We start from the raw sequence: 72089 nt of genomic DNA on the forward strand, positions 1-72089 counted from the left end.
ATGAAGCCAAAGGGAAGTTCTCTCCCAACTGGTAGGGTCCATACATGGTTCACCGGGTTTTGACAGGAGGAGCCCTCATACTTGTAGAAATGGACGGAGAAGTTTGGCCAAAGCCGATCAATTCAGATGCAGTCAAGTGTTACTATGTGTAATCTTTATGCTTTCCTTATATGATGTAAATTGAACTACGCCTGACCTGATTCCCGTTTAAGAGGGGATATGTAGGCAGCCTTATGGGTTCGATCACAATTCAATAAAAAATTCATCTCCCCCCGCAATTAGAAACTGGGGTAGAATTTTGAGGAGGACCCTCAAAATTCCAGAGTAATTTCAGCCGATCGTCGTACGAACAACAGTCAGAAATGTCAACCCATCAAACCGGGCAGAATTTTGAGGAGGACCCTCAAAATTCTGCAGCAGGAAAGGTTGCAATGTCCCGAGCTACGTCACAGTCGGCGGCTCATCTAAAAGCTATTTTTAATTATACATTTGTGTCATACTTTTACAAAATCATGCATGATTATTATTGAAACTGCTTTGTTTAGCAACATTACCCCAATGATACAGACGGTATCACTAGATCAGAGCCGAACGAGTCAAGCCAAGCCAACGGGGATACAAACTAACCTTTCCCCTTGCAAAACTCCCGATTTTTCTTTGAATGCAGGCACTGGGATTGCGAAATCATTAAACATACTATACGCCCATGGGACAAACATTGTTCAAGAATACGAATCTCAGAACCGTTGCACTTGCCAACATTTGCTATAAGCACACACCAGTGATGCCCCGTATGTCACAATGCTCCCAGTAATCACAACGCCGCAATCTGTTATCAGCTAAGAAAACTCTATTGTCATTTGTTACTTTATAAGGCTACCATTCTGCCTTCCGAGGTTAAGCTCTACCTCATCTGCATTCTTGCATAAGCTACTATTCTGCCTTCCAATTTGCATAAGGTTACCATTCTGCCTTTCGAGACTAAACACTCTCTCCATCTGCATTCTTGCATAAGGCTACTATTCTGCCTTCCAACTTGCATAAGGCTACTATTCTGCCTTCCGAGACTAAATGTTGTCTCCATCTACATCTGCATTGCATAAGGCTACTACTTTGCCTTCCAATCTGCATAAGGCTACCATTCTACCTTCCGAGGTTAATCTCTACCTCCATCTGCATTCACATCTTTGCATAAGGCTATCATTCTGCCTTCCGAGGCTAAGCTCTGCCTCCAATTTTCTTCGAAACTAAGCGTTATCCCAAGCACTATTATCTCGCTTTTCTTACGGGCTAAGCTCTGCCCTTCAATTCGCAAGACTAAGCTCTGTCTTGTCCGCATCATACTACTACATCTTTCATGGGCTGAAATATTGCCAACTCATCCAAAAGGCGTCATCATTTGGAGGCACTATCTTCATAGCCCGAGAACACCATGTCATGGCCTAAGGATCTCTTTTAATCTTTTGCATATCATTATTCAAAGGCTTCATGGTTCGGAAGCACCATCCTCATAGCTCGAGAACATCATTTCATGGCCTGCGAATCCCTTATCATACGCTTCATGGCCTAGTACATCATGGTCTAAGGACATCATTCCCGCCGTCCGAAGACAACATTCATGGTCCAACGAGAATTTGCATCATGTTTAAATTTATGTACAGTATACGCTTGTATTGTTCCTAATTACAGGTAAATCGGCGAGCAACAACTACCCCAGCAAAAGCAATTCCGCTCCAGTTCCCTCAGCCATATTAAACCTAACCCGTAAATCGCGCACTCACCCGACCCTAGATATTGCGTCCGTTCTTGAAATATCCCCATCGGCATGCTCCTCAGGTGAATCCTGAACTACATACGGCCTGATTCCTGTAAAACCAAGGATATGTAGGCAGCTCAGAAGCCAGGGTACGGCCTAACCTCTTCAAACCGTTTCGCTCGATCAAAATTGGCCATCATTTCTTTACTAGAAAACTCTTTCATTCTTCCCAAGTAAAAAGGGGCAGCCGTTGATACCCAATTTTTCCCTATATATTTTCAATATGCCAAAATACCTTCAAAATAGCATATGTATGCATATATAAGCATGTCCAAGGGTGTTATTATTTTTCAATAATTTTAAAGGTTTTAAATTGATTTATTGTCTCCCTTTTTATCCATAAAATCCCTAATTATTTCCAAAATTATGGTTTTGATAATTCATCTATTATACTTCTATATTTATGCCAAAATATGGCTAAGGAAATTTTTATATATTTTTACAATTTTATTTAGTATTTTTAAAGCTAAATTGCACATAATTGCAATATTAGCCATTTTAAGGCTTAATTATGCTTTATACGCATAAAATTGGATTCTGTATTTTTAAATTATTAATTATGTGTTATAAATTATTTTAGCCCTTTAAATTAGTTTTTAGAAACTATTTACTATTTTTTTATAATTTAAATAGGGAAACAATGACTATTTAAATTATAGCCAAATCAAGACCCCAATTCCCAGCCCAATTAAAACCCACCAGACCCAAGCCCAAACCTGAATTTATAACCCGGCCCCCCAAACCTTTCAATCCTGGCCGTTGATCATAGAGATCAACGGCCACCGTTCACTCTTACCATAATTAATCCCAAACGATCTCCCAAACCCTCTCCTTTTTACCAATATGCCGCCCTTGAATCCCCTTTCCTCTCTAATTCTCTCTAAAACCTAACTCAAACCCTAGCTGTCGCCACTTAAAACTAACCCTAATCCCTTCGATCCTCACTCAATCCATGGACTCCCATGGTTGTTTGAGACGTATACTTGTCTCCTACGTCTCCTGGTTGCCCGTTTTTCTGATTTCATGGAAAGATCTTGAAGATATCTTGTCTAGATCTTGTTACACTTCTATCCATAGACTTTTATGCTACTTTCCGGTCATCCATGGCTGTTCGAGTAAGGTCCATGGCTTTTCTGGCTGAAACCGGTAACGATCTAATATTTTCTCACTTTCTTTGGGTTCTCTAAAACCCTAACTCTTGAGATTTTTTACTTTTTCTTTAGACCTGTTTTAGATCTAAGTGTATCCATGAATTTTTAACCAAATATTTCTTCGTCTCTGCTATTTTCTGAAAAGCCTAGCTATAAATCTTCTGATCTTTTTAGATCTGTGATGGATCTATGGGGTTTTAAGGCTTTCACCTGCTTTCGTCAAAATATTTCTCCGATTTCAAAACGATTTCTTCATTTTCCAGACTAGGGTTTCAAAACTCTTTTTCCAAAAAACGATTTTTCTGATATTAGCAATTACTTTGATTTTTATCATGTTTAAACATCACCTGAGTCTTTCCTTTTTGCTCGATTCACTGTTGTCAAGAAACCCTAATACTTCTGGGTTCGATTCAAAGTTTGAATCTGTTTGCAATGTGTTTGCATGACTATCATGAACGTTCTAGGCTTTATGTGTGTTCTATATGCTCTTGTGCTTCCTGTTCTAATTTGTTCTTAAGGTTTCTTTGATTTTGTCTAAACCCGTGTTATTTATCGTTTAATAAGTTCGACTATTTGTTTTATTGATCGTTCACATAATTTATGTTGATTATGTGAAATCTCCTTAAACCTACATCTTTGATTTTGTGTATTTTCCTTGTAATTCTATACTAATTTTTCGAAATTGCTTCCTTACTTTTGTGATACTTTCCTTAGTTAGTACTGATTCTCTGTAATTTTCAATCTCATCCGTGATTCTTTGAGCTAATTTTCAGAATCAAATTGAACTCTACCTTGTTTATATGCACAAATATGCTGTTAATTAACGTGCACTTTCCTTATGTTGAAACTATTCTGTACTTAGACCTTATTACGTGCTACATGCTTTTACTATTACTATTGTGGTAAAATTAGTCTTACAAGCAATTTTTTCCCCTATTTAATACAACTTGTACCCGTTTGAACTATGACTCCCTAATTGAAGGGAGTTCGGATTTTTAATTGGTTCTGATTTATATTATTTCTATAATTATGCTAAGTCAGTACTTATTACCTTATTTTCCTGCATGTTCTCAAAAACTATAAATACTCTACCCTCTATTCTTTAAACACACGAACAATAGTTCAGAACACACACATACACACTCAAACTCTCTCTTCTTTCTCTACTACTTGTGGTACTACTTTGTCTGGCCGGCTGAAAGCCAAGGCTAGACTGTGAGACTCTAATTGCTTTGTTTTTTCTGCACTTTGCTTCCTTAACTTGTATGTTCCTAGTTCAATTGCACTTCTTGTTTGCCAGTCCCTGTCTCTTTCTGCATTAACTTAATAGCTCATATTGTTTAATTGCACTTCTTGTTTACTTCTTTACTCAACATGTTTAAGTTCTACCATCTCTTGTTCAAATGTAACCAGCATGTCTACTTGAGTTTGGCTATGTCCCTCAATTAGTATGTCTCCTAATGTACTTGATTAAAGCTATGTCCTGACTAATTATATGTAATAGACCCATGCATGATTACTCTCATAACCTGTCCCTATGTCTTATTACAATTCTAATTTCAAGCATGATTCTCTTGTTAACTCTTTGAAGTAATTACTTGTGTTCTAAAGGCCAATCAGTCCATACTTGTTCCTTGCACTTGCTGGTCTATATGCATCTCTTCTCAGCCATGTTTGTGTTTTTTTTTATTAGGTTTCTCTATGTCCCCAACCCCTTACTTCCTTGCTTGTGAATGCTGGAATGATACTGTTCTTTGGATTTGTTCTGTGTGTGTTGTCTTGTTCCAAGTTATTATTGTTCCTATTCCCTTCTCCTTTTCAAAAACTATTTTGTTGTCTTTTGCAAACTCACTTCAAACATGATTGTTTTCAAAACTGTTTTCTAACTCAACTCCTTTAAATCTATGTCAAGCACTCTCACATACACTCTTAGACCACTAGGTTCTGCCCCTTTTGTGTGAGCCTTGCTCTGGGACCCTTGAGCTCCCTCTGAACCTGGACACATAAAAGCTGGCCTTTCCACACTGCACTCACTCTATTTTGGTTATGAAATCTAGGTGTGAGCACTGCCCAGGTTCCCTTGAGGTCCTTAGGGAAATCTTACACACCTAGATATGAGAAGGGCTATGGAATAACATTGGCACTTAAGGTGGTTTATTACATAACTCAGAGAGGAAGTCCTAATCAGACTTCCTATAGTGTAACTTCTTATTTTCATTATATAATTCATTTCAATGTTGGTCTGTAATAACTTGTTGTTAACAAGTATTAAGGTTGGCTAGTGAAAAGGGATGGGATAAATATGCATGTTATAGTTGTTAAGGGTATAAAACATGTTATTAGGTTTATGTTCCTAATTGCGCAATAGAAACTATGCTTAGAGCTCATGCATGCATTAGAAATCATGTCTTTAGGTCGCATGTTATTGTTTCAGCATGTGCACCCTTTCAAAATCATGTGTTAAAATCTGCTAATAATTAACACTTTACTATTATCTGCAATCCTGCCATATGCACTTAGAAATCCTGCTCTTAGGAAATTCTGTAATCCTACCATGTGCATCTAGAAATCCTGCTCTAGGAATTCTGCGTCATAAATTTTATACATGCACCTTAGATACCATATTTTAGGATCTTATTTGCACTTGCATTCACACTTAGTGTAAATTCTGATTATAAAAGAGGTAAAAACAGCTTCACACTTAATTATCCCGTTTAAAATAACTGGTAATTCTCTGCATTTGACTAGAACAACATGCTCTTAGGGTAAAATAATTTCCAAATCGTCTCTCAATAATTCTAAATAACTACTGCATATTGCTTTACGCCTAGGCAAGCCTTAAGTAATAAATTAAATAAAATTAGAACAGCCTTTGTTTAATTATCAACTGTTAAAATCAGTAGGCAAACCTGATTCGGATTTCTTTTCCGAGTCATGTAATAAATTAGAACAGCCTTTGTTTAATTATCAACTGTCTATGTGCATTATTTGTGGAGGTATATTTGAGCCTTCTACTTGTTTCTGTGTTTTCCCCTTTAAATCCAGTCCTACTTGTTTTGTATGTCGCCTTAGTATTTTGCCCCTTTACACCTGAGGGTCTACCTAGAACCTCCTTCTTATAGGATATGAGTCCTAAATTCCTCCAGGACTAATAGGAAGGGACGAGTAACATCATGCAATAGGGGTCGAGAACAATCCTTGCTTTAATACCTTCACGAGCGGGAAAGGGTAGATATGGATATGATGACCGGTGCACTAATACAATGTGTAGCCCCTCTTTTGAGGAGTGTCATACCGGGTATTGCATTGATGTGATCCATATTACAAACAAACCTAGGACAACCCCTTTACATTCATAAGCATGCTTTAGATTGTAACTCTTTTCAAAATTTCGCCTTTCACTAATTGTTTTCTTACGTTTGTAAATCTAAACTTAAATCCCCTATTATTTGAGCCATACTTTTTTATTTGCTAATTGTACAAATTCACAAAAAAACTGTCTGGCCGGGAACCACACTAGTAGATCCTGAGGGGTGCCTAACACCTTCCCCGTGGGATAATTTCAAGTCCTTATCCTATCTCTGGTTATCAAACATAGTTAGAAATGAACCCTATAGGTGCCCAAACGCACCTTAAAATCATTAGGTGGCGACTCTTCAAAATTGCAAAACCCCTTTCCCAGAAGGAAGGAGTTGTCCCATACCAAAATGTCATAAACCCGATTTCCGCGGAAGGAAAAGGGGGTGAGACAATAAGCACTACCTGAATCTGCACATGAAAATATGTGCAGGAAAGCGAATGAGTACACCACAACAGTACCCAGTAAGTGCCAAGCCTATTCTCGATCGAGTAGTGATGAGGTCAGGTCTGGGCCCTACTGGTAAATATATAATTAGAGCAAGACAGAATGAAATATCGTAGTAAAATAGATACTGAAATTTAACAAGAATGAGATCATAGAAAGGTAATAGCTTAGTATACAGAGATAACAACAGGGGATATCCCGAGATACCGTCTCGTAGTCCCAAACGTAAATATGCATGAGGGATCTCCCGGGATACCGTCCTGTAGTCCCAAAGTAAATGTGTAGGGGGATCACCTGGAATACCGTTCCGTAGTTCCAAAGTAAATATGCAAAATATGGGGATCTTCCGGAATATCGTTCCGTTGTCCCAAAGTAAATATGTAACTACAACAATAGGATAACAGTTACAGCAAGAAAACCTACAATTTAGACTAAGTAGAAGTTAAGGGAAAACAGGGAATCCACTAAACATGTAGCACAGAGTTCATTTAAACAATTAAGGCAAGTAGACATGCTAATCAAGGCTAATCAGGATACTACACGTGCTGAAATAATTCAAATAGGAAGAAATAGGTTATTACTCAATAAAATCAAAATTTTCAACAATTAGCCCGTGTACGCACTCGTCACCTCACGTACACGGCGCTCACATATCAAATAGTACCAAATCCTCAGAGGATTTCCCTCACACAAAGTTCGACAAGCCACTTACCTCGAACCAAGCTCAAATCAATCTGTAACAATGCTTTTTCCACGAATATTCGACTATGTATGGCCCAAATCTAGCCAAATTCAATTACATATCGTAAATATAACTATAAGAAACCAATCTAGTTAATGAGATCAAAGCTAAAGTGAGAAATTAGAAAATTTCCCCAAAAAGTCTCCCCGAGCCCACGTCTCGGAATTGGATAAAAGTCATAAAATAGGAACACACATTCACTCACGAGTCCAACCATACACGAATTTCCCAAATTCGACCTAAAATTGCCTTCCAAATCTCAAAAATTTAGTCTAGGAAGTTTCTATAGTTTTTACCCAATTTCCAACTCAAATCCTTAATTAAATGGTGGAATTAACTATAGATTAATGAGATATAACCATAAAAGAGTTAAGAATCGTTACCCACAAGTTTTCTCTGAAAATCTCTCAAAATTTTGCCTCAATCCAAGCTCTCTAGGTCCAAAAATAGAGAATGAAATCAAACCCTCGCACTTATCCCTTTTCTGCCCAGTGATCTCGCACCTGTGGGCCAAGAATCGCACCTCCGGTGCTGCACTTGCGGAATTTCCATCGCATGTGCAAAAATGACTTAAAGGGGTTGGATCTGCATCTACGAGCAATAGGTCGCACCTGCACGCCCGCTCCTGCAGACTTATTCCGCTTCTACGATCCCTCACGCCCTGGCTCCTTTCCGCTTTTGCGCTCCATCTTCCATAGCTGCAGATGCGCAAACGCGGTTATACCTCCACACCTGTGAACTCTGGTCTCTTCCTTCCAAACCACACCAGAGTCCATTGGCTCACTTTTGTAGGCTCGCATCTGCGGTCAATATTGCGCAGGTGCGACTACACCAGGTGTAACAACTTCAGCTGTTATTCCAAAACCAAATTCGATCTGTTAACCATCCGAAATAAACCCGAGGCCCCCGGGACCTCAACCAAAAATACCAACAAGTTCTAAATCACCATAGAAACTTAGTCGAGCTCTCAAATCACATCAAACAATGCTAAAAATACGAATCACCTCTAATTCAAACTTAATGAACTTGAAACTTCAAATTCCTACAACTAATGTCGAAACATATAAAACCATGTCCGATTGACACCAAATTTTGCACACAAGTCAGATTCAACATTACGGACCTACTCCAACTTTCGGAATCAGATTTCGACCTCAATATCAAAAAGTCCACTACCTGTCAAAATCTATAAAAAAATCGGTTTTCACCATTTCAGGCCTAAATGAGCTACAAACCTCCAAAACACAATCCGGACACGCTCCTAAGTCCAAAATCACCCAACGAAGCTAATAGAACTAACGAAACTCCATTTTTGGAGTCATCTTCACACTTCCAGCTATGGATAGAATCCTAAGACTTAAGCTTTAGTTTAGGAACTAAGTGTCCCAAAACACTCTAAACCAAAAACGAAACCTCCTAAAAAGTCACATAAGCTGAAACAGATATAGGGAAAGCAATAAAAAGTGGATGGGGGCTATAACTCTCAAAACGACCAGTCGGGTCATTACATAGACAGAACATGTAAATGGAACAGGTCCTCTGATGCACTTTCATGGCTACACGAACACCATGGTAGCAACAAGAGAGGACTTGATTACGGGATCCCTACATCTAAGTGGGATCCCAAAAGCAAGTACCTCACACTTCCTGAGAATAAAATTTGCACACATTGTGGTAAACTGGTCAATATAAAATTGAACGCACTACAAAATAAAGGGCTAGTAAAACAATAAAGAATTTGTTCAAGGGAAACATAGACTGCCAGGTTGGGCTAAAAAGAATCTGATTCACCCTTTTGACTATTGAAAGGGACCCAAACTAGTTTGGGTTCCTAAGACTAACCCGTAATTTCCTTTTGCAGGTCCAAGTGAAGGAGCAACAGCCAAATATGGTACATGGATAGCGATTGCTCAAAGCATATGATAGGAAGCAAGAACAAGTTTATTTTACTTAAGGACCTTAAATGAGGTAATGTCTCCTTCAAAAATGGGAAGAAAGGTGAGATCATTGGGGTTGACAAGGGAGGTAAAACTGATTATGTGATGATCCATAAGGTCATCACTCGTTTTGGAAGTAAATTCGGCCTTAAAAATCTCTCTTTATCTCACCTCAATTTGCGCGCATAGTCCGGGCGCATTTTCGAAAAGTATTTATGTGAAAACTAAGTAAAATAAGGAAATTGACTTTTAAAATTAATTAAAGTTGACTTTCATCAACATTCTTGGAAAATGGACCTGAACCCGTGATATGATGATCTCGTAGGGTCCGTAGTAAAATATGGGAAATATAAAGGCTTGTATCTTGAGTAATTTTATGAATTTTAGGTTATTGCTGGAAAATATAAAGGCTTTTAGAAGAGAATTTATGTAATTTGTTTATGGTATCGGGCTTGTATCTTAGTTTTGGTGCCCGGTACAAGTTTAAAATAATAATTAAGTCGAATCTGTGAAATCTGGTAAAGATCGGAATTAATTTGGTATAAATCGGACGTATAGTTGAGAAAATACAAAATTTTGATGTTCTTGAGTAATTTTATGAATTTGAGGTTGAATTCATGGTTGTTGATGTTATTTTGATGATTTGATCGCACGAGCAAGTTCGTATGATGTTTTTGGACTTGCGTGCATGTTTGGTTTGGAGCCCCGAGGGCTCGGTGAGTTTTGGATAGGCCACGGAGTGAATTTGAACTTAGAGAAATGGTTGTGCAGGCTCTGATATCGCAATTGCGAGGTCAGGCATCGCAATTACGAGCCCAACAGGCTTGGCAATTGCGAGGGATTGATCGCATTTGCGAAGAAAGCCCAGGCATGCAAGTGTTCTCAATTGCCAACCTTCCTTCGCAAATGTGAAGTCATCACGGGAGGGCCAGTATCGCAATTGCGACGATTTGTTCACAATTGCGAGGTAAGCAGACCATGCACAGGTTCGCAAATGTGAGGCCTGGTTCGCATTTGCGAAGCTCCCGTGCAATTGTGACATCTGCGACCAGTTAATTGGGATTTTGACAGGATTTCATTCATTTTAACAACTCTTCAAACCCTAAAAACATCTTGGGTGATTTTTCAATGGCATCAACTTCTTAAAATCAAAATCATTAGTAAGTCATTTCCAACTCATTTTATTTAATTTATAACATCGTTTCATATGATTTCAATTCAAAATCAAGGGTTTTTCATGAGGAATTTGTTGATTTTGGGTAGAACTTAGAAATTTAAATTTTTCTGGATTTGGACCTCGATTTGGGGCCCTATTTCAAAACAAATTATATATTTGAGTTTGTGGGTGAATGGGTAATCGAGTTTTGGTTCGAACCTTGGATTTTGACCATGTGGGCTCGGGGTCGATTTTTGACTTTTTGGGAAAATCATTAGAAAACCTATTTTTATGCATTAGAATCGGTTTATTTAGCATTTATTAATGTTATTAAGTAAATTGTGACTAGATACAAGCAAGTTGGTGGTGGAAACAAAAGGCAAAGCGGTAGTTGATGCTTGATTGTGTTCGTGACTTTGAGGTAAGTGTTTGGTCTAACCTTAGCTTGAGGGATTAGGAGTTGTGTCTTATTTGCTATGTATTAATTGTTGAGTACGACATATAAGTGTGGTGACGAGTATCTATACGTCGGTGTCAAGCATGCCCGTGAGTCCTATACTATGATTGATGTGACTCCGTTTTGTATTGTCCATACTTAATATGATGATTTCTAATGTTGAACAAGGCTTGTGGAAGTATTCTTGGTAATTGAACATTGTAGAGCGTTGGCTCAAGTTAAGAATTGAGTTATGAAGTAATTGTGAAAAAGAGCAGAGGTTTATGATATTGTCTCCCTTGCCAGGATGTTATTGCTTTAGATATTATTTCCCTTGCCGGGATGTTATTGCCCATGACATTATTTTTCTTGCCGGGATATTATTGTTATACTATTGTTCCCTTGCCGAGATTCTATTGTAATTTTATTTATTCCCTTGCATGAATTGCTTTGTGATTGTTGCTTGGGTAAGGATAAGTGTAAAAGCACGAAGGGTGATGCCGTGTGTGATATTTGTGAGTTAATATTAATGCACAAAGGGTGATGCCGTGCCAATTTTGTAAATGTAAAAGCACGAAGGGTGATGCCGTGCACTTGTCATTGATTTCCTTATTCTTGCTTATAGTTGAATTTTGGTGTACTGTACGCTTCTTTACTAAATTTTTGTTTGAACATGATATTTTCCCCGAGCATGTTTCCCCATCCCATCTTTAACTACTAGTTTTTGTCGTTATTACTTGTTGTGTATGATATGACTGCACAGGTTTATTTGGTAGTCTTGTCCTAGCCTCGTCACTACTTCACCGAGGTTAGGCTAGACACTTACCAGCACATGGGGTCGGTTGTGCAGATACTACACTCTGCACTGTGTGCAGATCCCGGTGCTAGAGCTTTTGGACCATAATGAGGTTGCTGCCTTTAGTCCGTCAGGAGACCTGAGGTAGTCCTGCAGGCATCCGCATGACTTGGTGTCTCCTTTCTATCTAGTTTTTCTTTTATTCTTTACTATTTCAGAGACAGACATGCATCTATTTTGTTCGGACCCTATTTGTAGTATTCTTAGATAGTCTGCAAGATTGTGACACCAGTTCTAGGTGGATTATATTTATGAATTCGTATTGGTATTATTTTAAATTGTTATATTTCATTCTTCCGTTTTATTTTTTCCACTGTTTATAAAATGTTAACTCACAACTGTTAAGGGATTAAAAATGAAAAGGGTAAAATAATTGGAATAATTGGCTTGCCTAACTTTCACTAGTAGGCGCCATCACGACCCCCGAGGGTGGAAAATCCGGGTCGTGACAAGTTGGTATTAGAGCTCTAGGTTGATTAGGTCTCACAATTCACGGACAAGCTTAGTAGAGTCTGAGGGATCGGTACGGAGACATCTGTTTTTATCCCCTAGAGGCTATAGAGTTAGGAAAAACTTCACATCTATTCTTTCCTGTCATGCAACTTGATTTCTCAATGCTAATTGAACTTCCACTCTATTCTTTTGTAGATGGTGAGAACACATACCGCTTCATCAGCTGACCAGCAGCTCGAGCCTCCAGTAGCAGCTCCTACGAAGGGCAGAGGCCGATGCCGTGCTAGGGCCCGAGGCAGAGGCAGAGCTCAGCCTAGAGCTCGAGCAGTAGCACTAGCAGTGGAGTCTCAGGTTGAGTTTAACGATGAGGTTCCAGCCCAGACAGTTCCAGCAGGACCAGCTCAGGTCCCAGAGGGGTTCATCGCCACCCCGGTACTTCAGGATGCTCTGGTCCATCTAGTGGACCTTATGGAGAGTGTCGCCTAGGGAGGCTTGCTTCCTGTGGCACTAGTCATCTCCTAGGCGGGAAAAGGAGCCTAGACTCCTGCTACTCGCACTCCGAAGCAGATGTCTCCCCAGTTTCAAACTCTAGTGAATCTACTAGTTGGGGTAGTTCAGCCGGGTGTTATGGCACAGACCGGTGAGGGGCTAGCCATGTCTGCTGATGTCTTATGGAGGTTGGACAGGTTCACCAAGCTTTTCATTACTACTTTTGGTGGTACATCTTCTGAGGATCCCCAAGATTATTTGGATAGTTGTCATGAGATTCTCCGGAACATGGAGATAGTGGAGACCAATGGGGTCGACTTTGCTGCTTTTCTACTATCTGGATCTGCCAAGACTTGGTGGAGAGATTATTGTTTGGCTAGACCAGCTGGGTCACCGGCTTTGACTTGGGATCAGTTCTCTCAGCTATTTCTGGAGAAGTTTCTTCCTATCACTCAGAGGGAGAACTATCGGAGGCAGTTTGAGTATCTCCAGCAGGGTTCTATTACTGTCACTCAGTACGAAACCAGATTCATTGACTTTCATGCTTTTCTTATACTTTCCATTGAGAGAGAGAGTGAGGAGGTTTATTGAGGCACTCGTTCAGCCTATTCGATTATAGATGACTAAGGAGACGGGGAGCAAGATTTCTTTTTAGGATGCGACCAATGTGGCCAAGAGGGTTGAGATAGTTCTATCATAGGGGAGTGGCCAGGGGTCTGACAAAAGGCCCCATCATTCGGGCAGGTTTAATGGTGCCCCATCTGGAGACATGGATTTTTTTGGTAGGGGCCATCCTCCCAGGCCGTTTCATTCAGCACTTCAGGCTTCTCACGATGCGCTAGGTGGTCGTGGTTATCATATGCAGTGTTTTGATCAGTTGCCCTATAGTGCACCACCAGTTCCTATCAGTGCACTGCTACTCCAAATTTTTCAGGGTGGTTATTCAGGCAGTTAGAGTCAGCAGTCTCAACAGCCGAGGGCTTGTTACACTTGTGGCGGCACAAGACATATTCCTATATTTTGCCCTCGAGCACCGAGCAACTCTCAGCATCAGGGTTCTCGTGCCATGGTTTAGGCGCCGAGTGTTCCACCGCCCGCTCAGCCAGCTAGAGGTGGAGGTAGAGGTATTAGAGGAGGAGGTCAGTCCACTAGGGGTGGAGGCCAGCCAGCAGGAGGCCGTCCCAGAGATATAGTTCAGAGTGGTGAGGCCAAGCCTCGATGTTATGCTCTTCCAGCTAGGCCTGAGGCTGAGGCTTCCGATGCAGTTATCACAGGTATTGTTCTGGTTTGTTGTAGATATGCTTTAGTTCTATTTGATCCGGGATCTACATACTCCTATGTGTCATCTTATTTTGCACTACATCTGGTCATGCCTAGTGATTCCTTGAGTGCTTTTGTATATGTGTCTACACCTATGGGTGATTATATTGTGGTAGATCATGTCCATCGTTCATGTATAGTTGTGATTGGGGGTCTTGAGACCCGAGTAGATCTATTACTTTTTTATATGGTTGATTTTTATGTCATATTAGGGATGGACTGGTTATCACCTTACCACGATATCTTGGACTGTCATGCCAAGATTGTGACTTTTGCCTTACCGGGGTTGCCTCATTTGGAATAGAGAGGGACTCCAGGTCATTCTACCCATAGGGTTATCTCATATATGAAGGCTCGACGTATGGTTGAAAAGAGATGTTTGGCCTATTTGGCGTATGTTCGTGATTCTAGTGCTGAGGTTCCTTCTATGGATTCTGTGCCTATTGTTAGTGAGTTTCCTAAGGTATTTCCTTCAGACCTACCAGGTATGCCACCTGATAGGGATATTGACTTTTGCATTGATCTGGCTCCGGGCACCCAGCCCATTTCTATCCCACTGTATCGTATGGCCCCGCCTAAGTTGAAAGAATTGAAAGAGCAGTTGCATGACTTGCTAGATAAAGGCTTTATTAGACCTAGTATCTCACCCTAGGGTGCAGCGGCATTGTTTGTTAAGAAGAAGGATGGATCGATGAGGATGTGTATAGATTATCGATAGTTGAACAAGGTCACAATCAAGAATAAGTATCTATTGCTGAGGATTGATGATTTGTTTGATCAGATTCAAGGTGCCAAGGTAGCTTTCTGGCTACCAACTCATTTTATTTAATCTATAACATCGTTTCATATGATTTCAATTCAAAATCAAGGGTTTTTCATGAGGAATTTGTTGATTTTGGGTAGAACTTAGAAATTTAAATTTTTTTGGATTTGGACCTCGATTTGGGGCCCTATTTCAAAACAAATTATACATTTGAGTTCGTGGGTGAATGGGTAATCGAGTTTTGGTTCGAACCTTGGATTTTGACCATGTGGGCTCGGGGTCGATTTTTGACTTTTTGGGGAAATCATTAGAAAACCTATTTTTATGCATTAAAATCGGTTTATTTAGCATTTATTAATGTTATTAAGTAAATTGTGACTAGATACAAGCAAGTTGGTGGTGGAAACAAAAGGCAAAGCGGTAGTTGACGCTTGATTGTGTTCGTGACTTTGAGGTAAGTGTTTGGTCTAACATTAGCTTGAAGGATTAGGAGTTGTGACTTATTTGCTATGTGTTAATTGTTGAGTACGACATATAAGTGTGGTGACGAGTATCTATACGTCGGTGTCAAGCATGATCGTGAGTCCTATACTATGATTGATGTGACTCCGTTTTGTATTGTCCATGTTTAATATGATGATTTCTAATGTTGAACAAGGCTTGTGGAAGTATTCTTGGTAATTGAACATTGTAGAGCGTTGGCTCAAGTTAAGAATTGAGTTATGAAGTAATTGTGGAAAAGAGGAGAGGTTTATGATATTGTCTCCCTTGCCAGGATGTTATTGCTTTAGATATTATTTCCCTTGCCGGGATGTTATTGCCCATGCCATTATTTTCCTTGCCGGGATATTATTGTTATACTATTGTTCCCTTGCCGAGATTCTATTGTGATTTTATTTATTCCCTTACCCGAATTGCTTTGTGATTGTTGCTTGGGTAAGGATGAGTGTAAAGGCACGAAGGCTGATGCCGTGTGTGATATTTGTGAGTGAGTGTTAATGCATGAAGGGTGATGTCGTGCCGATTTTGTAAATGTAAAAGTATTAAGGGTGATGTCGTGCCATGATATGAGTGATAATGCACGAAGGATAATGTCGTGCCATGATTTTGTGAGGTACAAGTACGAAGGGTGATGCCGTGCCGATTATATTGATTCTTATTATGAGAACGAGAGTAAAAGCACGAAGGGTGATGTCGTGCACTTGTCATTGATTTCCTTATTCTTGCTTATAGTTGAATTTTGGTGTATTGTACACTTCTTTACTGAAAATCTGTTTGAACATGATATTTCCCCGAAGCATGTTTCCCCTTCCCATCCTTAACTGCTAGTTTCTGTCGTTATTACTTGATGTGTATGATATAACTGCACAAGTTTATTTGGTAGTCTTGTCCTAGACTCATCACTACTTCGTCGAGGTTAGGCTAGACACTTACCAGGACATGAGTCGGTTGTGCTAATACCACACTCTGCACTGTGTGCAGATCCTGGTGCTAGAGGTTTTGGACCATAGTGAGGTTGCTGCCTTCAATCCATCAGGAGACCCGAGGTAGTTCTGCAGGCATCCGCAGACCTTGGCGTCCCCTTCCTATCTAGTTTTTCTTCTGTTCTTTACTATTTCAGAGACAGACATGCATCTATTTTGTTTGGACCTTATTTATAGTATTCTTAGATAGTGTGTGAGATTGTGACACCAGTTCTGGGTGGATTATGTTTATGAATTCGTATCGGTATTATTTTAAATTGTTATATTTCATTCTTCTGCTTTATTATTTCCGTTGTTTATAAAATGTTAACTCACAAATTTTAAAGTATCAAAAATGAAAAGGGTAAAATAATTGGAATAATTGGCTTGCCTAGCTTTCACTAGTAGGCGCCATCACGACCCCCGAGGGTGGGAAATATGGGTCGTGACAGATTCTCACTCTATTAAGAATGTCTACCTGATTTATGGACTGAAATACAGTCTAATAAGTGTATCACAATTGTGTGATATAGGTAACATAGTTGCATTCACCTTTACAAAATGTTTTGTGATTAATCTTATCGCTGACAAGATTATTTTGCAGGTAAAAAGAGTGAACAATATATATATTGTGGATCTGTCCACACTCTCAGATAATGAACTCACATGCTTAAGTGTGTTGGATAATGATCCCCTCCTTTGACACAAAAGACTTGGACATGCCAATCTAAGTTAACTCAACAAACTAGTCTCCAAAGACTGCCTAATATTAAATTTAAGTAAGATAAAGCTTGTGAGGCTTGTGCAAGGGGGAAGCAGGTAAGTCCTCTTTCAAAAGCAAGAAAATGGTAAGTACCACTAGAACGATGGAACTAGTCCATATGGATCTGTGTGGACCAATGAGAACTATGAACAGAGGTGGTAAGAGATATGTTATGGTGCTTGTTGATGATTACTCTAGATTTACTTGGACACTGTTTCTAACATCTAAAGATGAAACATTTGACATGTTCACTTCTTTTGTTAGAAAAACTCAAAAACAACTAGGTAATCAACATGTATCAATTAGGTCTGATCATGGTACTGAATTTGAAAATGCTAAATTTGCTGAATTTTGTGATGTGCATGGCATATATCATAACTTTTTTGCTTTTAGGACTCCACAACAGAATGGTGTAGTTGATAGAAGAATAGGACATTGGAAGAAATGATTAAGACTATGCTTCTTTCTAGTAAACTGCCTCATAGTTTCTGGGCAGAAGCTGTGAACGCTACATGTTACATCATAAATAGGTGCATGACTAAACTTCTTGTTGAGAAAACTCCCTATGAGTTACTTAAAGGGAGAAAGCCAAATATATCTCATCTTAGGACATTTGGATGCAAGTGCTTTGTGCACAATAATGGTAAAGACTCCCTAGGTAAGTTTGATCCCAAAAGTGATGAGGGAGTATTCTTGGAATATTATTCACATAGTAAAGCTTATAAGATCTATAACAAAACAACTGTGTGTAGAAGAAAATGTACATGTGGTTTTCAATGAAACTAACATTCTTTTTGAGAGACAGGAATATAAAGATGAAGCAATTGGGATAGTAAGAAATTCAAATGAAACCACAACCCAGACTAAAGCTGCACCAGAGGAAGGAACAGGTTCTTCTACTCATGCAGCCTGACAAGGGGAGCTGAACAAAGAGGAACTAAGCCTCAAACCTCGATAGAACCTATCCATGAACCTCTTCCTCAGCAACAAAACATTGGAGGAACATCTAGAGGAAACCGGCTAGTTGTGAAACCTTATAAGTACCAAAGTTCTCATCCCATTGAGAACATAATTACTTATCCAACGTTTGGAATCAAAACCAGATCTTCTTTGAAGAATCTTTGTACTTTTAATGCTTTTCTATCTCTTATTGAACCTAAAAATGTTGTTGAGGCTTTGCTGGATGCAGACTAGGTGAATGCAGGATGAACTCAACCAATTTGAGAGAAGTCAAGTTTGACATCTAGTACCAAGACCTAAGGACAAACCAATAATTGGCACTAAATGGGTCTTCAGAAATAAACTTGATGAAGATGGAATAGTTATAAGGAACAAGGCAAGTTTGGTGGTTCAAGGGTATAGTCAAGAGGAGGGCATAAACTATGATGAGACTTTTGCTCCAGTTGCAAGATTGGAAGCTATTAGACTCCTTATAGCCTTTGCTGCTTATACAGAATTTACTCTCTATCAGATGGATGTCAAGATTGCCTTCCTCAATGGCAATCTAAAGGAAGAAGTGTTTGTTAAGCAACCTCCGAGCTTTGAAAGCAAGGAATGTCCTGATCATGTGTACAAGCTTGACAAGGCACTTTATGGGCTTAAGTAGGCTCCAAGAGCATCGTATAAAAGATCATCAAAATTCCTGCTTAAGCATGGCTACAAGAGAGGTAAAATTGACAAAACTTTATTCTTGAAGGAAAAAGGTAAAGACCTCTTGGTAGTTCTGATATAATGATATAATCTTTGGAGAAACTACTGATAAGCTAAATAAAGAATTTGCTAAACTAACGGGGAGTGAATTTGAAATAAATATGATGGGTGAGCTTAATTTCTCTTTAGGCTTACAAATTAAACAAAACTCAAATGGAACTATGATCCATTAGCTGAAATATTTGAAAGAGTTGCTGAAAAGGTTTAAAATGGAAGATTCAAAAGAAATCGATACTCCTATAGCTACATCTACAAAATTGGATATAAATGAACCTGGTTCATCTGTTAATCAGAAGTTGTATAGGATAATGATTGGTTCTCTTCTATATCTCACTGCTAGCAGACCTGGCATTATTTTCAGTGTAGGCCTTTGTGCTCGATTTCAGGAAAATCCAAAGGAGTCTCACTTGACTACTGTCAAGAGAATCTTAAGATACTTGAAAGTCACCACTGACCTTTGTCTTTGGTATCCAAAAGGTAGTAATTTCAACCTAGTGGGATATGCTGATGCTGATTATGTAGGTTTTCTTGTGGATAAAAAGAGAGCCTCAGGTATGTCATACTTTCTTGGTTCATGTCTTGTGTCTTGGGCTACCAAAAAGCAAAGTTTTGTGGCCTTATCTACTGTTGAAGCTGAGTATGTCGTTGCTGCCTCATGTTGTGCTCAATTGTTGTGGATCAAACAACAATTAGTGGACTTTGGAATTGATGTAGGTTGTATCCCTATATTCTGTGATAACACTAGTGCCATTAGTATGACCAAGAACCTGGTTCATCATAAGAGAACTAAGCACATAGATGTTAGGCATCATTTTTGGAGGGACAACTATGAGAGGGTTTGATCACTGTAGAATTTTGTGCTACTGACAAGCAAATAGCTGGCATCTTCACAAAATCTCTAAGTAGAGATCACTTTGAAAGGAACGGGTTAGAATTAAGGATGATTAAGATCACCTAAAAGGAACCGGTTCTACCTCAAAATTGGTTAAAAAATTGTGAATTTTTGTACATAATTAGATTAGATTTTGCTCAGGCTCATACTTTCACAAGTATACTCTTGTGCCATGTGATAATATGACTCATTAATATCTAATGATATTGTCTTTATTTTGTTGGAAAATTCAGATTTACACAAGAGATTTTTCAGTGAAGAACTTGGTTCATCAAGATTATTTGGTATATATTCTCCACTCTGCTTAATTTGAAATAATTATATTTGAATCATGGTTAAGAGAAGAGTCTCATTCAATCCCAAATCCTTTTTGGACTTATCTGTTACAAAAGAACCAGTTCTGATCAAAAGAAGTCCTAACCGCATTAAGTGCCTAGATTCTAGGGATAGACCCCAACATCTTTTCAAACTGAAATTCAGTTTGATTAGACTTTTGAAAGGCTGTCGTTACCCCATTAATCACTTATCTTTAAATTGATTAGGCTTAGTGTCTTCTTCACTTCACCTTTTTTAAGCCGTCAAAATACTCTCCATTTTCTATGATCTTCCAAACATAATCTAACTCTTTTTCTCTCATACCCATGAACAAAAATGGCAAACACCTTTGAGAATCCTTCATCACCACTACAGGAAACCACTTCCACACATACTGCCACCCCTTCAACCATACCAACCTCTAAGAAAAGTAGGGTAAAGATGATGGCTCACAAGGTAGTCGTTGGTAAAGATCAGATCAAGAAAATAAATGAACAATTGAAAGCAGGTAGGGAAGAAGAACCCCAAAAATCTGATGAGTCTTTCAAATATGCTACTGAGGGGGAAGAAAATGTTTCTTCTGAGACTCAATAGGTAACGTCACTCCTGAAACTACTTCTGAGGTTGCTACGAATTTGGAGAATAGGTTTGTGCTGGTAGGATCTATAGCAGGTGCTGAAACTACCAAATCTGAAAATGTTGGTGGTAAAAATGGAAAAAAAAAAGAGAGTGAGGGTGCTTGGAGTACTAAGAGGGGTAAGGGAAAATGAGTGATTGGTTCTTCACCAACTCCTGTTGGTCTAACTAAAGAATTAGGTGCTATGGTAGTTTGGGGTGAGGAATTAGCAGAAATAGAGGAGAATTTGAGAAAAACAAGGGGAAGTGGGTCTACAAAAGCTACTGATGGGCTAGTTCAACTAGGGACAAATGTATATGAACCTGTTCCATCTGAACAAGAGACCCTTGCAGACCTACTGAAAAGAGTGACTGAAAGTTACAATCCAAATAAGAAACGAAGTTCAGGAGTTAAAACCCCTGGCACTGCTAGAACAAACAAGTAAAGGAAGGATGCCTCTTCTATCCCTGTAGAAATTCCTTCCACAAGAAAAAGAGTTACGTGGAGTCAGAAGAAGCAGAGTGAGGTTGAACTGGAGAAAGCCTTAGAAGAAAGTAAAAGAAAAGTTGCTTCTAAGGGCAAAAAGAAGATGGTTGAGCCTATTGAAATTGATGAAATGGACCTAGTCCTTCGTGATGGAGACGAGACAGAAGAAGTGAAGGTTCTAACTCCTAAAGCTAAGAAAGCCAAGACTTCCACAAAGAAGTCTGTTTCAAAGTCAAAATCTGCTAAACCATCCACTTTGGCTAAAAGAACAAGGTCTGCTATGAAATCAAGAAAAGTGAAAATGGTGGAGGAAGAAGAATGGAGTGGAGAAGAAAAAGTAGAATCTGATATTGAGAAGGACAAGATGATTAAGTTTGGGAAGAGAACCATTTTGAAAGGTAGACTCCTCAGGGACTTGGAGGAGGAAGGAATGTTACTGATGCTGGAGAAGTTACAGTCGCAAGATTGGAAGGACATGGTCCTTCAGATGGATGGAAGGCTGGCCAAAACTGAGATTGTGGAGTTCATGGGTAACTGTAAGATCAAAGATGGTAGGGTCACCAGTGTGGTAAAAGGGGTGACTGTGACTTTTGATGATAAAGAACTGGAGAAATCTTGGGGGTACCTTCTGAAGGGTACAATGATTATAAGAAGCTCAAATGGCCAAGCCTAGAGAATCTCCCTACTGCCCTTCCCATTACGAGAAAATTTGGTGACAATGAAGAGGAACTTGAGCCCAAGGCTATTTACAAAAGTGAGATGAAGCCACCCCATAAAGTATTGTTTGAATTTGTAAACAAATATGTGTTGCCAAGGCAGGAAAGGAGGCACATTGCCATATTCATGGACCTGGTTCTTATGGTATGTTTGGATAGTGGGAGGCAAATCAATTGTCATGGGTTTATAATTTAGCTTCTTGACAGGGTTCTAATTGGCACCAAGACTCATGCCATACCCTATAGTTTTATTCTCACAACTGTACTTGAACATTTCAAGGTACCTATCAAGAAATAGGAAGTTGGTACAAGCAAGGATCATTTTGGGGCAAACACTCTAACTGCTTGTGATTATGAAGTTCAAACCACTCCCAAAGAACCCGGTTCATCCAAAAAGGTACCATTAAATAGCAAGGTGCGAGCTTTGGTTCAAGAAAGTGGGGCTAAGGATGTTGAGATTGATAGGTTGAATAAGAGGTTGGCTGAAGTGGAGACTGAAAGAGATGCTCTCAGAGCCGAGCTGGCAAAAGAGAAAGAGAAGAACGATGGCATTCTTCAGGATATGCTGAAACTGCTCCAAGCCAAAGACCAAGAACCTAGTCCTTCCCAGCCTTAAACCTCCTAGCCTAGTGTAGATCAACTAGTGACCCAGTTAGGGATTTTTTTATTTCTTTTGCTCATGATCCATTGTTCTTATTTCTTTTTATGCTTTGTGGTGGGATCTTATCAATCAATGAAATTCAATACCTTTTGCTCTAACTGTTTATTGATATTTCTTAGATAGCTAATATCCTTAGATTGATAGATGATGCTTAAATCCATGATTGCATTTGAAGTAGCCCTAGTGGCCATGAGTATTTTCTATTAAAATCTAGTTATCTCACATAATTATGTAATTTTTTGATGATGCCAAAAGGGGGAATTAGGTTGTGTTTTTACTTTGGATCGTGATGTTTATAATCTAATGAACATGGTCCTTAATGACTAGTGACTTTAAAAAGGAAAAATGTTCATGAAAAGTATAGAGTTTGTCACCATCAAAATGGGGAATTTGTAGGCCCAAATGAAGTTGGTTTTGAAGATTGACAAACGAACTCACGCATAAACCAAGTCCATCCACAATGTACACAGACACAGGCAGAATCAAACATAAGGGATGCACGTGAGGGAGATAAGCTTAACTTATTATATCTGATATCTTCTGATCAAACAATGTCGAAACTACAATTCCAACCTTGATTCGGACTTATGAGTTTCAAACTTTCCAATTTACAAAACTCGTGCCGAAGCGAATTAAATGAATCCGGAATGACTTCAAATTTGGCACACAAATCATAAATGACATAGCGAAGCTATTCCCACTCTCGGAATCTCAATCCGAGTCCGATATAGATAAAGTCAAATTCGCGGTCAAACTTTGGAAATCTTTAGCCTTTAGATTTTTAGTTTCCATTAAATAGTGATAATTCGAGCTAAGGACCTCCGAATTCTATTCCGGGCATACGCCCAAGTCCCAAATCACGATAAGGACCTACTAGAATTGTTAAAATACTAATCCAAGTCTGTTTTCTCAAAACGCTGACCGAAGTCAACTCAGTTGAGTTTTAAAGCTCTATTTCACATTTTAATCAATTTTTCACATAAAAACTTCCCGAAAAAATTTATGGACTACGCACACAAGTCGAGGAATGCTGAATGGTGCTATTCAAGGTCTCAGAACACTGAAAAAAATATTTAAAATTAAAGATGACATATTAGGTCATCACGACATATTGAGTCATCACAACGTGCTAAAAATTGCCTCTATCCCAAAATCAATAGTATTAATAGGAAACCTAACATGCCTAATTAAAGGTATTAGGTTTACGTGCTAACATGTAGTATTATATGTCTATGTCCGAAAGTAATTATACTAATAGGATTCCTAATAAGATTCTTAACGTGTAGTGTTATATCCTAAAACTAATAGGATTGCAAGGCTAATTTCTAGAATTCCACTCATGTCATTTTATTGTGAGTTATTATGCTTAATATTATAAGGTTATTTCGGTAAACCAACATTATATTCATACATTTATAATATAACACACACACATATATATATGTTATATATGTATGTATATGTTATATATATATATATATATATGTATGTATGTATTATAACAACAACAACAACAATAACAAATTCAGTATAATCTCACAAGTGAAGTCTGGGAGGGTAGTGTGTATGCAGCCTTACCCCTTCTACTTTGTGCGGGTAGATAGGCCATTTCCGATAGACCCTCCGCAAAAGTATTTTACATATTTATTACACTTTTTGCAAAAGTATATATGTATTATATACATATTTTATATACTTTTTTGGCTATCGAATGCAATTAGTTTTGCTAACCGGTCAATTTTATATTTTGTCCATTCATTTTCCCTTTAGAGCAGTAAAAATAGCACGGGCTAGCCAGTTTTCGGACTGATCATTCAAAAATAGCCAGCGTTTGCAAAGTCATTAAAAAATAACCACTATTTTACTGCAACACGGAAAGTTCCAGCATAATATACTGGAGATTGGTGCACATGTACTAGAGTTCTAGTATGATATACCGGTCCAGCATAATATATTGGAACTTTTCGCATGTTGGAGTTCCAACATAATATATTGGAATTCCAGTATATTATACTGGAGTATTTTTCCGGATTTTGAACCTTATTTTCGTTCAGATTTATTTCTACATGAGAAGTGGCTAAATTTTGATTACTTTTGAAACTGTGACTATTTTTGTAAAAATAACACGGTATAGCCAGTTTTCAGACTGGTCATTCAAAAATAGCCAGCGTTTATTAAGTCAATGAAAAATAGCCACTATTTTGCTGCAATAGAGACCGGTCCAGCATAATATACTGGAGTTCGGTGCACCTTTGTATGAACTCCAGCATATTATGCTGGACCGGTATACTTTGCTGACTCTAGTATAATAATATACTAGAGATTGGAGCACCGGTACTCCAAACTCCAGTATATTATGCTGGAACTCCATCATATTATGTTGGAGTTCCAACATACTTATCCTGGAACTCCAGTATAATATGATGGAGTTCAAGTATAGTTATGCTGGAACTCCAGCATAATATACTGGCGTATTTTTCGGGTTTTGAACAGTGTTTTCTCTCAGATTTATCTTTACATAAAAAGTGACTAAATTTCGATTACTTTTGAAACTGGGCTATTTTTGAACGATTAGTGTAAATCTAGCTATTTTTGAATTTCTTCCACTATTTTTAAATGACCACTTGTAAATCTGACAATTTTTGAATTTTCCCCTTTAGAACAATAGATTATTGGGCCAAATATCCAAAGGCCCAATAAATCAATGGACAGTCACTATCCAATGAGTAGGGGAAAGCCCACGGAATCGAGAATCTGAAGAAAGCATATCGGTGCCATTCGTTTCAAGATTAAGGTGGCCCACTGAACAAATCTTTGGAAAATTAGACAGAGGGAAAAAAAAAGAGTGTGCCCATCTGTCATTTTATCATTATCTCTGCGTCATTTTCTCTCACAAAAACCCTTTGGCTACTGCTTTGATTTCGTATACCCCCAAATCTCCTCCTATCTTTCAACTTTACTCTTAGCCCAGCACAACTCTTTGTAGCCATGTCTGAGGTACATCACTTTGTACACTTCAAATTTCGTGTTTATTGATTAATAATTTGATTCAAATCCAATCATTTTTGTATTTTCAATTTGCTCTTGTTAATTAGAGATTGGATTTTTAAATTGGGTTTTTGAGATTTATGTGTGGGGATTGTTTTTGCTTTGGTAAAAATTTCTGGTATTTGATTTTTGTTCCTTATATTTTTAAGTTTTTGCTTTCTGGGTTTTTTTTTTTTTTTTTTTTTGGTTCAAGTAAAAATTTATCTGTTCAATTTTTTCAGGGAGAGAAAGTTTTGCCTACTGCATCAGCAGGTATATTTCGCCACTATTATGTTTGCTTCATGTTTATGTTGAATTTGTGATGTGCATATTTGTATGTGGGCTTTAGTAAATGTATGTGGGTTTTACCATTTAGTATATGTATGAACCTAACACAAAACAGGGATTCTTGAATGATGAGATTCCAAGAGGAAAATTGTTGAGATTATGAACAAGAGTGGTGAAAATGGATGAAGTATATGGCTGGAAGTAGGATGTTGATTTTTGCATAAGCTATTTTACTTATTTAATCGAATTGACTTGTGTTTTAAATGGTTATTGTAGTGACTTAAATACTTAATATATGATGAATGAAGAATTAATTATGTGAAAAGCTAAGGTGTATTTGGATTTTGTAGAATTCAAGCTAAAAACGTGCTAATGATTGATTAAAACACACTTAGATGCAGGCGGGGAAATATAGTGATATGCTTATACCAAAAGTTCTGAAAGTACTATAAAATAATATATGGAACATAGAACGACTAAGCAACCTCCAATAATGTTTACCTTCTTAATTGGTGCATATGACTTATCCAAGAAACTTGAGTACGGCCATATATTATTCATGCATGCAATAAGCCACCCCTCAGTCCCAAACTGGTTGGGGTTGACTATATGAATCCTTATGAAACTAAATTTATGCACATGTGCACTTTCATATATCTGTTGGTCGATGGCCGGTCATAATACACGTTGTTTGAATGTTTTGATCTTGCTAAAATTTGATATCATCTTTTGCCTGCTTCCTGTCATTGTTTTGGCACAGTTTTTGTCTAGATTTCTGCATCTTATATTTTCTCATGACTTGGAAGTAGCACATTACTGGTATTCTGAGCTTTACAGCTTGTTGTATCTCTTACCAAAGACGAGACTCTGTGGTATAACCGATAATGAGTGCTCTACAAAATTGTCTTGATTGTGCGTTCTTTTGTTTGAAAGAGAAATTGCAAAGTGGAAGACACAATTTTAAGTTGCTGAAGAAAGTTCAGTTTTTTTTCTTTTTCAGATGAGAAGTCTGGGGCATCTGAGAACAAAAAATCTTCTGAGTCTTCCTCCACAGAAGCACCATCAGGAGAGGCGAGAACAACCTCTACGGATGCGGCTGGAGCTGGGCTTCAAAATCCCTTCGATTTCTCAGCCATGTCTGGACTACTTAATGTACTTACATGTTACTATGTAGAATAGAAGTTTTGCTGTTTTCCAGTCTTCCAGTTGATAAACCTTTTTTCATACTAATATTTATTTGTGTCCTGGACTTCTAGTTGGCTATTTCTTTTCACATTGACAAATCTTCTCCAACTGACGATGTCAATTACTTACCTTTGACTAATAGGATAGTAATTGATCAACGGAGGGGTTATTAGGTAGACTAAAAAGTAATTACATATTTAAATCTCTTTTTGGTTGAATACATGGTGCTTGAGATACGAAACTGTGGAGGATTTGCAAACTACTTTGACAGAAAACAAAGCTTTAACACTTGGTGAAAATCAATTTTATTATAATTTTGCGGCTGTGCTTGTGTCATTTCTTTGTTGATTGATAAACTTTGAATTATTTGTATACTGTATTTTGGTTTATTTTGCACAATTCTTTTATGTTGTGGCTGATGTAGGACCCAAGTATCAAAGAACTAGCGGAGCAGATAGCGAAAGATCCTGCATTTAATCAGATGGCGGAGCAACTTCAGAAGACCTTTCAAGGTGCGGCAGTCGAGGAGAGCGTCCCCAACTTTGATAGCCAACAATACTACTCCACAATGCAACAGGTTATGCAAAATCCTCAATTTATGACAATGGCTGAGCGGCTTGGTAATGCGTTGATGCAGGTAAATGTTGTATGAGCCCTGGATTTCTTGATGAGAAATGATTCTTCTTTGAGTGATACGCACTTGATTTCTTTACTCTTTAAACTTCAGGATCCATCCATGTCTGGCATGCTTGAGAGTTTGTCAAACCCTGCTCAGAAGGAGCAAATTGAAGAACGGATGGCACGCATCAAAGAAGACCCATCGCTGAAACCGATTTTGGAAGAGATAGAGAGCGGGGGACCAGCTGCAATGATGAGGTCATATCTCCTATTTGTTATGATTTAGGTTGCATTAACTATTCTCTCCTCATTTCAGGTCAGACCAGAATTTAGTGATATCCTGTACTTTGTTGAACACTTCACTAGCTAATTTAAAGGCATCTATCCACATCCCAACCGTTGATGTTGCAGAACGTATGCAGATTCCTTTTCACAGTTTCGCTTCTAAAATGAACAGACCGCCACGAATACTAATTTTGTGGGAGACCTTTTCTTCTGCAAGCTTAAGTAATAAAAATGAACATGTCATAGTTTGACTTCCTAAGCTTCAGGATATGTATGTGTGTTGGGTGTGAGACATCTGGTTAGTAGATAGGACATTGCTTGCTGATATTCAGAAATAAAGAATTCTTAGAAATCAAGTTTGCTCTGTGGCTAGATCTTCAATTCTTGGTTTAAGTATCATTTGTGACTGGAATCAAGAGGAGAATCCTTCTTCATAAAAGAATCTCCTTTCAATTTGGTCTATCTGCAGCAGCAGACAGAGGAAAAAGTTTGCAGCTAGTCCTATTGAAGAGAGTTTCAGATGGAACTTCACTGAGCACTGAGCACTGAGCACAGAACAGTTTATTTTGGGTTCCATCTGTTTGTTTTAGCGTCTCCTGGCTGCCCTTATAGTGTTAATATGTCAAATTGTTATATGTTTTTCTGTTCTATCCTGTGCTTTTATAGCATTTTGGCTTTATGGTGCTTACAGCATGCTATATGCACTATAAGCACTTTCCTTTGCTTGCAAGTTTACTGTAATACTCTTTCATCAAAAAAGTCTAGTGTAATACTCTACCTTTTGACTAGTGATCACATATAACTATAGCTTTGCTGAATTTTATGTTCTGCACTTTGGTCCTTGATCTTTACTATCTGTTGTCGTTTTTTCTTTTAATGTTATATTCATCCTTCTTGGGCGTATTTTGTCCTTTTTTGGGGCGTAATGCAAATGTTTTCCCTTTCCTTTCTCAGGTATTGGAATGATCAAGAAACACTGAAGAAGATTGGTGAAGCAATGGGTTTTGCTGCTGGGGGAGAGGGTGCTACCTCTTCCGCAATACCTGGGACAGATGAAACCGAAGAGGCTAGTGAAGATGAATCTGTTGTTCACCAGTGTGCTAGTGTTGGTGATGCAGAGGTGACTTTTTAATTCAACTTCTTTTTTACTTTGAGGCTTATGTATGGATGTCATAGTTTCACTGTGCAATTTTGTTCAGAAACCTTTTTCTTGTTCAAAAGTTCCTTCCCCTTTTTGTCTGAAATTACCCTGCTGCCAACTATGTGCGCATGTACTGTGATCCCTGTGATATAACATTGTTTGTACTTTTTCGGTATGAACAATTCTATTCATTCGTATTCTGTGTAAATATGTCTATATTTCCTTCTTTTTTTTCTAGTCGAATTGTTTCTATGATCTCATTAGAGACTTTGGTCTCGTCCATCTGAATATATTGCTTGTATTTGAATTTTAGGGCTTGAAGGCTGCACTAACTGCTGGTGCTGATAAAGACGAAGAAGACTCAGAAGGAAGGACAGCATTGCATTTTGCTTGTGGATATGGCGAGGTAAGAAGTTGATCGATATGATCATCATCTAGGACCTGTAGTATACTCATGTACACCAATATGTTCCAGTTTGCCATTTTGTATATTTCCAGCATTCTAGGATATCCAATTTGGCTATCTTATTTATTTAACAAAGCTTGGAAGCTTCCTTTCCGGGTGGATTAATTCTTTCTAAAAGCACCAATTAATTATCCCTCAGAATTTTTGTACTTTGGAACTCTTTCATTTTTGACCTTTTTTTCTCTTACTTCTGGACATTGTTATTAGCCTGAAATTGTATAGTTTTCACTTTGATTGTATAGTTTCTTTTCGGGCTTGTTTACGTTAGCAATTTAGTCTGAATTGCTGAGCAGTTTTGCCAATGTTTAAAGTTGGGTTGCAATGATGTCTAGCCACACTTGATGTTATGGGTTTGGCATAGAGTTATGACATATTGTTTCTTTTCCTTTTAAAACTGTCCCGGAAAGCTCTCAGTTTGCTTCAAATTCAGAGATTGAGGAAAGCATTATATGCTATTTTGGGCTGGGGAGGGGGGGCACAATTACCAGCTTACTAGCACTCATCAATCAGTAAAAAAAAAAATATGATTTTTTTATTTAACATCCATCTAAACGGAAATCTCCACGTTGACGAGATAGGAGGTTTAAGGTTGGCTATGTGCTATTTTAGAGTATATTCCCATTGAAGTAAGCTAATTTTTCTCGAAAATTCTTTGAGTTAAAGCAGTTTTTAATTGTATTCCAGGTGAAGTGTGCTCAGATTCTTCTGGAAGCTGGGGCAAAGGTTGATGCCTTGGACAAGAATAAGAATACTGCTCTTCACTATGCTGCTGGATATGGTAGGAAGGAGTGTGTCGCGCTGCTGCTAGAGAATGGAGCCGCTGTGTATGTCTTGCTTCTCTCTGATCCTGCTGATATATTATGATCATTTTCGGCCCACTTGTCGCGTTATGCTTTGTTTTCTCGTGCTGTCTGCTAAATTTTCTTTTATTTGTGCAGAACTCTCCAAAACATGGATGGAAAGACGCCCATCGATGTGGCCAAACTCAACAACCAGCAGGAGGTCCTAAAGCTGCTCGAGAAAGATGTGTTTCTGTGAACTGGGGAGGGATGTTGGGTCATGTACAATTGAAACTTATGGATGTCGCAGGGTTTTATTGTCTCGAGCCACAGTATTTTGAGGAGCTAATGGGTCTTATTCATGGTTGATTTGCTTCTTAAGTTATCTTTGCTGGTGTATCATTTATAGTTTTGGTGTTTTTCTAAGAATTGCCTGTTCAAAAGATTCCTGGATTTTTTGTATTTGTAACATCGTGATTACCAATGTTACATTAACTGTCAACTATTTTTTTCGAATTGTCTGTCAAACTTCCGTAGTGATGGTGCAAAATGACATCAGGTAGCCAATTTTAAGCATGTTGTTTAAAATATATCTATAATTTACAATGTATTTAAGGATTAGCTAATTTTGCTCCAATAGTAGGACACGGTGTTCTAAAATTATGTCTTGAATTTTAAATTAGCAGCTCAAAAATTTAAGATATTAAGTTCTGAATTTCTATATTTAGGATACTTGGTCCTGAAATTTAAGTGAATTGACTAATTTTTAAATATAATGCCGCACTTAGCCCCTGTTTTTTAATTTATTTCCCTTTGGATTCAAGATATTTGTTCACCAATTTGCTCGTGTTCAAAATTTTGGTAAGGAAAAAAAGAAAGCAGAGAGTATTCGAACGAGCAATTGAATGCTATTTGATAAAACACTAGTCGTTGTTAAACAGAATTAAAGTATTGTTGCTTGCTCAAGTAGTCAAATTAACTGCTTTATTATTGAGTATTTTGTTATCCATTAAGACAAATCAACGAGGAAGAGAGTCATAATTCGTCTAGGTATTATACAAGTTCAATATTTTTCTTAATTTCTTTTAATTATGTTAAAAAAGAAAAGAAAAAAACAAACGATGTCGTTTTATATTTTTGGGTAATATTGGCCGCTCATCTCTTCCTCTGCAAGCGACACCATTCCTCCTCTCTCTGTATTTCCCGTGGGGTGCTGTGTACAACAAAGCTAAGCAATAACCCTCCTTTGGTATTTCTACCTTGAAATCAATCAATCGCTTAAAAACCAAAAGGAGAAAGGAAAAGAATTAGACCCAGAAAATTTCTCTGCCCTCACTCTCTCTTCTTCCTCTCTATCTATTCTTCACTTCATTCCACTTTTTAGGGTTTTATTCTATTTCAATCGTTATGCACCGGGGAAGATCTATCTTTTCGTTGTAGTAACAGGTAATTTTCAGCTTTCCATTTGTGCGAATAGTTGTTTATACCTTGTGTACAACTTTTAGCATATAACTTTTGATACTTATAGTTTTTCATTTGGTCTAAGGTTACACATGCTTTTGAAATTTTTTGGGCATGTGGGTTTTGATTCGTGTTCACTGTTTTTTGATTGGTGTAAAGTTATATGCTTTGTTTCTGAAATTGTTTTGGCCCCTGGGCTTGTAGTTTGTGGTGCTTGTTCTTTGTATACCCATTGGTATAAGAAATTGTTTAGAGCATATGGGTTTTGATTTAATTTATTGTTACAGGTGAATTTTTGTGTTCCATATAATTAGTTGAGGAAGAGATGGGTAGGGGTAGAGATAGGGATATTTCAAGGTCTAGATCGAGGTCGCCAGCACATAGAAGGAGATATTCACGGTCACCCTCGCCTGTGGCACGCAGACATAGCCGCAGAAGCCGGAGAGATAGAAGCAGATCACCTTATTCTAATAGCAGGTGATACCCATTTGCTTAAATTGATACATGGATTTGACTTATATGGATTTTGCCCTTGTGTTATATCTTTGATCTTTGTGTTTTTATGTACTTGGATTTGTTTTTATTATTCTAATAAAGCTCACGTTTTGCTGATTCAATTACAGTTTGTTCAGGTATTGTCTACGTGTTTGATTCTTGAAAAAGTATTGGTATTTATCTACCGTTTGTTGGATCGACTTGTGCGGTTGCTCAAAAATGAATTTAGGACTTCATAGTGACAGCATTGGTCTAAGCTGTGGCAGGATTGCTGATTGATCATTTTTGCTTGTATTTTAAAGACTTTAAGAGGAACTTCTAGTAATTGGTGCATTCAAATACCGCTGAGTTGTCCATCTACTATCTGGTCATGGATCAAATTCGAATGTTAATTCTTGTTTTTGGACAAAATGCCTTATTCTTCATTTCATGTATTCGATTCCCTTCATTGGATATCTAGCTCTGTTCCCAAGCAGAGAGATAGAGGGGTGCAAACTTGTTTCGTACTTCTGTTTCCAGTATCATCTTTGTTTTTGTTCAGATTGATATTTTCTCACCAAAGTTCACTAGCCTTCTATTATATGAGTTACCAGATGTCCACGAAAAAGTTATGTACTTGTCAAATTGAGTTGTTGCTGCTAGTAAGAGTTTTCAATACTTGTAATCACCATAATTGATATCCTTGTGGTTGTCTATGTATTATCTCATATCCTGATCTGGTGGTGTCGCTGTTCAGTTGCAAATTTAGTCCTCGGTCTTGCTGCCATCTGGAAATTGTCTACTATTCTGAAGATATGCATGATCCTAATGAGTAGAGTTAATAAATAGAAACCTAAATGAAATACCCGGTGCAAACTACGTTCTTCAATGAGGAATTAAAAGAAGTAATTGCTTCCCTTCATGGGAGGAAGCAGGTCATGGGTGCCGATGAGTGTCCATTGGTTGCTCAATTGTGATATTAGCAGTTCCCTATGATAAAAGATGGAGCTCGAGTATATTCTTTGCAATTCATGAGGTAACTGTACATGCTTTAGTATCTAACTGATTTGGAAGACGGGTTAGTATGTCTGTGGATTTTATGATTTCTGCTGCCAATATATGTTGTTGCTTAAATGTTAATCGTTGTTATACAGAAAACGGAGCCGTTCACTGTCCCCAAGGCGCCGCAAAAGTCGTTCTCCAGCCACCAGACGACATAAAAGTCGCTCTCCAAGGAACTATAGGAGACAAAAAAAAAGTAGGAGTATATCATTGTCTCCTATTGGTAAATCACCTGCTTCAAGTATCGGATCGAAAGAGCAAAAGGATCTCAGTGAAAAAATTAGAATTGAGGAAGAGGAAAAGAAAAGGTATAGCTGTATACATAATCTTTTCATTTTCTGCCCTTTCTATCTCTTTCTTATCTAGGAGTAAGCTATGCTTTTATTTTGAGAATCTACCTCTAGTTTTAAAGTTCTTTGATACACACTTCAACGTTGAATCATATACCTCCAGTTTCTGTACTGTTTTCCTGAAACCAATCATGAATAAATGGACAGTTTGTTTTGAAATGCTGACAGGAAAGACAATGATCCTTTAGTTTTCGACAATTATCCTTAACTGCTTACAGTGTGGACATGGATGGTTTTCCTGATTGGACCTAATGGACTGACCTTTGGACATTTATGACTCAGAATGTCATTCAGGTCCATAATTGAAAGATTTTTAGGGGCCTGCTAATAAGGTAGAGGATGGATTGGGTTGTGGAAATTGTGGTATTAACTCCCGCTGTTTAAGATGAGAGGATTTTTATTGTTATTGAAAGCTCAGCTCTAAAATAAATTTTGTCTTATGAGTCTTGAGTAGTAGATATTTGTAGAATGTGGTCTAATTTGCATTGTTGTTGTTTTAATTGTGTATCTACTGTTTAATGTAGCTAGATAGTTTAAAGCTTTTATGCTTTACAAGTTTACATTATTCACTTGCCTATCCATCTAATTCAACATAAAGGCAGTAACATTCCTCCTGGAGTAAAGAGTTTTAGTGAATCAACACCCCAAAAGGTGAAGATATAATATTAAGTACTGCTTGCCTGAGCTCTTTAGCTATGCCTAATGATCTGGGTTTCGTTACACTCTTCTTCTTGCCTTTTTATTTCTCATAATAGGGGGGGATGGCTATAGGATTGATGGAATTGAATCTGTCTATGTTGCAAGTGGATTGCAAATTGCTATTAGTACATGTTATAAGGCAATATAATGCAGTTGGATCAAGAAGCGAAATCAACATACAGCAAAGAGTGCTGCATGCAATAAGTTCTGCTTTTTAATTGGTTCTGTTGTTGCTAAACTAGTTATAACTGATAAAGAAAGAGAGAAGGCAACCTTGACATCTTTATCTTTGTTCAGTTATTCTGCCTTGCTGCTGGTCTTAGCTGTCCGTTATTACATCCACAGATGTGATAACTGCAAGGATAAATGTGATGCTACGTGTGTTTTGCTAAAACATGATATTTTCATACCCAGCCTTACAAAGTTAATAGGCAGGCATAATTATGAATGTACACGGTAATAAGAAACATTGACAAGATTTTGCTTCGGTCCTTCTGTAGTGTTAATTGATGATGGTACATAGCTATTTGCATCGAACCTCTTGTGGATTTCTCAGGCTTCTTTTTGTATCTGTTTCTGACTATTTAAGCTGACATGTTGACAATTTGGGTCATTTACTTGAGAAGTGGAAACTTTTCCTTTCACAATTCTACTTTTGCCGTAAGGCTTCATGTAATTTGGTGATTAGCTTTGTAACTGCCACAGGTTATTTGACATTCTTCTCCACAGGCTTATTTGAAGGAAGTTACTCCTATATTTCAACTTATTAATTTTGATGATCAATTGGGTGCCTCGTTTATCTACTGTTCACCAGTTTTGATTCTCATTTGTTTGGACAGAATTCAGGTAGAGGTATGCTATAAAGCAATAACATGTATATTTAGTACATATTGTCTACATGGAGGTCAGTCTGTTGTTCCTTTAGTTATAGATTACGGAGGAAAAAGGGCAATAATTTGCAGTCACTTTTTCCTTTATTTTATAAATCTGGGGAACATGAAAAGAGTCTTTGCTCTCTCCATCAGTGTTTATCCCATGTCTAATTTTTGTTCTTTATTCTCAGGCGTCAAGAGGAAGCAGAACTGAAATTAATAGAAGAAGAAACTGCAAAAAGAGTTGAAGAAGCAATTAAGAGAAAAGTTGATGATAGCTTGAACACGGAGGATATCAAGCTTGAAATCCGAAGGCGATTAGAAGAAGGTAGAAAGAAACTTGTCAATGAAGTTGCTGCTCAACTTGAAATAGAGAAGGAAGCTGCTCTTATTGAGGCAAAACAAAAGGAGGCAAGTTCTTTTTTGCTTAACATAGCTAGTTTCCCCCCTATGTCTTAGTCACGTTCTTTATATTAGCAATAGCATGTTTTGTGCCCTGGATAATAAATTGCATGATCTCAGAGTCATTGTTTCAATCATGTCTGTGCTTCTGAGATGATGTATAGATTTTCATCCTGTCATAAAAGGAAGTAGTGCACTTACTGTGATGGTTCTCATTCTGTCCATCATTAACTGCTATAATGTTTAGTCTGTAAAAAGAGTGGGCGGGGGCTGGGGAAGGCTGATGACCACATGATTTGACGCATTTGTTTTGGTGGCATAAATCATGGTTTTAGTTTTTCTGAATCTATACTTACTTGCTCGGCGGCGAACACTTTCTAATTGAAATTTAACCAATATTGGCAGTGAAAAGTGACGTTTTTTATTGTTCATGTAGGAACAAGCTCGAAAAGAGAAAGAAGAGTTGGAAAGAATGCTTGAAGAGAAGAGGCGAAAGGTGGAAGAATCTCAGAGAAGAGAAGCTTTGGAGCAGCAAATGAGGGAAGAGCAGCGTTATAGGGAACTGGAAGAGCTTCAAAGACAGAAAGAAGAGGCTATGCGAAGGAAGAAACAGGAGGAGGAGGAAGAGCGTGCAAAGCAGATGACATTGTTGGGCAAGAACAAATCCAGGCCTAAGTTGTCATTTGCATTGGGTTTGAAATGATTAATGACTTTGCCTTGTCATTTTTTTAATTATGGTCATGATTTTGTTGTTTCATCAAAGCATTGGTTTTTCATTAGAGGTCCGGAAACCAAGTTTTGTTGGATAATTCCTTTTTCCTTTTCTTTATGTTCCTCTATTTTTCTGTAGTCTGGAGTACTTGCATGAGTATTTCCTTTCTTGTAGTTAGCTGATCAATGTATTGCCTTAAACTGATGTAATCTGAGGGCGTAATATTTAGCAAATTTTGATATTGTTGTAGTAGTTACCTAGTGCCTAGTGGGCTGGTTGGCTGCGCGTGTTCAGTGTCTTTCCTTATTTGCCGAAGTTTTTGTAATACAGGTAATAGAAAAGGGAAAGAAATTGCGTGAAGATTTGCTGGGAGACTATATTTGTAGATGTTGATTTTTGACTGTATAAAATGTTCTGTGCTCGATATCATGGTGGATGATCAAAAGCATAAATACAAGGTGTTTTGTGCTAACAATAGGGGTTTGGTTGATCTAAGAAGTGGGTGAAACTCATGGGAGATCAAGAAATTTCTGCAGAGATAAAAAAAAAAGGCTTAGTGATCTCTTCTCATATTTCTAATCCTTTACGAATAGAGGTATTGGTATTTGTGCTGCTGGAAGATTGTAAGCATTCGGTAGAATAGTTGAGGTGGGTAAACTGCTCGGAACACCATGTTATTCATAGCCGAAAACTGCTAAGATTCATTGGCAAGAATGCGAGCTACCAATAGCATGAATAAGATTGGAATAATTAGGCCTCTTTCTGCAGCTAAAGCCCTTATACATTGGATTAGGGGTGTCAAATGGGTGGATTGGGTTAATTTTGGGCGGATCAAAATGGCGGAGTCAATAAATGGGCAAGTCAATGACCATCCAAAAGTTACTTGGATTGAGATAGGCTAGCTCGATCTGCCCGACTCTTATCAAACTTTAATTAGTCTGTGTTGTTTTCTTATGAATTTTTAATTATTAAATAAGACGTTCTTTTGTTATGATCATATATAATATATCAAACAGAAAATAATTATTTTAAGATATTTTAGCTAAGTTACTTATGAATCAATTTGCGCTAAAAAACAGCCCAAGTTTAAATGATTGAAATGGAATAGGTCAAGATGAGTCGAGTTCAATAAATGGACGAAGGCTAGTTACCTGCCCAACCTTGGACGAGTTGGACAGGTCAAATAGGTTTGGACTCAAATTGCCACCCTTAACTTAAGACATAAGTTGATCTAGTCGATAAGAGCAAAGGATGGTCTCCTTCCCCTAAGAAAATTTAGGGAAATTTGCATGTATACCCAGTTTTTGGGTCACCTTTTAACCTATACCTGCTTTGCAAAAAACAATTACAGGCGTACCCACTTTTCAGGTAACTTCAGACATACGGGCCTGAAGTAGCAAAAACTTATGTCTGAAGTTTGAACTTCAGAATGTTTTGTCTGAAGTGTAGCCTTATCAAAGCAAAACTTCAAATATTTTTGCCTGAAGTTTGGCCTGACTTGCAAAGGAAATCAAGCAAACTTCAGTTCATAGAGCAATGACAAACTTCAGTTCAATAAAACTACAACATGTTTTGGCTGAAATTTTTGTTTTGTAATTACTGAACTTCAGCATTCTAGGAGCTGAAGTTTGTTTAGTATCTGCTGAACTTCAGCATTTGTTTAATATTTGCTGCAGTTGTATTTGCTGAACTTCGGCATTCTAGGATCTGTTTGTTTATATTTGCTCAACTTCATTATTCTTAGAGCTACCTGTATATGATAATTCAAATTTAGTAGATTATTCAAAACTACTTTTTGCATTATCAAGTTCCTTGTTAATCTTTTAAATATAGATTCTTGTAGGATTCTCTGCTTCTATTTAGAGGAAAAATGTTTGGCGTAATATTTTCTTACATTACAAATTTCTTTTTTGGTTGGAAAAAAGTGGATCCATTAATAGATTACCAGAATTCTCTCAAACTTCTCTCTGCAGTCAAGGTACTTTTCTCTACTATATATTTTCATCATCGAAAGTTTGATTGTGGTTTACATGCTTTTTGATGGTACCATAGAACTTCTCCTACTGCGAATAATGAATACTGGGGCTTGACAACTAAATTGAGGACTATCTGTACACACAAAGAATGATGGATTAGAATGTGTTTTTGATGTGCCTGAATAATAATAATAATATCATCTAGAGGAAAGAATAATATCACCCGAAGAAGAAGAAGGAGGAGAAGGAGGAGGAGAAGAAGAAAAAGAAAAAGGAGGAGAAGTAGAAAGAGGCATGAAGTTATTTAATAAGTGGGTACAAATTAAAAAAAATTTAAAAAGTGAATATAGGTTAAAAGGGGGCGACCAAATAAGGTGTCCCGTGCAATTTTTACAAAAAATTATACAATGGAAGGGTTCTTGTACAAATAGTTGAAAAGTGTTATAAATATATTATATTATGGATGTTCATTTAGTACCCCGTTGTAAATAAGCTTCTTGAAGAAGCTTATTCATATGGGATTCCGCCGTAAATATGTTTATCTATTTAGTACTCTATTGGAAAGCCTCCTGGAGAAGCTTATCACTTCGGTACCCGGTTATGGATAAACATTACCACCGATAAAAGATTATCCATATTTGTTATAATAAGTTTATCCTTTCGATACTCCGTTATGGATAAACATTACTCCCGGTAGAAGATTATCCATACTGGGTATAATAAGCTTATCATTTCGATACTCTGTTATGGATAAATATTACCCCCGGTAGAAGATTATCCATACCGGGTACAATGAGCTTATTCTTTCAGTACTCCGTTATGGATAAACATTACCCCCAGTAGAAGATTATCTATACCTGGTAGCTTATCCTTTCAGTACTCCATTATGGATAATCATTACCCCTAGTAGAAGATTATCTATACTGGGTACAATGAGCTTATCCATTCAGTACTCTATTATGGATAACCATTGCTCTCAGTAGAAGATTATCCATATCTGGTATAGTAGCAGCTTACACAACAGCTTGCAGTAGCAGCTTACACAACAACTTCCTTTCTTCTATAAATAGAAGAGATTTCAGTTCATTATGTAAATTAGTTTGAATTCGAATAATATATAAATTTTTCTATACGTGTCTTTACTTGACAGTCTTTATTTTATAATAAAAAAAAGGTTTTTATCTATTTTAATTGAGTTAGTGTATAGCTTTTTTTACGAGAGTAGGGCAATGAAAAAACAACACGAAAAAAAAAAAATATGACAGAAAGATTGAAATATGAAAAAAAAAGAAAGTGTGCAGTCGTTTTCTATAGTGCCTCAACATGAGATGGTATTGTAAAACAAGTTTAAATTGACTTATATAAAGGAAATGGTTCTACATGTAAGTGTTAAAATTCACGATGTTTTAAGTTAAGTCCACTGTTCATTTTTTTAACATTGTTTACCTCGAAAAATGTGAGTAACAATTAAAGATATTTTTGTGGTTTAAAGATACGTGATATATTTTAATATTAGTGATTAAACAAGTAATATTGAGCTTATATAAGAAGAAATAATAAACCAAATCAATATCGTTGAAACAGTAGGGGGCCTCGAGCTCGTCTATCCAGGGACCTCGAGTCAGCTAAGACCAATAAAATATGAACAATAAAGTAAAGGTAATAAAGTTGAAGAGTAATTGCTGAGCACGTTAAACAAGAGAAGAATAAAAATGTTCTATTGTTGTAAAATGATCTGATGCTTACAGAATGATTGGGGTCCCCTTTATATAGGAGGAGAAAACCCCAATATAGTACCTTGCTCATAAAGGTAAAGAATCCTATTGGTACAGGTGTATAATGGTCTGGTACGAACCTGTACTATTTCGTACAACCCTTATACTATAATTAATGCCCATATCCACGTGTCCTTGAGAAATTCCCGCTCTTTCTTGATTGACTTCGAAATTATGCTGTCCTCGATGCAGGCCGTGTCAGGCCTTTGATTAGCTTTCTCGAGGTAGGTGTCCCTTAACCAAATCTTCCCCACACCTCGAGTCTCCCGGACTCGAGCCTATAGCCCGATTTAAGACTTTAAAATCATACTCCTCGATTTTGACTGTATACAGATAGTCCCCACATTTCTTAGAATGAAATGATATGAAACGATTCGAACCTCGATTTTCCCGAGCCCCTAGCGATGACGTCATGCTCGTGACATAGGCATTTGAAGAGATCGAAGCGCCCCATCGGTTTGTCTCCCCAGAAGCATTGAATGTGCCGTCGGTTCATTTCCCCAAAAACATTGAATGCGCCGTCGGTTTTGTCGTTGTCTCTCTATAAATAAGGGGTTACTTGGCTGAACAAACTATACTCATTCCTTCTTCATCAACTTTTAGCCCTTTCCCTTCTCTATCTCTTCCTCTAATCCCCTATATTTATGGTTCAAACCTGTGACCACAAGGTCATATGACAGCAATTTTACCAGTCGTCGTGGCTCCCATTTTTCAAAGTTTTACCCCACCATGTGGGATTATACTGGGTTATTGTTGTTGGCTCGAGATAACGAGAGATGGGTACCGAATTCTTCCCATATCAGAATATATGTGAACTTTATACTGCTACTCATCTATCTTAACTTCAACCTGGTGTGACACTTCGTTCTGTTTGCTTTCCGTAGAATGAGGTGGCACTATCATCTACTAACTTTTGCATCCCACACCGGTACAACGTCTCAAGAAGTGGCTTCATAATAGTTGTGCTGACAAGGCGCATACTCGCCAAGTTTTTCACCTTGCCACAATTTCCTCTGAAGATCGAAATGGAGTCCCTGAGGAGGAGGTTCCCGAAGATGTCACTCTCGAGGATATTCTCCCTAAAGTAGATTAGATTCTTGGCTTTTTGTTTTTGCTTCTTTGTTTCTGTGTAAGGGCCCCTCGTGGGTTTTGTAAACATCTTTTGTCAATATAAGAATTTCTCCATTTTATCTTCGATTTGTGTGGAATTCCGTTATGCCTTCGTTTATGAAAAATCCGAGTGTATAACTCTAATGATTAGTCCGAATACTGGACCAGGAACATAATAAACCCTTAGGTTTTAATTGACTAACACCTCTTAAGGTTCTTTGTTAATCCTCGAGCTAATCTTAGATTGATTCGATGCGAGCTCGAGACGCTAGGGCTCCTGAGTCCGAGTTGAGTGAGAGCAAGGTCTTGAATTTGAAATAAATTTACCTCTTTTAGGCTTCGTAGATGGCCCCCGAGTGAGAATTTTCTCGAACTCGGGTAGCCCTTGGGCTTAATAATCGAACGATTATTTGCTCGAACTCAAAATAAAGTTAGCCCTTAGGCTGCATAGGTAGTCCCCGAGTGAGAATTCTCTCGAGCTCAGGTAGCCCTTGGGCTTAGTAATCGAGTGAATACTTTCACGAACTCGGAATGAAATTAGCCCTTAGGCTGCACATGTAGTCCCCGAGTGAGAATTCTCTCGAGTTCGGGTAGCCCTTGGGCTTAGTAATCGAGTGGGTATTTTCCCGAACTCGATTTGTAGGCTATCCTTAACGATTTTCAACAAATTAATTTTCGATGCCTCGGTCCTGATGCCAATATCATGACATAAGCGGTTGAAGTGACTGAAAGTCACTTTTTGTACGATTCCCAAAATCATTAATTGGAGGCATCTGAAGGTTGGCCTTTTGGCTTCCTTAGCACTCTTTATAAATAGATAGATCCCACAACCTTACAAACTTTATTCCCATGTTGCTTTCAAAGTCCCACTTAGCCTTTTTCAATTTCCTTGGGCTATCCCATCTCTTTTCTAACAACACTTTTCATTTTTTCGGATCTACCACATAGTGATGGCTAAAACTTCCAAATCTGTTCCTCAAAAGGAAAAAGCTCCTTCATCTTCTCGATTGACTAAGGGTAAACCGGTAGTGCCACCTCGTATCGAGGAATGCATCCCCCTGCCATGTGAGATAACATCCGATTTCAAAATCGAAAAACCTGTTTCTACATCAGGCCGATGCGAGCCCATGTCTCAATATATTTGCTTGGTGACCAAGGCCGAGATCGAGAAAGTAGAGGAGGATTGCAAATGGGACAATAAGAAAATAGTGATTCCTTCATTTGAGGAGGATATTACTACTTTTAAGGTAGGGTACTTAAGCGTATATACTTACCCGTTTACGTTGGGCCCTGCAATTCCAACTCAAGGTCCCATAGACCCAGTTATCCTCGATTTTTGCCAAAGATACCGATTGATGCTCGGCAAAATCTACCCCTCCTTCTGGCGAATTATTTACTTAATCAGATTCTTTTCGAACCAAATCGAGGGGATGTCCTTTACCCTCGATCATTTGACCAGACTATACAGTCCCTGACTTTATCGTGGGGATTGATAAAATTGCAACGCCGATCCTTAAAATCTCTGTTCGTTTGTATCGACGAGGACAAAGACCGCATATAGATGATTCGGTTTGTTCGAGTCAAGACCTCCGATCTGATTCCTGCTGATTGGATGTCGTTCCCCGAAGAGTGGAACATGATACGTGAGTATCCCCTGCTTTCTTTTCTTTTCCCAGACTTTGCATTTTTTCTTCGATCAGACCTCTTTACAATGGCATAGCCGCTACTTGGTTTCCCGGTGGGGTCCCAGACTTCGAGTGCTGGGTTCGAAAGCTAGCCTCTGCCTCCTCTTACTCAGAACGTTGCTGGCAAAATTTGGCCAAGGGTCGATGGGAGGCCAAAAATCACGGTGAGTTCTCTCGTTTGTTTTCCTGCACTTCCGTTATGGGATACTTACCTCGGCTTCATGTAGGTCTTAGAGACACTGTTGAGTTGAGGCCGGCCTCGGCTGATAAAGTGGAGGTTCCGAAGCCTTCTAAAGAAAGAAAGAGGAGAAGAAAGACGTCTGAGAATCCTCCAAAGCCAAAGAAAAGATTGGCTCAGAAGCCTAAGGCCGATACAACGGCCTTATACTCGAAAATGGCCCAACGCCTTCGGGACCAGGAGTAAGAAGAAGATGGCGATTGTCTGTAGATAAATCGTAAGAGAAAGAATGCAGATGCTTCGAAGCCTATCGAGCCGGTGGCGGTTGATGAGACCCATTCTAGAGCTGAAGAAATCTCCGAAGGGAGTTCAAACAAAGTCCCCGAACCATTGTCCAGAAAGAAGGCTCCTCATTTAGGGGATCATTACAAGGGCGAGGCGGAACATCCTAACCCCGAGTCTCTCCAAATAAAAGAAAATGCCCCGAGTGGATCACTCAAGGTGATCAACGTGGATGATTCTCCCCTTGGCCCCAAGTTCTCTGAGGGGCAAATCCAGGAGGTTGTGAATATGAGATCTTCTGGAGTGAAAGTAAGCCATGAAGGGAATGACATCTTTCAATTATGCCTCACAGGGCTTGAAGACGGCCCTGACCCATATGCTTTCTTCATTTTTGAACAAGTAAGTTTTCTATTTTTTATGCCTGCGCCGTTGTTTTAGCTATTCTGAATGTTCTTTCCTCCCTCTTTATGAAGGCTGTGGTGCTCCATAAAAGGGCATTCTCCATGTCCCAAGATTAGCTTGCTCTGTGCGAGGCCAAGCTTAAGAAGACTTTGGAGGAGAGGGACGCCGTCAAAGCCTTATATGCTAAAAAAGAGTTGGAGATCCACAATCTCCGAGTTGATTTGATGCAGGCATGCCAAGGATGGGCCGAGTACGTTGAAAAGGTAACACAACTCTCGAGGGTTTGCTATGCACCGGTTTATATTGGCGACTGATATTTTTAACTTCGCAGTTTCAGCAAAAGACCGACTTATAGGCGCAACTTCGGGATGAGCTTAAGATGAAAGAAAACGAGACCCAAGGGTTGAGGCAAGGTATAGACAATCTCGCCTCTGAGAAGGAAACTTTAAGAGAGTAGTTAGCTTTGCTCGAATGCCAGCTTCGAAGCACAAAAGAGGAGAGCCAAGTTCGGGACCTCAAGATCGAGGAGCTTAAAGTCAAATCTGCTACTGAGTTGGCCAAGGCTGAATTTGATGATACGACAATTATGGCTTCATATCGAGCCGATGCCGAGGCAGCTAATGCTTGGCCAAGGGAGATATCTTCTACTGCGGAGGTTAAATTAGCAAGTGCCCTCGACCATGCTAGACGATAATCCCGGAGGATGACCCTCGAGGAGATACATGCCTGCGACTTCGACCTTTCGGTCGATATTGAAGCGGAGAAGATTTTGGAAGAAGAGGCGGCCGCTCTACTTATCGATAATGATGATTCAGCCAGCGCCTCTAAGGGTGAAAGAGACGAGGATGAATCCACGGAGGATGGGGCTCCGCAAGATGAGATTCCTAAAGATGCAGCTGCTAAGGGTGTGGCCCCGAAGTAGTTTTTAAGTTACTTTATTTTGTTTTCTTGCAAGCCTCCCTTGTGTAAATATCATCTTTTGAAAATATGAGAGGAAATTTTATCTTGTCTTTGGCTAGTGCATGGCCTGTATTCAACATTGCCTTTATTTATGGAAAACTTCATTTGAATGACTGGTTCGAGGATTGGTTCGGGGTATTATAAACCCTTAGATCTTTACAATAATTTTTGAGCCGAGCTTAAATCAACTCGTTGTAGGCTTGGGGTACTGTGAATCTCGAGTCCGAATCGAAATGAAAGTGGAGTCTCGAACTACAAGTTTTAGGCCCTTAAACCTTTCGAAGTTGGCCCTTAGGGTCTTTTAAGATTGGTCCTTAGGCTCTTATATATCGGCCCTTAGGCTCTTATATATCGACCCTTAGGCTCTTTAAGTTGGGCCGATTCGTCCTCTTAGAAAGGCTATATAATTTTTCCCTCATTTCGGCTTAAAAGACTTGGTGAAAATTTGATTATGCCTTACCATGTCTTTTTTGCACCCGTAGGTTTTTCGAGGGTTCAATAAATCAGAACCTTATTAGTGATTTATTTGTGTAACCACAATCGAAAACACCTCTTTAAGTGTTTCCAAGGGTCGATGTTATCGAAACCATTGGAATTTTCGAGGGCTAAATTTATTGAAGCCTTTTGTATTTTGCTTTTGCCGAGGGTAGCCTGATTTAACCGGTTTTTACAAAGTGTTTGAAGGCCTTTTAATTTATAGCGGAAGTCAGACGTCTCCGAGCCATATTATTTGGCCGTAGCCTTTATATGACCACAGTCTTTATGTGGCCGTAGCCTTTGGGTATGCCATTTGGACTTGTTCCCCGATAACGTTTCAAACTTGTTCGAGAAGTTAAACCTTAAGAATATTGGCCTTGGCCTTTGTTTCGAAGGGGTGCCTCTTTGAGGTCTTGTTAATTCGAATTTTGAGTGACTCTTTGAGGTCTTATTAATTTGGATTTAGACTGCAATCCCCGAGTATTCGGGGTGCTTCTATGTTTTGGCTTTTAAGCCGTCTCCCGTAGGATTGTAAGTTTAGAGTTTGTATGAAACACAAGGTATTTTTGATATAACCTGAGTGATTCTTTAAATAGTCGATATATGCATACATGTTCTGCTACCGACGCTCAACTATTCTATATGGACATGGTTCATTTGACCATTTGGCCCATTACAAAGTTCCCCTATCGAAGCCCTCTTAGACGTGAAATATCTTTCCCAAAAAATGTAGCCTCCGAGGGTGATGCCCCCCCAGTATTCGAGGTTGATTGAAAAGAAGCCTTGAATACTTATTGGCCGTTCCTCGGGTAGCATATAAGTGTTGCCTCGTTAAAAACATTGCCGGTAAAACCTATTTGGGACAAAATCTGAGCTAAGGATAAAAGAGTGCAATGCATGTTTTATGACATACGGCCTTTGTGCAGGAAGGGGTATTGTCGAGATCACGAGTCTTTGAGAGCTTCCACCATGTCGAGCCGTCAAATCCTTTATCAACGATTTCGAGGTCTTGCTATCCGCGACCATGGCTTCTCCAAGAACCATGACCCTGGTCGAGGATGAGCTTGATGACCCGCTTGATACTACGAATGCCGAGAAACTCAGCCGCATCAACTCTGAGGGAACACTTCTCTAGGTTAAGCTTTGTGTCGTATTTCCCCGAAGTGTTGATTATTTCTTGCAAATGAATTAAAGTGGTCCTCTGTGCACAGGGACTTATCCAGTCGTATCATCAATATAAACTTTAATTATTTTACCTATTTATTCTTCGAGCGGAATCCCTGTCATATTTAAATGGGGCAAAGCAATGCGATCTATATTATTAACACAAAACTAAATGAGTTTTATCCTGAGAGCGGGGATTAATCTCGTTCCCAGGTGTACCTTTCTTTTCGGCTGTTGGCTTGGTAGCACCGGGCTTTTTCAGAACAACGAGGGTTTGAGGATCTCGGGAATTCCTTTCTTCGCCTTTGATTACCTATTGTTCCGCTTCTGTCGAGGCTCTGAGTTGTGGCTGTTACTTAGCCACTTGTTTACCTTTGGAGGTCAATATCTCCGAGGACAGGAGTTTTGGTATCGGCACCACTTCCTCGATTGCAAACATCTCTTTTGCGGCATGCTATTCTCCGTGGGCTGTTTTCACTCCTTCCTCCGTCGGGAACTTCATCATCTGATGGAGAGTCGAAGGCACTGCCCTTATATTGTGTATTCAGTGCCTCCTGAGGAGTGCATTATACCTCATATCACCTTCGACGATATGGAACCTGGTGTCTTGTATGGTCCCAGCTACGTTTACAAGCAAGATAATTTCTCCCCTTGTTGTTTCGCTTGCCATGCTGAAGCCATTCCGCACCCGAGATGCAGGTATAGTCTAATCTTGCAGGCCGAGTTGTTTTTGTCCCTCGATCTGATTATATTCGCCAAGCTATCTAGATCCACTAAAACATGTTTAATTTGAATTTTACTCAAAATGATAGAGATTACCAGGGCGTCGTTGTGAGCCTGGGATACGTTTTATGCTTCCTTGTCACGAAATGATAGGGCGTCCTCGGGCACATAGCCCTGCGTCCATTTTTCCTTTGTGATGGACACTTTAGTGCATTTGAATGTAGGCCCCTATGGGACGTCATCTCCACCGATGATCATGTAAATGACATGTTGAGGTTTTTTGGGTTCATTCTTCCTATTTGCGCCTCTTTCTCGGAAATGGTTTTTGGCCCGGTCACTGAGAAATTCACGAAGGTGTCCTTCGTTGAATGGTCGAGCTACCTCCTCTCTAAGCTGTCTGCAATCCTCGGTCTTATGCCCGTGAGTACCATGGTACTTACATATTACGTTGGGGTTTCTCTGAGAAGGATCTGTCTGTATGGGCTTGGGCCATCTAGTGTCTTTAATTTTGCCAATGGCCGAGACGATACTTGAGGCGTTGACACTGCAGTTGTATTCTGATAATTTGGGGGCCTCCACTTGTCCCGTGAACCTGTCGGACCCAGTTTTGCCCATGAATCCCCGAGAGCTTTGGCCTTGATCTACTCTTCGATCACTCCGAGGTGCATTACGCCTTGAAATGTTCCTTCTGTCTTCGACGTACGATTAATACCTTTCCTTGTTGAATCTTAATCCTCGATCTGTGTCCCTTGGGGTCTTGGTTGCGAACATGTTTAGGTGAACTGAGCCCGAGGGAACTCCCAACTGGTCATCCTCGACCCTAATTTTTGACTTATACCGATTGTGCACATCCGACCATGTCACAGCTGGATACTCGACCAAGTTTTGCTTTAGCTGTCGAGATGCTATCAAGCTTCTTCCATTCAAACCTTGCATGAAGACCTGAACTACCCAGTCACCGGAGACCGGGGGTAATTCCATCCTTTCTATCTGAAATCGGGACACGAACTCTCTTAGCATTTCGTCGTCCCTTTGTTTTATCTTGAATTCGTTTGATTTTCTTGTGTCCACCTTTATGGCCCAGGCGTGCACTTTTACGAAGGCATCCACCAACATCGCAAATGAGTCAATGGAGTTAGGGGCTAAGTTATGATACCAGATCATAGCTCATTTTGATAACGTTTCCCCAAACTTCTTTAACAATACTGACTCGATTTCATCATCGTTCAAGTCATTTCCTTGATTCCACAAGTGTAAAAAGTAATATGTTTATTAGGGTCAGTCGTTCCATTGTACTTCGGTATATCGGTCATGCGAAACTTCTTAGGAATGGGCATCAGAGCCGCACTCGAGGGGAAAAGTTTTTGTATGAATTTTTTGGCATCTAGTCCCTTCAAAAATGGAGGTGCTCCCGGTATTTGTCCACCCGGGAGTAGTAAGTTTCCATCTTTTTATCGTTGTCTTATATCCTCTTTTCTCCTGACGCGATTCTTTTAGTCAGTTCCTCGAGCATTTTCATAATTATGGGGTCATTCCCCGAGCCGCTTTCATCGGGCCTTTCAAGAACAAGTTCGTGTTGTGTATTTACTTGTTCGGCGATGTTAGGAGTCCTGTTCCGACTCTGAATCTGAGCGATGGCAACTTGCTGAGCTTGCAGCATCTCAAATATTACCTAGAGGCTGACTCCCCCTTCTTCCAGTCCTGGTATTTCCTGGCCTCCAGCCTGGGCTCCCTTATGTCCATCCCTTACGGGGTTTGTGCCTGATTCCGTGTTTAGGGCGTTGTGGGAGCTGATGTTGTTAGTTTATATAAGTCCACCAAATAGTAGAGTACCTGGTCCTATATGAGATAATGCTAAGAATGCTATAGAAACTGAAAGTAAAGAAGACAAGGGATTTTAACGTGGAAAAATCCCACACAAGGGGATAAAAAAACCACGACCTACTCTTGTAGGATTTTAACTTCACTAACTTGCAATCTCCCTATTACGAGCCACTTTACAATAACCTTATTACAAAGACTTCAACTAAATTTTGATTCTCTCACCACAAGCCACTTTATAACTCTCCTAATTATAAAGGCTTTAAACTTATGACTATTCCTAGTCACAACATAAACTCAGAAGTTTACGGATTTTTGGTTTTTTCCTAAGACAAAGCTTCTAAGAAAGCAAACTAGGAAATACAATGAAGAGCAAATAACAAGATTACAACTCAACTATGGATGTACATAAACTCTTTTAGAAACTGATCCTTAGTGGAGTTGTCTTCTTGTTCTTGCCACACCAGTGACTTCAATGCCGGATAAACACTGTTATGCTTGAGAGAGTATCACTGAATGCACAAAGATGTTGTGCCTTGCACCAGGTTGTTATATCACAAAAGACATCACAATAGATAGTGATGTCAATTCTTGGTACACGCTTCTTCCCAATGAGAAGTGACTGTTGTACTGTCTGTACAACCACTTCTGTGCGGTTGCGTTCTAGCTGGATAGTCGACTTGTACTTTTGTCAGAGAACACTAACGAACCAGGTCCTAGTTGTGTTCCTCTTCTGTAATAGTTGCGAGATGGTCACCTTCTGCTGCTACGTTCTAGTTGTACATTGACTTGTACTTCTATTAGTGAACCCTAAGGGACCAGGTCTATGTTGTGTTCCTCTTTATAATGATTGTGGATAGTCACTGACTTGTACTTGTGTCGGAGAACCCTAAGGGACTAGGTCACCTGGTCCCTGTTGTATTCCTCCCTATGGTCATTCATTCATTGCTGATTTTCAGACTTGGACCAGGTTAGTTGAAATGTATACTATGTGGGCCAGGTTCTCTATCGGTTCTTCACAACAAGTTTGTTAGATCATCAAAACATAAGAAGCATAAGGCAAAGACATTGAAAACCCATTGGATGTCAACCGGCTCCACGTTAGGCACTCCCTCCGGGTTCACGGGTGGTACACCGAGCCTTATGCCGCTATTTTCTCCTAGTCCCTCACTATCATGAGCAGGTGCATTTTGTGTGCTAGACATATTTTAACCTGAAATCGAGAAAACTTTGATAAGAAAAAGTGTGAAGAATAATGTGTGTTATCAGAAAACTAGCACTAAGGTTCCCCCTTAATCTCAGATCTCATTTTTTTGATTCCCCCTTAATCTCAGAATCTCAGAGCTCTCCTGAAATCTGATGTTCGGGAAACTACACAAAGTTCCTCCTGTAATATGATCTTCTCCCCCCTTTTGGCATCATTAAAAAGAGCACAAGCAGGTATTTAGCATAAAGAAGTCTAACACAGCTAGCTCATGCCACATATGTTCACACAACATGACAGAAAAAGAAGCTAGAGGAACACAACATTGTACAGGAAAAAAGGGGAGCTGTTTTATTAATATTTACAATGGACTGAGCAGAACATGAGCAGTAATGGTGAATACCAGCATGCCATCACTAAAACAAAGGCAAACAAAAATAAAACAATAGCCACAAAATATAGAGCAAAAATAGCTGGACACTAAGAGGATCCTAGGGGCACTAGAAGAAGGAGGCTTGGAAGAAGAGACTACAATGGTTTTGAGAACCAGGTCCAATCGAGCATTTGAAGACAGTTGTTATTCAAATAATTGTGCTTGAAGTTTATCATTTTCCTTTGTCAGTCGTGCAACTTCTTCATTAATAGAATTAGGTCCTTTAACTGCTTGACTGAGCTGAGTTTCCAATATGGCATTTCGAGCCCTCAACCTTCTAATCTCTTCAGAAGCTACATTTTGAGCGTTGATCAGCTGAGAAATGGTCGAGATACTTCCACCAACTCTTTCTACACATTCACATTCTTCTAAAGTAGTCTTAGAGAAGGTTTGCTTGCGTATGCCTACTCTGGGATTCCCCAAGGGGACCTTGTAGAATCTAAACACCTAAGTGAGGAGAAAGCCATATGGTAGCCCATGATTCCCACCTTTAAAGTTTGCCACCTTTTGCATATGATCTATCATGATTGCTAGAAAATTGATTGGAACAAACTCATCAAGCGCTTCCATTAAGACCATATCCGATTTTGTAGCAATAGATCGCCTCTCAGAACGAGCTAAGAGCACCTTATTGACCAGTTCAAAGAGAAGCTGATACTCAGGAAACAATACCTTCTTATGCACTTGTTCCCCCTACTGAATAACTTGCTCCTTCATGATGGCTCTCCTGAAGTTTACACCACAGACACCCTTGACGGAGGACATCCCTTCACATGGAATTCTGAGAACCTTTCCCAATATTGAGGTGTCGAGTACAATGTCTACTCCATTTACTAGCGTACAAATATGATCCCCCTCAACAGTGAAGAGAGATGCATAAAAAGTTTGTACCGCATCTTCGTACACTAGAGGCATGCTCCCTTCAAATAGGTGTTCCCATTGTTGAAATTCCACAATCTCCAGAATTTGTCTCATACCGGCCATCTCCAAAATTGCTGGATCAAATGTACGAACCCACAAGGCTTTCTAAGTTCTTAATCTCTGCTGCCAAAGACCACTATCACAGGGCATGGTCCTCAATGAACCAGGTTCTTTAACAGTTTCCCGTTTTCGTTTGCTAGACCCTTCAACAGACTTTTCTTTCTAGCTTACTATCCCCACAGTATCATCTTCAGACATAGCTTGCTCAGTTTGACTCCTTTTAGACTTGCTGTTGCCCTTAACGGATGACCCTTTTTGTTGCTCAATAGTTTTATCGAAAGCTTTATCCATGGACTTTTGAGTTTTCAAAGATTGTTGTACTAGGGAACCAAGTTCCCTTAGAGCATTTTTGTCAATCCCACCTACTGGAACACTCTTGTTAGTGAAAAAATCCCTTTGATTTATTATCCTTTTTTTTCCTTTTCTTGACACTCCTCTTACTTTTCTACAATGTGGACTCAAAACTCTCTTGCTGCTGTGACCTGATAGTGGGTGACTTAGAGAAGGATTATACGAGCTTAGAATGATCAGGAGGTGCAAGAGTGTGTTTGCATGGAAGAGAATCTGGTTCTTCAGAAGGTTTTTCTGAGAACGTCTCATGAGCCAAAGACTCAAAGAGTACTATGGTTCTTACATCTCATAGGAATGGAGTTTATTTCCCTTGATACCTAGATGAGAGATACTCTCCTTTATTCATCAGACTCTCAGCAATGATAGCCATGATGTCATGCGCTGCTTACTTTTCTGGTGACTCTGAGAGAGTCACTAAGTCCAGGATGGAGGAGTTCAGATATTGGTCAGGATCATCCTCAGGAACTTCTGGCACTTGAGAGGTAAAACCTCCTGAGTGTACATTGATGAGATTAGAAGAATGGCTAGACATAGGGTTTTCAAAAAGAGAGAACATGGTTTATCAGAAAAGGGAAAACTGTAGGAAAGGAGGAAGAGCTAGTAGTGGGTAAAATAGTAGAATGAGTAAAATAGTGAAGCTCTGGGGATGATTTCAGGGATGATAAGGAAGTGGGAGTTGTGTTAATGGTGGGAGAAGGAGGTGATTGCCATTATAGGAGTACTTGGAAGACGAGTAGAGTGAGAGAGAGATATTAAGAGAGGATCACAACTACACAAAAGAGATGAAGATTCATGACTTGCTGTGAGAGAAAAAGAAAGTTTTATTAGAAGAAGGGATAATGATGAAAGGAGAGAGAAACAAGTTCTGAATAGTTCTAAAAATGGTGGTAAGTTTGTGGGAGAGCGTTACCGTGCAGAGGGTATGAAAGGATTTGAAAGACAAGACATGACATGCAGACTTTGAAAAGTCGGATGATGTGGAAGTTGAGTTAATTTTGTTAAAAATAATTTATTTTTGTTTTGTGATGGCATGCAGAATAAGCATATTACTACTAACCTAGGGTACAGGAACCTGATGCCAGACCAATTTTTTGAAAAAGGTTTTAGCAGCTCCTTTCTCGCAGTTCATACCGTACCTTTAGCTTCTATGATCGTTATGCGTGTTTACCTGCAATGGTATTGATGTGAGTTAGGCTTGGTCAGAAAACACTTTAGCTCACTTTACCTGACAGTGTCTTGCATAGCCAGCTGATTGAGGATCAGGTTTTTTATTAGACTTTTATGACCCCATCTTCTCCTTGTTTGATCCAGAATATTCTCTACTCAAGGCTTTGACAAAGATATCTGGAATTTGTTCTTCCGTTCTGCAAGACTTCCACAGATCAACCCTTTCTTCATATTGACCCTCAGAAGATAATCCCACCCCTCAATGTGCTTGGTCCTGTTGTTTTGAGATTCTTCTTCAGTTGTTGACGATGCCATTGAGTTTTTCTTCCTTGTCCCCCAAGGGATGAGGCTTGATTATGGAAAGTGAACCATTTCAGAAGTGCTTTTCCTTTCCACAGAAAAACCTGCACAATTAACATCATCATACCTAACAAGATTAAAAATGCTGTCACCTGAGGGGTAACAAGGAACCAGGTCCTAAGTTCCCTTAAGGTATCTCAAACTTCTATGGGCATCTTTCAAGTAGGATTCCTACGGACTTTCACTTTGGATTCTATTCTGGAGTGGTGATACAGAAGGAACTAAGGAAAAATGTTTTTTTTAAACAAACTTATCTAACTCTAGAATAAAAGAAAGTGATTAACTTGTCACACATATGAGAGCTTTTGTGTTTCCAGTTTGGGACTGAAGTTTGATTGGTAGGGGAGATTTGGAAGAATTTGATATTCCCACACTCTGTGTTCTGTTGCTTGAGAGGTGCCATGAATTGCATCTCCACTCTTTCTTCAGCATTAGTGGAAGTAAGAGAGGTACCAGGTTCCTTGTGAGAAGTGGAAGATGATGTTGCATTGTCTTTCACCAGTCTCCTTCATCTTACTCATTTTATTAGCCTTCCCTATTTTAAGCCTCAAATATTTCCCAGAGACCAGAGTTGGTTCATCATATTGATCATCACCATTTCTTCTTTGGCTAGAGGAAGGTATCTTGTTGAATACCCCATGAGCACTTCCTTCCATTTAGTGTGCCCTTTGTTGTAGACTTTGTGGCCTTGCTTTGTGGAGAGTACCCTAGAAGGATTCCTTCGTTCGTCTTTTGCATTGAACTTTCCAAGCTAATCTTTCCCATTGTTGAGAACATGGCATTTTCAGTCAAGAAGGTTCTCAGATGAGTTGTCTTTCAGTCAAGAAGGCATTTTCTTCCTTTTGGCAGCTCAAAGTGGGTTTTGATTCATGAGGGACCTGATCAGACACCTGTTCACCAAGTAGAAAGCAGTATTTACTAATTTTTCCCAGAATTTCTTGGCAATTCCATAGTCGATGAGCATTGTCCATGCCACATCTTCTAGTTTCGTTCTTTCTTTTAGCAATACCATTTTGCTGTGGAGTCCTTGGTGTAGAGAAATTGTGCGTGATCCCTCTTTTTTTTTGCTTTCACTTGAATCTTCTTGACAAGAACCATTAACACCTCGAGAGTCTCCTCATTTGTTTTGTGAATCCGTGTCCAGGTGACTCTTAAGTTTGGCAGACCATGCACCAGGTCCTTCTGAGTTAATTTATTCAGATGTGTGAAGCTTGCATACACCAATATTTCATGCCAATTTTTCGACTTCACCCATCTCATACCACCAGTTTTGGAGATTCATAGTCGACCAAGTGGATGTTATTGTTTCCTTTGTCTACTGAGACCACTCGGCCAGTTATAAGATTGGTACTTGTACTTTAGGTCATTCACATAGTACATGTTCCCAATTGAGTGCCAAAAACAAACTTTCCAACTTTACATTTACTGAGAATGTAACCTCTCGTTTGTTTTTAAGGATACATTCCCTTCCTGTAGGGCTTTCAGTGAGAAGAAATTCATGATGTTTTCAGTCACGTGCTTTGATCATCCATAGTCCATAGTCCATCGTAGTCCGCTTCATCTCACTGTTCCCTGCACATGCAAATCAAAGGTTAGATTTAGGAACCTAAACTAGTTTGGGTCCCTTGTTATGATAGAAAGGATGAATAAGGGCTTTCCTAGTCCATGCAGGCAACACCCGCTTCTTGTGAGTAGTACCTGGTCCTTTGTTAGTAGTCACTTTATCAGTAAACACTTTGTTTTTCTAAACAGACTGAACCCCTGGCTTGGCAATTTTCTTTAAAATGCTTGTTGTTCCCACAGTGGGTATATAGCCAGTTATCAGGGACAGTGACATACTTGATGTGAGGGTTGTAAGGAATTTTCTCCCTTTAGAAGCCGATGCCCTACTTGTTTCCACTATTGTTATGATACATGGCAGTGATAGCATCTGAGCACCAGGTCCACTTCAGAGATTTCTCAAGATCAATTCTTACTTTCTCCAATTCATCTTGAAGTTGTTGATTCTTCTCGAGTTCACTACATAGACTGGTTTTCACAAGAGTTAATTCCTTTTCAAGCATGATGTGTGTCTCACTAGCTACTTCCTTCCCTTTCCTAAGACTCATATTCCTATGTTCTCTATTGAGTCCCTCAATGGGTTCCTCTAGATTGGTGTATATCACTAAAGGTCATCCCTCTCTTCCTCAGTAGTTGCAATTTTTCCTTCTAAGGTGTGTTTCTCATTGCTAAGGCCTTCTATTGTTTCTTTTAGATCAACAACTACTATCATCAGGTCATCTCTCTCGTTTTCCACACTAGTTATTCTTTCATTCAAGGCTTCCTTTTCTTTTTCAAGATTAGCTGTGGTCTCATTTAGGTCCACTACACAGACTACCAGATCATCTCTAGATTGTTCGGTCTCTCCTAGTTCTATGGTCAGAATCTCCTTATCATTAACAAGGCTATAATAAGCATCAATTAGGACATTTTCTAACGACCTTAGCTTCTTAGAAGAGTAGGATTTTAGATTTCTCTGAACATCCCTGAAGTTTACCTCATCGTCTTCATCTTTTTCATCATCATCAGACTGAACCATCAGCGCGAACAGTGAATCATACTTCGTTGCTTCAGTTTCCACAAGTAGCAAGAGCCTGCTTGGTTTCTCAAACAAAATCATACTTCATCGTTGCTTCAGACCGAAAGTGAACAGTGAATCATACTTCATTAGAGGAGTATCCCCAAGTAGCAAGAGCCTGCTTAACAATATTGTCAGCAGCACATTTTCGATTGAATCGTTTGTCTGGAACCAGGTTCTTTTTTGTTGCTTTGTCAGGATTTTGTTTGTATTGCTCCTGTTTCGCGAGTGGGCAGTCTTTGATGAAATGCTGGCTTTCTACATCTGTGACAGAGATCGTTGTTCCTTGCTTTACTTGAACTGCCCCACTTTGGTATATCACCATTTTTTCGAACCATCTTTTGAAATCTCTTAGTAAGATAGGCCATGTCACTATCTTCATCACTTGAGTCACTGCTTTCAACTTTGAGTACCAGGTTCTTTTCCTTCTTAGGCTCTCTTCTTTCACGATCTTTCTTTCTTTTCATCTCGTATGTCTTCAAATTACCGATAAACTCATCCATAATCAGAGTTTGTAGATCTTTAGCTTCAGTAATGGCATTTACCTTACTTTCCCAAGAACCAGGTTTCACTGAGGATTTTCCTTAAAAGCTTGTTTTTGGGAATGACATCTCCAAGTGAATGAAGCTCATTTATGATGGAGGTGAATCTGGTGTACATATCGTGTATAGACTCATCATCCTTCATCCTAAAGAGCTCATATTCCGTGGTGAACATGTCGATCTTGGACTGTTTGACCTAAGTAGTTCCTTCGTGTGTGGTTTGCAATGCTTCCCATATTTCTCTGGCAGTGTCACAAGCTGTGACTCTATTGTACTCATCAGGTCCTATGCCACACATCAAGATTTTCTTGGAACGATAGTTCTTTTCTATAGTTTTTCTGTCAATGTAGTTGTACTCTTTTCTTCCTTTCAGCACCATTGGTCCTGTTTCTTCTGCCATCATAAAATCATGCATGCGGGTCTTCCACCAGCCATAGTACTGACCATTGAATCTGGGAGGTCTATAGGTTCATTGTCCTTCCTCAAAGTTGGGTGGAGCAGCCATCGAGATCCTTTCTAGGTGTTAACCTTTTAGAAAGAACCTGCTCTGATACCAATTGTTAGTTTATATGAGTCCACCAAACTGTAGAGTACCTGTTCCTATATAAGATAATGCTGAGAATGCTATAAAAAGTGAAAGTAAAGAAGACAAGGGATTTTTACATGGAAAAATCACACACAAGGGGATCAAAAAACCACGACCTACTATTGTAGGCTTTTAACTTCACTAACTTGCAATCTCCCTATTACAAAGACTTCAAATAACTTGTGATGCTCTCACCACAAGCCACTTTATAACTCTTCCAGTTATAAAGGCTTTAAACTTATGACTATTCCTAATCACAATATAAACTCGGAAGTTTACGGATTTTTGTTTTTTTCCTAAGATAAAGCTTCTAAGAAAGCAAACTAGGAAATGCAATGAAGAACAAATAACAAGATTACAACTCAACTACGGATGTACATAAACTCTTTTAGAAACTGATCTTTAGTGGAGTTGTCTTCTTATTCTTGAGACACCAGCGACTTCAATGCCGGATAAACACTGTTATGCTTGAGAGAGTATAACTGAATGCACAAAGATGTTGTGTCTTGCACCAGGTTGTTATATCACAATAGATAGTGATGTCAATTCTTGGTACACACTTCTTCCCAATGAGAAGTGACTGTTGTACTGTCTGCACAGCCACTTCTGTGCAGTTGCGTTCCAGCTGGATAGTCGACTTGTACTTCTGTTAGAGAACACTAACGAACCAGGTGCTAGTTGTGTTCCTCTTTTGTAACAGTTGCGAGATGGTCACATTCTGCTACTGCGTTCCATATGTACTGTGACTTGTACTTCTGTCAGAGAACCCTAGGGGACCAGGTCCCTATTGTGTTCCTCTTTATAATGATTGCGGACAGTCACTGACTTGTACTTCTGTCGGAGAACCTTAAGGGACCAGGTCACCAGGTCCATGTTGTGTTCCTCCTTGTGGTCGTTCATTCATTTGTTGATTTTCAGACTTAGACCAGGTTAGTTGAAATGTATAGCATGTGGGCCAAGTTCTCTATCTGGTTTTTCACAACAAGTTTGTTAGATCATCAAAACATAAGAAACATAAGGCAAAGACATTGAAAACCCATCAACTATCAACTGGCTTCACGTTAGGCATTCCCTCTGAGTTCACGGGTGGTACACCGAGCCCTATGCCGCTGTTTTCTCCTAGTCCCTCACTATCATGAGCAGGTGCATTTTGTGTGCTAGACATATTTTGGTTTGAAATCGAGAAAACTTTGACAAGAAAAAGTGTGAAGAATAACGTGTGTTATTAGAAAACTAGCACTAAAATAATCACTATTATCTTTAGCCCCACGGTGAGCACCAAACTGTTTACCTCGAAAAATGTGAGTAACTATTAAGGATATTTTTGTGGTTTTAAAGATACGTGATATATTTTAATGCTAGTGATTAAACAAGTAATATTGAGCTTATGTAAGAAGAAATAATAAACCAAATCAATTTTGTTGAAACAGTAGGGGGCCTCGAGCTCGTCTATCCAGGGACCTCGAGGTCAGCCAAGACCAATAACGTATGAACAATAAAGTAAAGGCAATAAAGTTGAAGAGTAATTGCTGAGCACATTAAACAAGAGAAGAATAAGAATGTTCTATTGCTGATGATCTGATGCTTACAGAATGATTGGGGTCTCCTTTATATAGGAGGAGAAAACCCCAATATAGTACCTTGCTCATAAAAGTAAAGAATCCTATTGGTGCAGGTGCATAATGGTCTGGTACGGACCTGTACTATTTTGTACAACCCTTATCCTATAATTAATGTCCAGATCCACGTGTCCTTGAGAAATTCCCGCTTTTTCTTGATTGACTTCGAGATTATGCTGTCCTCTATGCAGACCGTGTAAGGCCTTTGATCATCTTCCTCGAGGTAGGCGTCCCTTAACCGGATCTGCCCCATACCTCGAGTCTCCCGGACTCGAGCCTATAGCCCGATTTAAGACTCCAAAATCATACTCCTCGATTTTGACCGTATGCAAACATACTTTAGAGTCTGACTCATTTCAATTATTACTCGAAGTTGATTTCTCATTTTATATTTTCCACGCTCTAAATGTTTAGAATTAAGGGTGTTGAGTTTACACATCGATCACTGATGAGTTATTAGCTCTCCTTAAATTATCTTGAGCGATTTTTAACTTATGAGATATTTTTTAAGGTTGAGTTTATTAAGCTTGGGACTAAAGGGTAACATTCTTTTTATTTTTATTTTTTCCGTTTACAGAATTGATTTTATCCTTTTCAAATTGTCGGATAAAGGAATTAAATGTAAAGTGTAGGGGGTGGGAGGTTGATGTAGTGAGCTGTCGTTAAAAAGTCTGGCAAAGATAGAGTGACACCTCCTTATCATTAACTCATTATTGCTATTTTCCCCCCTTGGGTCCCACCTTTTTTTCCCAAACATAAACGTTTCCCTGTCTTGTCTGGTCTTGGCCTTCGGCCCCACTTCTCCCTCAAATAACAATTGTGGGACCGACTTTTTAACTAGTCTCTGAATTCTAAACAAAAGGTTGTTGGTGTGGGTACAACCTGTAATTAATACGGGTAACCGGACCACTGATTCGGGTCAAGATCTGGACCCATAACTATCAGCGCGTGATGATCGTTGTGTCGAAAGTGCGAGTTGGATTTAAACTTTGTAAAATGTTGGTTTTATAAAAATCTCCGGGTCCTCCGTTACCGCTGACAAAACCCGAATCATTTTTTCTTTTTAGGAGTCAAAACAAGTTCTGCCATTTTTTTTTTTTTTTTTTAAAAATCATTGGAGAATGGAGATTGCTTGTATTTGTGGAATTGCAGCGTCAAAAAAGCTTACGTATTAACCCTTTCTAATTCAAGAATCCTCCTATGGCTTCTTTTTCATGTTGAAAAGGAGATATCATTGTATTTTGAACCTTCCCTCTTCTCCAAAAAAATTTATGTCAATTTCCCTGTATTTTTTGTCTCTTTTGTTTTTATATTTTAGAAAATTGTGAAGAAAAAAAGAAAGAAGAGAAATATGCATTGGCAATAATAAGAATACAATTTGATTCGTGATTTTAAGTGGTGGATGAACATTATATCAAGTAGCTACTCTTTATATGATTTTAACCCCTATACCTATACCTATACCTATATATATATATATATATATATATATATATATATATATATAGACGAAGGTATGTTGGGTTAAGGGTGGTCAATTGACCATCTTTCGTCGAAAAATTATATTGTATATAACTATATATAGGTAAAATATTAGGTTTTAGAAGTGTATAACATATATTGAACACCCCTTGTTAGGGATTTTTTTTTCACTTTTCAAGTTTGAACACTCTTGAGAAAATTTCTAACTTCGTCACTAATATATATATATATAACGGTGTGCCTTCACCAACCACCAAAAAAAGTAAGACTTGTCACTTTTGATACAACGATCATGCATTAGTCGCATGATTGGGAATTTTTTTGAAGTGTTATTGATCAAGTGTTTTATACAATGGTAGACTAAAATAAATATAATACGTTAGTTACAATTTATTTGAATGCTTTATTGCTTTTGTATTGGTAAAGTTTGGTGAACTACCTTAATTGGTAAAGCTGTTGATGTAATTATCAAGCTTGAGTAGAATTATTATCATCGCTGACTGTAAAGATAATAGCTAATTATCATTTTTAGGTTGTAGGCATCGTCAATAAAATTCATTAATATTTCTCAATTAAAATTAACACAAGTAAGTGTATTGGGAAAAATCAAGTTCATGTATCTAATTAAATATGAGGTGACATGTCATGACACGTGGACTGGTAAAGGAATGACAGTTGGCGAAGAATAGTTGAAGAGGCACGAGTCTCCTCTCGTGATTGTCAATAACGCTCTCCAGGCTTTTATCAGTCAGTTGCCGGTTGTACCACCAACACCAACTCCAAAAAACAACACTTTGGAAAACCCTAATTCTGGACTCGCTAAATCAGGCAGTGGCGGAACTCCCAGCGAGTCTCGTGATGGAGAACCAGATAACATAGTTAATTCTGATTTACAAAATTTAGTGTTAACTTTGCAGAAATAGCTCAAGGAGCAAAGCGGCCGCATAGAGCAAATACCTGGAGTATCGCCTGTAATCAAGGAATAGATATGGACAAATATTCACAACAACCATGGAAGCCAAGTGCTGCTCCTCTACCAATTCTGAAGAAATTCAAGATGCACGATATTCCAAATACGATGGGACAACTGATCCACGAGACCACGTGACTGCATTCACAACTGGTGTAAAGGTCAACGACTTGACCAAACAAGAAATTGAATCAGTGTTGGTAAAACAATTTGGTGAAACACTCACTAAGGGAGCATTAACATGGTATTCTCTTTTACCCGAAAGTTCTATAAATTCTTTTGCTGAGCTTGCAGATTCATTTATCAAAGCACACTCGGGAGCTCAAAAAGTCAAAAAAAAATGGAGGATATTTTCAAAATAAAGCAAGGAGATTCGGAGCTGCTCAGAGAATTCGTAGACAGATTCCAGCGTGAAAAGATGATGTTGCCACGCGTACCTGATAATTGGGCAGCTATGGCTTTTGCCAGTAATTTAAATGAGAAAAGTTCAGAAGCCACGAGAAGACTCAAGGAAAGTCTAGCGACAACTTAGAATGATGTTTACAACAGATACATCACGAAGTTGCGATAGAAGAAGATACCATCACTTAGTCTCAAAAAGAGGAGAGGGTAAATTCAAGACGTGTTGAAACTGAAACAAGGTCCGGTAAAAACAGGTACGAGCCCTACATAGGACCAGCAGAAAGAGGCTTGATTTCCAAGCAAGATAACTCAAGGTAAGATCATAGATCGAGAGATAGAGAATCAGGCTCATCATCAAGGTTTAGAAAAGAGCGGAACGCGCGAGAGATGCAAGATAATGATAGAGACTCGAAGGTGAAATTTGGCGGTTACAATTTCAATATTAGCACATCAGAGTTAGTAGCAGTATTAAGAAGCATGTGTGATAAGGTGCGGTGCCCAACAGAAATGAGATCAAACCCGAATAAGCGAAACCCTGAATTCTGGTGAGAGTTTCACAACGATCATGGTCACAAAACGACAGATTGTAGATTGCTACAAGGTGAAGTTGGCCATTTATTAAAGCAAGGATATTTAACCGAATTGTTTAGTGAAAAAGGTAAGCAAGCGTATATGAAGAACAGGCAGGAGCCCCCTAAACCTCCTTCACCAAAAATGACTGTTAATGTTATAAGCGGATGAGAATAAGTTAATGGCGTGACATATACAACTGCCAAGAAAGTTTCAAAAATTACAGTAACACACGGGAAGCGAGTTCGACGTGTTTTGGAAGAAGAAAGTATTACATTTGATGATGCAGATGCATATGGCGTACTAACCCTACACAATGACGCATTGGTAATATCTTTACTTGTATATGACACTAATGTGAAATAAGTTTTGATTGATCCAGGTAGCTTCGTGAACATCATTTTGCTAAGAGTGGTAAATGAAATGCAAGCTGAAGATAAGCTGATACCCAAAGCGCATACCTTATCTGGTTTTGAAAACTTGAGCATCGTAACAAAAGGGGAGATAATACTCACAACATTCGCAGAAGGAGTTGTTATGATACAAAATTTCAGGTGGTAGAGATGGATATGGCTTATAATATAATTCTCGGTAGACCATGGATTCACGAAATGGATGCTGTGTTATCTACCCTGCATCAAGTTATTAAATTCCCTTCATAATGGGGAATACGTCAATCCGTGGTGATCAACAGACATCTAGAAGCATCAACTCCGTAGCAGATTCAAGCGCAAAAAATGAAAAAAATAGCAATTACAAAATCAAGTTGAGGATGCTACAACACAAGCCTCAACTGAACACGGGCGAACAAATGTAGACTCGAGGCCCGATTCCATCCAAGAACCAAAGGAAAATGAAAACATCAAAACAACGATTGAAGAGTTGGAAGCTGTAGAACTATTCGCACCTTGGCCTGAAAGGAAAGTCTACATTGGGGCTAACCTAAGCCACGAAATGAAAGGTAAGTTGACTGAATTTTTGAAAACTAATGGGGATTGTTTTGCTTGGTCCCATTTTGATATGAAAGGAATACCTCCGGAAGTAATGACTCACAAGTTAAATGAAGATACATCATATCCACCTGTCAAACATAAGAAAAGAAAGCAAAGATCTTTCAAAAATCAGGTGATTCAAGATGAGGTGCAAAAACTTTTAAAAATTGGGTCTATCTGCGAGGTAAAATATCCAAATTGGTTAGCTAATACTGTAGTTGTACCTAAAAGTAATAGTAAGTGGCGAGTTTGTGTAGATTATACTAACCTAAACAAATCTTGTTCTAAAGATTCTCTTCTATTACCGCATATACATCAACTAATTAATGATACTGCAGGACATGAATTCTTAAGTTTTTTAGATGCATATTCAGGTTATAACCAAATCAAAATGGATCCCATGGATGAGTAAAAAACTTCATTTATAACAGACAGGGGGACTTACTGTTACAAAGTAATGCCATTTGACCTCAAAAACACTGGAGCCACATATCAAAGGTTGTCGACCAAAATGTTCCAAGAATATTTAGGGAAAACGATGAAAGTCTACATAGATGATATGTTGGTCAAGTCACAACAAGCAGGGGATCATATCCAACACTTGTTTGATACATTTCAGATTCTCTGTAAATTTAACATGAAGCTAAACCTTGAAAAATGTGCATTTGGCATTTCTTCATGTAAGTTTTTGGGATTTCTCGTTTCTAACCGTGACATTGAAGTAAATCCCGTGCAGATTAATGCTATTGAGGAGATTCCTGATACACTTACAAGTAAAAAAGAGTACAGAGACTGACGGGAAGAATAGCAGCTTTGGGAAGATTTATTTCTAAATTATCAGAAAAGTGCTTTAGGTTCTTTTTAGCTCTAAAAAAGTAGGATCAGTTCGAACAGTTTGAGGAATGTCAGCAAGCGCTTAAAAATTTGTAAGTATACTTGTCAAATCCACCGTTGCTTGCAAAACCAAAAGATGGGGAGAAGTTACTCATCTACCTTGCTGTTTCAGAAGTAGCGGTGAGTGCTGTTTTAGTTCGTGAAGAACAAGGTAAACAGTCTCCAATTTATTATGTTAGCAAGTCATTATTAGATGTCGAAACTCAGTATCCTCATCTAGAAAAACTTGCACTTGCATTAATTATGACATCTAGGAAATTAAGACCTTATTTTCAATGTCATCCCATCTCTGTAGTAACTGCCTATCCCCTATGTAATATATTACATAAACACGAGTTATCAGGTAGGTTAGCCAAGTGGGCCATAGAGTTAAGTGAATATGACATTACATATCAACCTAGAACTGCAATAAAGTCACAGGTGTTGGCAGATTTTGTGGCAGATTTTAGCCAAGGGATGCAACTAGTAGCAGAAAAAAAACTACAGGTATTCAACGGGTCTAATCCAGGAACTTGGACTTTATTTACTGATGGTTCATCAAATATGAAAGGGGCAGGTCTAGGAATTATTTTGGTACCACCTACGGGTGAAACCATACGACAAACCATAAAATGTCACCCTGTTACTAACAATGAGGCAGAGTATGAAGTTGTGATTGCAGGTTTAGAACTGGCATGTGAGCTTGTCATAGAACATGTCATAATCAAAAGCGATTCACAGCTCGTAGTTAACCAAATGCTGGGGACTTATACAACCAGAGAGGTAAGAATGCAGCAATACCTGGAAAAAGGCACGTGATCTGGTTAGGCAATTCCAAACCTGGAAAGTTGTGCAGATACCAAGAGAAGAAAATGTTGAGGCAGACGCCCTAGCTAATTTTGCATCTACTGCAGAAGTGACAAATGATGAAAATACTTCTGTAATTCATTTATTTCATTCAGTACTTAATCAAGACAAAAATAAGGTAAATTTTAATAATTTAACTTGGGATTGGAGGAACGAGATTGTCACTTTTTTGCAGTATGGAATTGTCTCTGAAGATAAGAAAAAAGCTCAAGCACTTCGCAAAAAAGTTGCTCGGTACTGTTTAAAATAAGGCAATCTTTAAATGTTTGGTGGTCCCCTAGCAAGATGTCTCGGTCCTTCTCAAACAGAGTATATGATGAGAGAGATACATGAGGGGCATTGTGGAAATCATGCGGGAGGAAGATCCTTAGTGAAAACCATGATTAGAGCCGGTTATTACTGGCCCAAAATGGAAGAAGACGCAGAAAATTTTGTGGCTAAATGTGACAAGTACCAAAGATACGGTAACAATATTCATAGACCTACAGAATTATTACATCCGGTCATTGCTTCGTGGCCTTTTATGAAGTGGAGGATGGATATTGTAGGACCACTACCATAAGCCAAAGGTAAGATTTTTGCTAGTACTCACTGATTACTTTACTAAGTGAGTAGAAATAGGAGCTTCTAAACAGGTACGAGAAAAAGAGGTGAGAGATTTCATTTGGCGAAACATCATATGTCGATTCGGTGTGCCAAAGGAAATTGCATGTGATAATGGCCCACAATTTATAGGCACACAAATCACAGATTTTTTTCAGAGTTGGCAAATTAAAAGGATTACTTCAATGCCTTACCATCCGGTGGGTAATGGACAAGCTGAATCAACGAATAAAGTCATTATCAACAATCTGAAGAAAATATTGGAGGAATCCAAAGGAAATTGGCCAGAGGTGTTACCTGGAGTCTTGTGGGCTTACAGCACAACCGCAAAAACAAGTACTGGGGAAACACCATTCTCACTTGTATACGAAGCTGAAGCCTTGATCCTAGTCGAGATAGGGAAGCCAAGCACGAGATATACAAAAGCAATTGAGGAGTCAAATGAAGAAAAAATGTGAATAAGCTTGGATTTACTTGAAAAAAGGAGAGAAGCTGCATTAATAAGGATGGCAGCGCAAAAACAAGTTAGGGAACGATACTATAATCGGAAAGCTCGTCTCAGATACTTCAAGATTGGGGACTTCGTACTCAAGAAAGTTTTCCAATCAACGAGGGCAGCTAATGCAGGGAAGTTAAGTCCAACTTGGGAAGGACCTTATAAGGTTCACGGTATCGCAGGAAAATGAGCATACGAGCTGGAAACAATGGATGACAAGATTCTACCTTCACATTGGAATGCTGTTCATCTGAAGAGATACTATTTCTAAGGAAAGGAAATATCCACGGGCAGGTACCCTCATTTTAAAATTTTATTTTTGAATTGTTAAAATTTTACTAATGATTTTAGATGATAGGCAAAAAGATAGCCCACACTAAATAATGAATTACGACCTGCAAGACACGTGGAAAAAAAATATAATTTTCGATCTAGGGTTACAAATATTCTAATAGAAATTTAAATTGGTTAAGCAGTCTTCATCTAAAATCATACTTCCGAGTCCCGTATGTTTTTCCTTTTCAGGAAAATGCCCGCATGGAAGGAGTAATCAAGCGCTCGAGATTTCATACTTCAAAGCTCAAACACTTGGGGGACTATATAATATACATAGGACATATGTATAAAGAAGGTAAAGAAGATTGAATTCAAGTTAAATTCAAATCAAGCCCAAAAGTCTACTCATCAAATGTATCAAGTACAGAGCAAAGTCACGAGCCAATAACACAAGCCAATCAAAAAACCTTCATATAGATTTCAAAATCTTATGATGTCTAGGTTAAAGGCAATGTCTAGCCATGGGTATAAAAAAACCCTTGGATTCTATTTCTTTTTTGAAAATCTGTTGTAAAGAAAACAGTTACGAAAAGCTATAGAAGATATTTAAATACATGTAAGATGTTACTTAAACTTGACAAAGTTCAGATGAAATCTTTATCAAAGTTATTTCAAGAAACATGTGTGTTCCTATTTTTTCCCGTATATTTACACCATTATGAAGATGAGACGTCTTCTTCACTAAGTGTCGAAAATAAAAGGGCCCTCTTTTATAAATTCATGTTTGATTCAGATATCCATGAAGTTAATAAAGCATTAATGCAAAAAGGGTAAGACAAAAATCCATGAATTAACAAATAAAACCTTAAATATAAAGGTAAAAAAGAGCAAAATAGAAGCTCAAGCTAATTAACTCAAACAAAAACTTCATAGCATTAAGTTTAGACTAAGTATGAACTCAGTCATAAACTGATTGTTATTTATACAAAATGCCCCGAAAAGGTCTGGGGACTTGTCATTTCCAAAACCCAAACCCTAAATGGGACCAGGGGTAAAACCACCAAGAAAAAAAAGGGAGTTACACTTCATAAACTTTCACTAATGGGCAGAAGAAGGATCTAAAGTGGTATCATTAGAAGCAGAAGGTTCGAGTTGACTTGAAAGAGCTGGTGCATTCACCGTACCCATATCATCTTCAACATGCTCAGGAGTGTCAGCCATGAGAGAAATAAAATCTTTGTCTTGCTGAGTTTTTTCAATGTTCTCCTTTATCTTGGCTAACTCAACATCCAAGTTGAAACCCTCTTGGATAGCCTCTACAAGGGTATCATGGTGTGTGTTTAAAATATCCCAACTCACTTCAATAGCAGTATTATCCTCAAGAATCTCATAATCTCTCTCCCATTATCGATCTCATTTTTGAGCTTTTCATTCTCAGCCAAGGCAATATCATAAGAAGATTGCAGAGGAGCAAGTGAACTTTCTACAAAATTGACTTTATCAGAAGACTCACGGAGATCTTCTTGGGTCTGAGGAAGTATTTGCTCAAGTTCACCGGCGTAAACCTCTTTCTCGCTTAGCAAAGCCTTCAACCCTCTAATCTCTTCACTGGCCTTAGAGAGTTGCTCAAAAAATGATGTCTCGAGGAGATTTTTATCTTTGTCAGCTTGTTTTGAGGAAGCCTTATCAACTGCTAGCTATGAAGTCAAAACCTTCAACTGCTGCTCTAAGGTGCAGTAGCTTTCTTCTAACATTTCCATATCAATTTGAACGCTTTCGTATTGTTCTTTCCAGTTGTCCGCTTCAATCTTATAATCATGCATTAATTGCTCCGTATGAGAAACCCTCTTCATCATCTCTGTGCCAATAAGATTGATCTAAAAGAAAGAAAAGGGTAAGAATCTTAATAAAAGAAAGATGGAATAAAGTGTGAAAAGTAACAAATACCTTTAATGATGACTGCACTATGTCATTCATCCAAGTCAAAGAGTTGTGACTCTCAAGCTTGGATTTCTCAACTGGACCAATCAGAGGTTTCAACCATACGTCAGCCCAACCTGATTTTTTTCAAAAGGTTACCATCGACAGGGACCTCAATGGTAATATGCTTCATCGTTCCACTTCCACTCGAGGAACCAACCTTAGTACGAGGGACAGTAGTAGGGGGAACTGTGGAAGAAGTCATAACAGCTTGGGGCAGTACAACAACGGTAGTAGTCACAACTAGTAAAGAACCCGTCACAGGGACATGCATGATAAAAGAGGCAAGGGGTACTTCATCAAAAACTAAATCCAAATTGTCATTATCAAACCCACGAGAAAAAAGCTGATCATCAGAATCACGAGCTACCACAGGAGTATCATCATCAAAGCTCACCAAGGTGGCTTCAACAGGCTCGGTTATGGGAACAGAACGGAGAGGAGTTGCTTCATCATTTGAAAAGATGCGTCTTCTGGCCCGCGACCTTTTAATCAAGGAACCTCTATCATGTTCTTCCTCTTCTTCAGAATCCTGGGTTGTATCAGCCTTCCTTTTCGATGAAGAACCCAAGATTATCTCTTGAGCTCTTTTCAAAGAAACTCTGGAAGCTACAACAACATCAACACTTACACCTCGAATGGGAAATCCTGATAAAAAGAAGGATAAAAAAAATTCTAAAGGAAAGGTGAATGAAAGTATGAAGAAGAAATGAGAAAAGCATTTACCATGAGTTTTTACATTCCAATCAAACCTATGCGAAAGGTTTTTCCAAGATCTACCTTCCATTGGAGCAACATTCAATAACTTTACTACCCAACCACGAAAATTAGGAATCTCATCAATAGTTCCCATGGTTGCTGGAAAAGAGAAAAAGTTAAACAGTAGCGGGAAAAATAAAGGGAAAAATAGAAAAAGTTGTAAAAGGAAAACTTACGTGCAAAATTCCACTTCTCAGGAAATGGAATATTTTCTTCGCCCACTAAACCAACAGTGGGAGCAACAACAAACCTACCAGCCACGGTCCTATCATCCTCTGGGCTAACTAGCACTCTCTTACTTCTCGCTACTAAAGTGAAAATCCCATGACGGAAAAGTTTAGGGGAGTAGAGATGAATCAAATGGAAGAAAATAAAAGGCAAATTAGCCAAATTTGTTAAATGCCTTAAGAATGCAACATCTGTCCACACAATGGGGCCAATCTGTCCTAAACAAATGTAAAAAAAACGATAGAATTCAATGATAACAGGATCAATGGGGGGTTTAAAATTCAGCGTAAAACGGTATGTATACACAAAAGAAAACCCGGTCAAGTAAGATGTAATTCTTTGGTTCGCATTAGGAATTATAATAGGGAAATTAGGTCTCCAGTGGCAATCCCTATGAACAACAGAGATCAGACCTTCAGTGATTTGAGAAGGATATATATCAGCACGATCTAAAGAAGACATAGAAAAAACTTGGTTTCTAATAGATTCTCTATCAGTGTAAAAAGATAGTTCAGCGGGGACAATTTCATCTACCAAAGGCTCACGAATGGGTTCATTAGAATCTTTACTTCTAGATGAAGGTCTATGGGAAAGAGAACCCCTAGTTCTAGAAGGAGGAGTAGAACTCACTGGAGGTATAAAAGAACCCCGTATAGATAAAGACCCTAAACTACGTAATCTTCTTCCTCTTCTGCTTCTAACAGGAGCAAGAGGAAGATTATCAACAATGGGGACTCTTCGAGGGTTAGGGTTTGAAGGAGACATAGCAGTACGAGGAAGAAGAAAATAAGCGTGAATATTCTAAACTTTTTATGAGAACGACAAAGACGAAAGCTATATTTATACTCAGAAGCAACCGTCAAAGAAAAGATGTAACGATGGAAACATCATGATGGAAACTGACGCTTCGTAATTGGTGAAGCCACAAAAAAGCCCTAGAAGACGCCGCAAAGTTGCAGAGCCAATCAGAAGATGCCATACGTCATGAGCATTAAATGGAAGTGACACATAAAGCATCGGTTCCAGAGAAGGTATAATGGCTGCAAAATTCCCGCTTTAATGAGATCCATTTCCCAAATATTCTATTGATGAATAAATGGCAAGTGGGGGGACTATCTGTATTGGGAAAAATCAAGTTCATGTATCGAATTATTTATGAGGTGACATGTCATGACACGTTGACTGGTAAAGGAATGATAGTTGGCGAAGAATAGTTGAAGAGGCATGAGCTTTAGCAGGCACGGGCAAAGATCCAAGAAAACCAGAAGGGATAGGTGCTCGAACCTCTTGATATTCTGAAGACGCATCAGAAGAACGAACCTAAATAGCAAAAGGGGTATAGATACGTATTATTGGTAATTAATAGGTATTAATTACGGAAAACGTTATAGAATCTGTATTGAATCAGTTACGATTGCTAATTATAACATTACATTAAATGTCATTAATTGTCCATAATGACTCCATTATGAAAGGAGAAAAACATATTACTTAGAAGTAGTTATAAAAGGTGAGGAATGAACATTTGTAAAGACACGGAATACTATTGGAATATACTAATTTACTTTGCTTTATATTCAACTATTATTTACGTCAATTATTCCCATTTCTACTTGATTATCAGTAACCCAAGTTCTTCTAAAACTAAACTTTAACCGAAATCCCTATTTTTGGTTAAACAGTAAGTTTTTACTTGAAGGAAATCCTAAGTCATGTCGATGTGCTATCTCAGTGATTTTACTTAATTAACGTTTTTGGATTAACCAAGATACGTGCAAACTGACATAGAAATCATTCTTGTAAAGAAGTATTTCTTTACGGAAACGGTTTTCTTGTATTTTTTTTTATATAAAAGGATTTAAATTATATATAATACTGACAATATAAAAAATTACACTATCAAACAATGTAATATAAGTGGCTATAATATGTTATATATTACTTTTTTTTAGGTTTCTTTGTCATGCTTGTTATGAAAAGTTGCTTTGTAGGTCAATTTAACTTGGTAGTATAAAATAACATCTACACTATTAGTTAGTACGTAAAACTAAGACACTTAATTATAAATAGTTGAAAAGGCATACAACGCTGAGTAATACAAGAAGGAAAAAGACAATTGTTAGTTCTCGTGAAACGTGACTTTGTAATCTTACCATAAGATCTTATACTACTCTTTTCTCATCAGTAATTATTTGAAAAATAAAATTAACAATTTGAAGTTTTAATTTGAGTTCATAGGTAATAGGAGTGTAGTTTCTAAAAGAATCAAAACTTATAAAAGTCACAGTAGATATTATCCCAAGACGATTTTATATTTCATTTTAAAAAGAAGAAGAAATATCGTTTCCACACGCCCAAAGATTAAAGAAGCTAACTGGATTACTCATTCTTATTAGGAGTAATTCTTTTCATTTTTAGTAAAAAATTATATTCCATAAAGTTGAGGGTTATATATATATATATATATATATATATATATTCCAGTCTAAAGTATCGCTACAACGTGCTTTTGACTTACGAATAACTAATTATGGAAAATAACATTTAAGATTTGGCGTTACCTTAGACTAATTATGTAAGAGTTGTTGCTTAGGAGTTAGGATAAGTTAAAGTACTTTGGGAGAAGCAATCAAGCGAATCTGTTATATAATTTACTCTTCTTACTTACATGAAGAGATAAATAAATCATTCGGTCTACAAAATTTATGGGAAATAATAAAAGCTGTAAGGTAATGCCACATATAACAACTTATTTGAACGGTTGTTACCCATCGTATATTGAATTATATTATTTTATGAATACAACGTTTG

The 72089-nt window shown here is 38.5% G+C and overlaps 4 protein-coding genes across 8 annotated transcripts; all 4 read left to right on the forward strand.

Annotated features, from left to right (window-relative positions):
• The first annotated feature begins 19069 nt into the window (after positions 1–19069).
• On the forward strand, positions 19070–19702 carry LOC138873881 (secreted RxLR effector protein 161-like). The gene has a single exon (XM_070152369.1). The coding sequence runs from the start codon at positions 19070–19072 to the stop codon at positions 19700–19702; it is 633 nt and encodes a 210-aa protein (XP_070008470.1).
• A 701-nt stretch (positions 19703–20403) lies between these two features.
• LOC138873885 (uncharacterized) lies at positions 20404–22501 on the forward strand. Its single transcript, XM_070152374.1, has 6 exons — positions 20404–20575; positions 20662–20823; positions 20878–21124; positions 21173–21720; positions 21804–22030; positions 22184–22501. The coding sequence occupies exons 1-6, from the start codon at positions 20404–20406 to the stop codon at positions 22499–22501; spliced, it is 1674 nt and encodes a 557-aa protein (XP_070008475.1).
• Positions 22502–25342: 2841 nt separating this feature from the next.
• Positions 25343–30851, forward strand: LOC104245991 (ankyrin repeat domain-containing protein 2B-like). Its single transcript, XM_009801714.2, has 9 exons — positions 25343–25543; positions 25816–25846; positions 26862–27013; positions 27471–27683; positions 27774–27922; positions 28904–29069; positions 29404–29496; positions 30241–30380; positions 30495–30851. The coding sequence occupies exons 1-9, from the start codon at positions 25535–25537 to the stop codon at positions 30592–30594; spliced, it is 1053 nt and encodes a 350-aa protein (XP_009800016.1). The 5' UTR covers positions 25343–25534; the 3' UTR covers positions 30595–30851.
• A 614-nt stretch (positions 30852–31465) lies between these two features.
• LOC104245990 (uncharacterized protein At1g10890) lies at positions 31466–36619 on the forward strand. 5 transcript variants are annotated; one of them, XM_070167382.1, is made up of 5 exons: positions 31495–31781; positions 32084–33306; positions 33425–33640; positions 35445–35664; positions 36092–36619. In XM_070167382.1, the coding sequence occupies exons 2-5, from the start codon at positions 33263–33265 to the stop codon at positions 36356–36358; spliced, it is 747 nt and encodes a 248-aa protein (XP_070023483.1). In that variant the 5' UTR covers positions 31495–31781; positions 32084–33262; the 3' UTR covers positions 36359–36619. The 5 variants fall into 5 exon arrangements, 3 of the variants coding, with proteins under 3 accessions (XP_070023483.1, XP_009800013.1, XP_009800015.1); XM_009801711.2 differs by having other exon boundaries at positions 31496–31781; positions 32084–32273; XM_009801713.2 differs by lacking the exon at positions 31495–31781 and having other exon boundaries at positions 32134–32273; positions 32420–33306.
• The last annotated feature ends 35470 nt before the right edge of the window (positions 36620–72089 follow it).

This window comes from Nicotiana sylvestris, chromosome 1 (assembly GCF_000393655.2).
Source record: "Nicotiana sylvestris chromosome 1, ASM39365v2, whole genome shotgun sequence".
Taxonomy (NCBI): domain Eukaryota; kingdom Viridiplantae; phylum Streptophyta; class Magnoliopsida; order Solanales; family Solanaceae; genus Nicotiana; species Nicotiana sylvestris.

What these genes read in the sequence shown, in the direction of transcription:
- LOC104245990 (XM_009801711.2), top strand. Translation starts at nt 32,122, where the DNA reads ATGGGTAGGGGTAGAGATAGGGATATTTCAAGGTCTAGATCGAGGTCG. An exon ending in TCACCTTATTCTAATAGCAG is followed by an intron (nt 32,274 to 33,424) that starts GTGATACCCATT and finishes GTTGTTATACAG; the next exon opens with AAAACGGAGCCGTTCACTGT. An exon ending in TTGAGGCAAAACAAAAGGAG is followed by an intron (nt 35,665 to 36,091) that starts GCAAGTTCTTTT and finishes TTGTTCATGTAG; the next exon opens with GAACAAGCTCGAAAAGAGAA.
- LOC138873885 (XM_070152374.1), top strand. Translation starts at nt 20,404, where the DNA reads ATGGCAAACACCTTTGAGAATCCTTCATCACCACTACAGGAAACCACT. An exon ending in AAATGAACAATTGAAAGCAG is followed by an intron (nt 20,576 to 20,661) that starts GTAGGGAAGAAG and finishes GAGACTCAATAG; the next exon opens with GTAACGTCACTCCTGAAACT. An exon ending in GGCACTGCTAGAACAAACAA is followed by an intron (nt 21,125 to 21,172) that starts GTAAAGGAAGGA and finishes TCCTTCCACAAG; the next exon opens with AAAAAGAGTTACGTGGAGTC.
- LOC138873881 (XM_070152369.1), top strand. Translation starts at nt 19,070, where the DNA reads ATGGAAGATTCAAAAGAAATCGATACTCCTATAGCTACATCTACAAAA.
- LOC104245991 (XM_009801714.2), top strand. An exon ending in CCATGTCTGGACTACTTAAT is followed by an intron (nt 27,014 to 27,470) that starts GTACTTACATGT and finishes TGGCTGATGTAG; the next exon opens with GACCCAAGTATCAAAGAACT. An exon ending in GGACCAGCTGCAATGATGAG is followed by an intron (nt 27,923 to 28,903) that starts GTCATATCTCCT and finishes TTCCTTTCTCAG; the next exon opens with GTATTGGAATGATCAAGAAA.